Source organism: Myxine glutinosa, chromosome 1 (assembly GCF_964187855.1).
Source record: "Myxine glutinosa chromosome 1, kmMyxGlut1.1, whole genome shotgun sequence".
Taxonomy (NCBI): Eukaryota; Metazoa; Chordata; class Myxini; order Myxiniformes; family Myxinidae; genus Myxine; species Myxine glutinosa.
Window position 1 is genome coordinate 354,761,567 of NC_136261.1, and position 72,089 is coordinate 354,833,655.

The following is a 72,089-nucleotide window of genomic DNA, read 5'->3' on the forward strand; positions in this document are numbered from 1 at the left end:
ATATAAGTCAATACCTCCAACGATACAGGTGCGCATTCGTGCCGCGTGACGTGGTGACGTCATCGCGCTTTCACCTCAAAAGATTTATTTGATATAAGTTAATATTTTGAATAACTCGGTCAATATCAGTCCGAATTTCGCCAAATAAAGGTTCCCGTTATCCACAGATACCCTTGTATCCTCCTAGAGGCGAAGTCAGGATGAATTTCGCAAAAATTAAAGTCCTTCGGCAACGAAAATTTAGCATGGGGTTTTCCTATGTAAATTTACCCTGAAGTAATTTTACCGAAAATCCTGGAGATTTTGCGGGGCCAGTTTCTGTCGAGTGTTAAGACGTACTAGCGACTGCGAAATCCGGAATCAGAATTAAAATCCGAGCCTCCGTTAGCTCTAAGGGCCCCCCAAAACAAATCGCATATATTCCTAATGAAAAAACTTCGAAGCTCCTAAATCCCGAATCTCAGACCATCCGATGTCAATCCATATATCCACACCTCGCTACGAACGTTATGCATCTAATGATGAGCATGAGAACCATCAAAAAATATATTAAAACCACTTTATTGGACAAAATGAGGTGCGGCCTAGCATCTAGTCGAGACCAAGTCACCCAGGCCGACCACCCATTCCGACCCCAAATTCCTCATCGACGATAACTAAACAATATATTATATGAATCGCACCGTACATACCTCCTTCTAGATCTTGATCTTGTCTTGATATACTCACTCAGGCTCACCCTATCACGACTGAGTCCTCTCAGCTCTTCCAAATGGCGTCCGCTCCGCCTCGTGTCCAGTCCAACTCCGAGCACTTCTTCTTCGAAAGACCTTCTTCTTCATGGGGGAAGGAGTGGGATTGATGAGAGTGTGGGAGTTTTCCGGAGGTGTAAAAAAAAGGGATCAAAGAGTGTAGGTGAGCTTGATTTTGGCAATTTCACCAAAAGAGGGCTTCCTAATATTCTTTGGGGGACTGGCAGATCTTTGGGGGACTTAATTACGGGGACAGAGCACAGACAGAGCAGGGGAAGCGTGGCCTGAGAGGAGTCGGTAGAAGACAGAAAGACAACCAGCCTGCCTGCGTTTAGAGAGTGAAAGTCCCTCAGAATCAGCTTCATCGCGAGAGATACCATTGATTCCGAAAGCCTTGGTTTCAACAGCGTGAAGCCGAGCTAGGTGAGGCAGGAGCACCAGCCCAGAGTGGAGAGCAGTATTCCATCAAACGGTGGATGAAAGCTTTCTTTGTGGTGAGGAACCACCTTACAAAAACGTGGTTCTTTGTGGTTCTTATAAAAAGCACAGGGCGCAAAACACTGCCTTGAGGAACGCCGGCGTGGACAGGAAGAGGAGATTAGAGAATTACATTCAGGGCCACACGTTGACTATGACAGGAGAGAAGGTACACCAGCCATGCATGGAGATTTCCATTGATACCATAAGAGGAGAGTTTCGTGAGCAGAGCGTGGTGCCAGACTGTATCGAAGGCACATGATATGTCAAGCGAGACAGCTCTGATTTCCTGTCTGGTGTTGAGGACCTCCGTCCATTGTTGAGACAGCCGAAGCAGCATGTCCAGAGAAGAATGGCCTGGTCTGAAACCAAATTGATGATCAGAGATCAAGCCATTGGAGAAGAGGAAGGATTTAATATCAGAAGCGATGATGGATTCCATGACTTTGCTGATTATTGGTAGCAGGCTGATTGGTCTGTAGTTGTAAGGATATGTTTTTGCACCATTTTTGTGTAAAGTGGAAATATTGGCTGATTTCCAAGGAGATGGGAGATTACCTTGAGCAAAAGTGAGGGTTGGTGTTGTTTTTCATATGCAGCCTGTGGCTGCTGGTTGCATCATTCCTCTGGAAGCATGTTTGTGCCACTGATGCAGTGAGCTGGTATTCAATTTGCCAACCTCTGAAATATGACAGGCTGAGTGAACCCTCCTGGTGTTATTTGCCAACCTCTGAAGGATGACAGGCTGAGTCAACCCCCCTAGTGTTAATTCAATGATCAACCAGGATTCAGAACTCAGGACCCTCGGATCCCAAGCCAGCACCCGAACCGTTAAGCCATCACCAGGATGTTAAAGGTAGGGCTGATGCCGTCTCGTCTGGTTGCAGAATCGGAGTCGAGGTTTTACAGCCACTTCACCTTGTCAGGAGAGAAGAATACAGAATCCAGGAGCAGCTGGGTACTACTGGGTAAAGTGGGGACAGGGAGCGATGGGTTTGGGACACAATATTTTGAGGCAAACACAGAGTTGAGGCATTAGGCTTTTTCATGTGCAGTGTCCGCTGTGGAGCCGTTTGAGGTAAGGGAGGGGATGGAAGGGGAACAAACACCAGAAACAAATTTGACCAGATGCCACCAGGATATTGAGGAGAGAATCAGGTGTGAGAGTTCAGTCTTGAGAGTGGATAGATATTGTTTGCTGGCTCTTCTGAGGGTAGGCACACACTTGTTCCGAGATTTGTGGAAAGAACTGAGATTATCTTCAGTTGGATTTGCCATCCAGGAGACGAAAGCAAGTTGTTTCAGGGCAACTGTCTCACCACAAGATTCAGTGTACCATACCACACTTTGTCAAAAGCCTTCGAGATGTCGAGAGCAACAACCTTGGCTTTTCCATGATGATCCAAAGTCCTATTCATATGTTTAGTGATTAGGGATAGAACATCTCCAGCAGACCTTGCCTGGACAGACAAAAGCCATACTGGACATCAGTAAGGAAGGAGGTCTTGTGTTTCCAGCTGAGCCATGAGTTGTTGTTTTATCAAGCATTCAAACATTTTACTGATAATGGGCAGAAGCCTAACAGGCTTATAGAAGGATCAGATTTCTCACCGGAACTTTTAAAGACAGGGACCAACCCTAACACAAGCAATATAGTGTGGAGAGAACTGAAGACAGTTCAGGTGAACACATATTCAAAGCAATTGCAGGGAATTTGAACCTGGGTTCCAAGCATCACATACCACTGGTTTAGATGAGAGTCTGAAAAAAGTTGTGTTTATGTTTCCACTTTATTTAACAATCAACCATCCAAGCAGAAAGTCCTAATTTGGCCAATCTCTCAAAGACTCCCCCAGGCCAAAGGTCTCTCTTTAGAATTGTGCTGAGAGTATATATAACGGAGAAGCAAATACAACATACCACTGACGACCTGAAGTTGCTGGATACTGAACAAGTAAGTGATTATGTATATTAAGTAGAATGGATCTCATAGTAGTTAGATAGATTGGGTGCACGTGATAGAATATGATATTGTATTGTAAAATGGATAAACGTGATGTGTGTATCCTAAGACACGAAGTATTATCGTCGGAATGCTGGAATTGTGCACAGCCTGTGTATGTGTCATTGCAACAGATCCGTGTGTTTTCACTCACTCAATTTAATCTATCTTACACACATACACAGGTAAGTTTTATGATGTGCGTACATATTTGAGAATGATGCGATTGTAAGAGCATTACTTGTTTCAGATAGGTTTGTGTATTTCATTTATTTGAATTCTCGTAACCTCCAAATTGGTTATTGGTATTGTATGCATTGTTATTTCATAATCTTAATTTCTTTATTTCTTTATATTATATTATATTACATTATTTATATATTTATTTCATAATGCTGACCTGTTAATTTCATGGAGGTGGTATTTTCTCAGACGGTTTATTTAAACTGAAAAGCATGGTTCAGGAAAAATTAAAGAACGGTTTGTGAGGCTCTTTGTGTCCAGCAGTATATCAGGTTACACTGGACGCACTTGCTCATGAACTTCGCTGTTATTTGATCCACACCTGTTGGTGGCACAGAATCAATGCATTGTGCACCACCTGGGCATGTGTGTTCAGTCAGCCGCGCGACAGGTGTTCAGATTACCAATGCTGGACGCTTGTCTCAACCCCGTGGTCCTGTGTGAGGCTCTTTTAAATACTAAGTGGGCTCAGGATACAGGCAAAGATGCTGGTTTACTTCAATACCTGCTGTCACGGCGCTTCCATTTGTGAGGTGTTATGTGCACTTGTGCTCTTTTTTAAATCTGGACGTTCCTTGGCTAACAGCCATGTATTTGCAACGGATCTATGTGTTTTCACTGACCACTCAATCTAATCTATCGTACACATACACATACACAGGTAAGTTTTTACGACCTGAGTACATATTTAAGAACGATGCGATTGTAAGAGCATTACTTGTTTCAGATAGATTTGTGTATTTCATCGATTTGAATTCTCGTAACCTCCAAATTGGTTATTGGTGTTGTATGCATGGTTATTTCATAATCATAATTTATTTATTTCTGTATATTATATTAAATTATTTATTAATTTAATTATTTCATAATCCCGACCTGTTTATTTCATGGATGTGGTATTTATATCAGACTGACGACCACTGTTTATTTCAAACTGAAACGCATGGTTCAGGAACAAATAAAAGAACGGTTTTGAGGTTCTTTGTGGCAGACACTGTCAGGTTACATTGGACGCACTTGCTCATGAACTTCGATGTTATTTGATCCACATCTGCTCGCACAGATTCAATGCATTGTGCACCACCTGGGCCTGTATTTTCAGTCGGCCACATGGCAGGTGTTCAGAGTACCAATGCCAGACGCTTGTGTCAACCCCGCGGTGCGGTGTGAGGCTTTTTTAAATAATAAGTTGGCTCGGGATGCAGGCAAAGATGCTGGCTTACTACAATACCTGCTGTCACAGCACCTCCAGTTATTCGTTTTTTTTTTCGCACTTGTGCTCTTTTTAATCTGGTCGTTTTTTAGCTAACAGCCATGGATGCTTGCTCACACTGCTCTCTCTTGGTACCGTAGCACACGCGGGCCAGAACACAGACATGGCGCCTTTTGCAGGCCACCCTCGCACCCCTCGCTGGGCTCGCTCCCAGGTGCTTGGCTTATCTCGTGGGTGACTTGAGACAGCACACACACCTTCACTTTGGCTCGTTTCTTTCAGTGCACTGGGTGAATTGGACATGTCTCTTACACCTTGCCAGACTGTTATGCACAGTTGAACATCCAGCCCAACTCAGTCTCTTCTCTGCTCTTTTTTATGGAAAATATCAAATTCCCCTTTTGAAAGCTCCCAACTTGTTGTTTGAACACAAAGCAAACCCCCATCACCCCAGCAGTAGGATAAGAGTTGTGATCCTGTCAAAAAGGATACATGGCAAGTTAAAGAACCAATATTTCTTCATCATGAAAAAATATGAAAGGATGCCTGATGTTATACTTCAACTTACACATTCGTTTTTATATGGAAATAGTGTTAAATTTTGTTGTTCTTGGATAAACCTGACCATGTTTGCTTACTTTTGGAGTTGCGAACCATCCCAACAAATTTTCAATTCAATCAAAATGATTTTTTTTACTTTTACCAATCATTATATGCAGGACAATGCCTTTGGGTTACATCAGCATATGATTCAACATGAAATTACCAAAGTAAACAAAGGACAAATCAATACAAATATCTGGGATTTGAACTTGAGATTCCTGCATGATGAGATAAATGTACATAAAACAGACCAAACACTACAAAAGTGTTTATTGCTCAACACATCATCATATAAACTGATGTATGATTAAATTTACTCGTATGTGGTAATACTATAAAAGTAGTAATTAAATAAGACTGAATGAGGATATTGCATTGCTGTGTTGAGTGACTTTCTGGACACAACCTTAAGGTTTTGGATCCATTGATGTCTAGCAAGCTACTGATGTGGACCTGTGGCCAGGGTTGTAGATCCGCCATTTGAAAGGGTTCTTGGCTGAAAGGATCGAAACGTCGATTAAAAATGGTGCCCAGCTGATCATCCGAACAGTTGGGGAATCAATAAATTGCTTATAAATTAGCGAACACATAGAATATATCATAAAGGGAGCAGAAGACAAGAGGCGGACAGAGGGAAGCACAACAGCAGGGAACAAGGACATCATTAGATATGTGGAAGAGAGAGGGTTGGGGCTAGGGTACATGGGATAAAACAAATGGACACTACAGGGGATTTCAGGAAAGAAATCGGAATTTGAAGGAGGTGGGTTTGGGGTGGATTAACGGGGGTAGATTATAACTTCAAATAAAATAGCTTTTACAACCATTTGCAAGTACATAATGTATTTGTATATGTGTGTATATATACAGTCACGTGAAAAAGTAAGTACACCCCATGTAAAGTTTTGACTTTTTCAATATATTTCAACATACAGCTATTTGATCTTCATTTCAACAATATGGATAAATAAAGGTGATATAATATAACAAATATCATGAAACATTTACATTTTGTCGTCCATTGTATAATTTAAATAAACATAAATGCAAATTTCGCATGTGAAAAAGTAAGTACACCCTTGGCTCCAATAGGTGGTATTTCCCCCTTTGGCAGAAACAACCTCAAGTAGGCGTTTCTTAAAACTGTCTAGCAGTCTCTGACGTCGACTGGGAGAACTTTTTGCCCACTCCTCCATGCAGAATTATTTCAGCTGTGTGATGTTTGAGGGGTTTCTTGCATGCACAGCTCGTTTCAAATCCCCCCACAACATCTCGATGTATGTGTTTATATAAATATATATTATATGTATATGTACACGTGGTGTGTGTGTTCGTGTGTGTTGTTATATTCGGCTTACTTCCTGGGACTACAGTGCAGTAATTGATCTATATTTTGATTAATTTTAATTTCAAATTCCAATGTCACGTCTCAGGGTTTACTCAACAAACAGCGTATATCCTCAATATACAGAGATCAGCGTGGAATTGGCGTAAGACCTTGCGGTACCACTCATCATTGACTGTCAACATCTTACTTACAATTGGCGTTCTCGAACCAATACGGTCCTGGTATACCCCCATCTGGCATTCAACGCACAGAAACAAGTATACTTGGGGTCCATCAGAGACATCTCAGGCACCTCCTTAGGAGGATGAGCTCCCCAGAAGATGTTGTGATTGTTGATAGCCCCATTCAAGTGGAAGTGTGCTTCATCACTGAACCACAAGGAGTTGATCCAATTTGGGTACCTTTCCATTCGGTAACTGAACCAATCACACATTGTTACTCGGCTTGCCATGTCTTTCAGCGTTACTTTATGCCTTATAGATATGATGTGGGGGTAGAGCTTGAGTTCAGAAGTGAGAATGCAACACACAGATGAGGCTGAGATCACCAGTTCTCAGGAATGCCAACTGTGGAATTTCTTCGGAATTTTTATAGCAGAATCGCCCACAAGATCAATGTTCCCTTGGTCCTTTGTAACACTTGTTGGGCGGCCACTGTTGCGTTTATTTTGATTAGTCATGCTTCCATGTGCTTCGAAGTGCTCCAAGAACACTGAATGCTGCCATTGGAAGGTCCATTACGAGTGTGAGCATTGTAATACTGACAGTATCATCGGCGCAACTACATGTAGGATTTTGTCTCAAACCACAAAGTCACGATTTTCACTTTTTGTTCCACTGTGAACACCATAGTTGATATTGGATCCTACTGACTACTTTTTAGAAAAGGCATCCCACCATCACCATGACCTGCAAGAGAGAAGGGTATAGCATTAGAAACTAGAACGGCACTCTGTAGAGCGCACACCTCCGCCAGGCTGAACAGTTTATGTTTTGTATCCCACTGATAGGCCGGATCTGGATTCAGACCTGAACCAAAATTTAATCGGCTTGTTCTTGTCACCTAACCAACTCATCCCCCAAGTTTAGTCATTAATTGTCCAAATATATATATACAGTGGAACCTCGACTTACGAGTGCCCCAACTTACGAGTTTTTCGAGATACGAGCCGTCACTCTGGCAGTTTATTGCTTTGAGATGCGAGCCGAGATCCGAGTTACGAGCTTTCGCCACCCGGTCACGTGGTTATCTTGCCGTGCACGTACAGTATCTCCGGCGCAAAACGGCTCTCTCAGGGTCAAACTCGGTATCGTTTTGAGCGCACGGTTCAGACCTTCAAGAAAAAGTTTATTTTGTAAAAATCGAGCCACGCGTTCAAAAGATATGACTGGTTTTGTTCGCCGGCACGTCGGTGCTCGAATCGGCTCGCGGTAAAATCCAACACGTCCTTTGTCGGGTCCGTCTGAACCAACCACGGGGCCTAGAAGGCTGGGACTGGTCTCAAAAGTTAGGTCTGGATCATATCTCGAAACGCTGGAAGCTGCACCTCTCTGTGATAATCTTGTGGACCATGACAAGAGATCGTGCGACACGTGGTTATCTTGCCCGTGCACGTACAGTATCTCTGTCGTAATATAGCGCTGCATTTTAGTTTTCGCATTTCGGTTATTTTGAGTTTACGCAAAACGGCTCTCTCAGGGTCAAACTCGGTATCGTTTTGAGCGCACGGTTCAGCCCTTCAAGAAAAAGTTTATTTTGTAAATATCGAGCCACGCGTTCAAAAGATATGACTGGTTTTGTTCGCCGGCACGTCGGTGCTCGAATCGGCTCGCGGTAAAATCCAACACGTCCTTTGTCGGGTCCGTCTGAACCAACCACGGGGCCTAGAAGGCTGGGACTGGTCTCAAAAGTTAGGTCTGGATCATATCTCGAAACGCTGGAAGCTGCACCTCTCTGTGATAATCTTGTGGACCATGACAAGAGATCGTGCGACACGTGGTTATCTTGCCGTGCACGTACAGTATCTCTGCCGTCAACTTGTTCAGAGTGCCGGCGATAGCTCGCCTTCTCTTTGTGGAAAACACGGTGAGATCCTTAACATCCAACAACTAATGGGACGCAAATGGGGCGCCCAGTTTAGCGGTACACACATTGATGAATCACCCTGCCTGTGATTCACCCATGACAGGTTATAGCTGGGTCGGGATTCAAACCCAGGCTGGACAGTTTAGACTTTAGAGTCAAGTGTGCGTACCTCCAGTCCAGGCCATCCTGCCAGCTTGTATGCTGGCATACAGGTGAAATATAAAGCGCGAGATATTTTTATATATACTGTATATTTTAAAAAAAATTGGTGTGGTTTTTGGCGGGCTGGAACGGATTAATAGCATTTCAATGCATTTCAATGGGGAAATTTGATTTGAGATACGAGCAATTTGAGTTACGAGCTCGGTCACGGAACGGATTAAACTCGTAAGTCAAGGTTCCACTGTATATATATATATATATATATATATATATATATATATATATATATATATATATATATATATATATATATATATATATATATATATATACACGTATATATATAACATGTTATATATCGCTTTGACTTCCACTTCCGGTTTCTCGATCGAGGTGGCGACTTTTGTTCTCTCCGGGCATCAAAAGTTGTTATTCTTCCATTCGTGTGATTGTCAAATTTCCACTCGTTATTTTATCATCTATGCGTTAGTTTCCAGTTCATTTTGGTTTGAATTTCCTGTAACTCGTAATAATTTAATCGTTTTCTGTTTGATCCGCATGGGCGGCTTTGTCGCCTTGTAGCCTGAGGCTTCCCCAGTCGAAGTTTGTTCACTTTAGTTCCTTCCTTCGCGGTTTTGCTTGGTTCTTAGATTTTTCCTTTCTCCCCCGAACTTCCCCGAACATTGACTCTTTGTCTAACGTAAAAAAATAAAAAATAAATTATTTCCCTTTCTCCACGTGTGATGTCTCATCGTGTGCTTCTGTCCACGTGCGCCGTCTCACCCCGCCCCCATTATCTCCTCGCCTTCTACCTTTTGCCCTGTTCACGTGACTCGTGGTTGTCCCTCTCGGCCCTCTCCCCGTTGGTATTTTGTGAATATAAGATTGTTCTTCACGGTTCTGTTTAAATATGTTTAAACTTTCCCTTGCAGTGTTTTATTCCGTGGTATATTACAACACGCTGTTTTTCTTCCTATTTAAAAGGCTGTTTTCAATTTCCTCCTCAACTCATTCCTCTTCAAAAAAAATTTCAATCTCTTATAATTCTTCCTCACTACATGCTCTAAATTCACATCCATTCCACCCCTCCTCTATCATTCTTAAATGGATCTCTAACTTGAAAATCACAATAAACCCAATTTGTTATAAATGTTCGTTTTTCATAAATCATCCACTCTCTAAACTCCCCCCTCACCCCTCCCCTCCAAATCTCCCCCCTTGCCCCTCATTTCCTTGACCCCTACATTTCCCCTCCTAAACTCCCCCCTTGCCCCTCCCCTTCAAATCTCCCCCCCTACCACCCCTCTCCAATTCTCCACCCTTCCCCCCTCTTCCTCAAAGCTGCCTCCTCCCCACTTCGTCTCCCTTCTATCTCATACCTCCACCTCCCCCAACCTTCGATTTTCCGCTGCCCCCCCCCCCCCTAAAACAACCCCTCACTGTGCCTCTTCCCATCACCATCAAACATTTCGTCGTCCCCATCCTTCCCTTTCTTGTAACTCTTCTGTAATCTCTGACACACTGTCAACTGCTCTGCCTACCTCCACCTCTCATCCTTCATCTGACCCGACCCCTCTCCTCCCCTGGCCTGCACCCGATGCTCCCCCTCTCTCCTCATTAATGGTATGGACCTCAAACATCCGGGGCCTTCGCTCAAACCTGATTGATCTCTCCATTCAGGTTGCTTCTGACAATCCAGACTTGATCTGCTTAACAGACTTTCCTCCTTCAAGATGTCTCTGATTCCTTAATATCTCTTACTGGTTACTACCTCCTTCGGTATGATAGACCTGAGCCTCGTCCTGGTGGTGGGGTTGCTATCTTTATCAAAAACTCTCTCCCTCACTCTCCTTGCACTGCCCTCTCTCCACCCAATCCCCAGGAGTACCTCTGGGCTACGGCGTCCTCTCCGCTCCCACCTTTTGTTCATATGTGTTCTGTACCGTCCTCAAAACAGTGATGACTCCATTTACATTTCGCTGTCTGACAACATGGTCCAACCTCTATCCACTCATCCAAACTCTCTCTTACTCATATGTGGCAACTTCAACTGTCATCATGCCAGCTGGCTGTGTGTGGGTCCCTCTCTCACCAGCCATGGCACCTCAGCAAAGGACTTCTCTGACTCATTGGGACTGACACAATCTGTCAATTTCCCGACCCGGATGTCAGTCAATGGAGCATCTTCTCTTCTAGACATGGTTATGACAAACTCCATGCAAATGTCTGCTGCTCTTCTTCTGTTCCAATCGGTTATTCTGATCATGTGCTTGTTGAAGTGGATATCTCTCTGGCCATTCTCAGAGAGCCTCCTCAGCGTCGACAAGACTGGCATTTCACTCAGGCCGCCTGGCATGATCTTCAAGTAGCCATCAATCATCTGGACTGGTCTCCCATCTCCACTGCATGTGACATCAACTCTTGCTGGGAATTCTTCCAAAGTAAACTGCTCTCTCTCATGCACAGATTTATCCCATCTCGTCTTCAGTTGACATACCCTTCCTCCCATCCATGGTACACTGAATCTTGTGGTGAGGCAGTTGCCCTGAAACAACTTGCCTTCGCCTCCTGGAAGGCAACTCCAACTGAGGGCAATCTCCACTTTTTTCCACAAATCTCAGAACAAGTGTGTGCCCACCCTCAGGAGAGCCAGGAAAAACGATCTCTCTAATCTCAAGACTGAACTCTCAAACCTGTCTCCCTCCTATAAATCCTGGTGGCATCTGGTCAAATCTGTTTCTGGTGTTTGTTCCCCCTCCATCCCCATCCTTACCTCAAATGGCTACACAGTTGACAACGTACGTGACAAAGCCGAATGCCTCCTCTCTGTGTTCGTATCAAAATCTTGTGTCCCAAACCCATCTCTTTCTGTTCCCACCTTACCCAGTCGAACTCAACTGCTCATGGACTCTGTGGCCTTCTCTCCTGACAAGCTGGAGATGTTTTTGTCAACCCTCAACTCTGATTCTGCAACTGGACCAGGCTGCATCAGCCCACGGGTCCTAAAATTCTGCTCTGCCGCTCTATCTCACCCTCTATCTGTTCTTTTCACCCTCTCTTTTGCTGAAGGTCATCTGCCAGCATCTTGGAAATCAGAAAACATTCCTGAATGTGCACAAAAAAGGTGCAAAAACAGATCCTTGCAACTACAGACCAATCAGTTTGCTCCCAATTATCAGCAAAGTCATGGAATCCATCATTGCTTCGGATATCAAATCCTTCCTCTTCTCCAATGGCTTGATCTCCGATCATCAATTTGGATTCAGACCAGGTCATTCTACTCTGGACATGCTGCTTCTGCTGTCTCAACAATGGATGGAGGTCCTCGATACCAAACAGGAAATTAGAGCTGTCTCCCTTGACATATCACATGCCTTCGATATGGTCTGGCACCCAGCTCTGCTCACCAAACTCTCCTCCTATGGTATCCATGGAAATTTCCACGCATGGCTTGCGGACTTCCTCTCTGATCAAAGTCAACGTGTGGCCCTGAATGGATTTCTCTCATCTCCCCTTCCTGTTCAGGCTGGAGTTCCCCCAAGGCAGTGGTCTGGGCCCTGTGCTTTTTCTGGTCTTCATCAATGATCTCTCTGACTCTCTGGAAAATCCTCTCTACCTCTTTGCTGATGACTCCACTCTCTGCCGCTCCATTCCTCGTCCCTCAGATCGGCAGTCTGCAGCCTCCTCACTCTCTGCAGACCTGGACAAAATCACAGACTGGTCAAACAAGTGGAACATGTCTTTTAATCCTGACAAATCTCACACTCTTACGATATCTCTCCGAAAAGACCGACTGGAAAACCATCCCATCTACTTTCTCAACAATCCTCTCCAAGAAGTTATGTCGCTCATGCTTTTGGGTCTCACTATCTGCCATGATCTTCCTTGGGAAAACCACATTTCCAAGCTGGCCTCCAAAGCCAGTCGCCGACTGGGCATCCTCCATCGTGCGACGTCCTCTCTTGGCACACATGAGCTCCTCACCACATACAAGGCTTTCATCCACAGCTCAATGGAATACAGTACCCCCCTCTGGGCCGGTGCTCCTACCTCACATCTAGCTCGGCTTCACGCTGTTGAACCAAAGCTTTCAGAATCATTGGAATCTCCTGCGATGAAGCTAACTCTGAGGGCCTTTCACTCACTCACCGCAGGCAGGTGGTCTTTCTGTCTTCTACCGACTCCTCTCCGGCCTTACTCCTCCAGCTCTCTCTGTGCTCTGTCCCCCAAATATTCCTTCAGGTCGCACAAGATCTGCCAGCAACCCCCTTATAGTTAAACTGCCACAATCTGGGCTGTCTACTCACCTTCACTTTTTCATTCCCCTTTTCTCCCGCCTCTGGAACAAACTCCCTCACTCCCTTCAATCCCACTCCTCCCTCCAGGTCTTCAAAACAGCTGTTCAACACCATCTCTTATCTTCCCCTATCCAAAACCTTGATCTTTTCTACCCCCGCTAATTCACTCCAGATCCACTTTTTTGAAATTCCAACTTCTTTCCTGGAAGTCCTTGCAGTGTCCATATGTTTTACACCTCTCCCACCTCCCCCCAAGCCCTCTCCCTCCCACTGTTCTCTCAATGTCCCTGCTCTCAAATGTTGTGTTTGTGTCCTTCCCACTCTCTCCCCATCTTGTCTACCGCTCCCTTTATTTTGTGTTTTCTGTGTCGGTTTGACTTTTTGTTTGATTAATGTTAGCTCATTCACGAGCCTCGATCTTGTATACCAAAAAATATATATATCTCTTTCAATGGTGATCTTATTGTGGACCTGTGGCCTTATTTTGATATTTTGATTCATGTAATTTTATATGATTATTATTATTTTAATATACATTTGTACGTTTTATGAAATACTTTTATTCTTGTTAACTTGACAAATTTCAGTCATCCTCACCGTCGAGGTGAGGGCGACGCACCCGTCGTGCACGTCGTCCTTCCCCGACGGCCCATGGAGCAGCGGGGAGGACCGCGCGGGTCGCTCGACGCTCAAACGCAGGCGACCACGCGGCGGAACCCCCGCGACGCGAATCTGCCTTGTTTAATTATTTCAATAAACCGAAATGAATGAATGAATGAATGTGAAGAATGACTTAAAAAATTAAATAATTATTTTATCTGAATCCATACTCAGATCTTCACCAAAATATAATCGATTGTCCTTGTCACACACACAACCTGTCCACCAAGTTTCGTCCAAATCTGTCCATACATTTTTGAGATATCGTGCTATATGTCTGTTTTTGCCACATCTCCCAATGGTGAAGAATCATTTAAAAAATTATACTAGCCGGATCCGGATTGGATCTTCGCCAAATTCGAATAATTTCATCCTTGTCACATAAACTACCTCTCTGCCAAATTTTGATTTGAATCTGTCCACAACTTTTTCAGATAACTTGTTCACAGACAAACAAACAAGATGACGCCATGCAGAGCACAATCCTTGCAAAGTCCCCCCATCCCCCCCCCTCCCCCAAAAAAATAAGGTTGCCTTTGATCCAGCAAAAGGTCCATTTCATCAAGATTAAAATTGACGATCTTGATCAAAGTGACGATTTTTCAGATGAAAATTGAAGATTTTAGAAGTTTGACCTTAAGTTGACCTTTCGACCTCAAAACTAGTTGGTTTCCCTAATTAGTGACACAATGTGCAAATACTGTTCAATTATTAAGTCAATCAGATGAAAATTGATGGTTTTTCAAATGAAAATTGATGATTTTGGAAGTTTGACCTAAAGTTGACCTTTGACCTTAAAAATGTGGTGTGCCAATTCAATGAGGCACTATACAATTGCTATTTAATTTCCAAGTCAATCGGATAATAAGGGCCAATTTTCAGATAAAAATTTATGATTTTAGAAGTTTGACTTAGAGTTGACCTTTGACCTTTTGACCTCAAAAATAGTTGGTTTCCCTATTCAGTGACTCAATATACAAATGCTACTCAATTCTCAAGTTCATCGGATTAAAAAAGGTGATTTTTAAAAATTTGATCTCCAGATAACCTTTGACCTCTGACCTCCAAATCAATAGGTTTCTCAATTTTGACGACCTCTACAACTTGATGAAGTTTCATGACGATCGGTTTAGAAATGTGACCTGTAGGCCAGTGACAAACAAACAGACTTGATACAATTGACAAATAGACAAACACTTGATGACAAAGACTTGATGGACAAACAGAATAAAATAAAAATCACTCAGAGCGACACTCGGCAAAAGCGAACAAAGTAGAATGGCACTCTGCAGAGCATCCTTTTTACCACACAAATAATTGGTGGTTTAATTATGTGACCTGATATGCAAATCGTCTTCAAATTTTAAGTTAATCGGATGAAAATTCACAATTTTAGAAAATTGGCCGATGTTGACCTTTTGGACTATGTTGACCTCAAGAATAGTTGTTGGTTGGTTTCGGTAAGCTGTTATGCAAATCCTATTCAAATTTCAAGTAAAACTGATGAAAATTGAGGATTTTTGCAATTTGAAATGGTTGTTGACCTTTGGCCTATGTTGACCTTTTTGCCTATGCTGATCTCAAAAATAGTGGGTGGTTGAATTCAGTTCGCTGATATGAAAATCCTATGCAAATTTCAAGTCAATCAGATGAAAAATGACGATTTAAAAAATAAAAAAAAGTGGCTGACCTTTGGCCTATGTTGACCTTGTGACTTATGTTCTCAAAAATAGTTGGTGGTTGAATTAAGTTCACTGAAATTAAAATCCTATTCAAATTTCAAGTCAATCGGATGAAAATTGAGGATGTTAGGATTTCGAAAACGTTGTTGACCTTTTGGCCTATGTTGACCTTCTGGCCTATGTTGATCTCAAAAATAGTTAGTTGATGGTTGAATTCAGTTGGATTCTATGAAAAGCTGATTCAAATTTCAAGTCAATCGAATGAAAATTGAGGATTTTAGAAATTTGTAAAAGGTGGTTAACCTTTGGCCTATGTTGACCTTTTGACGTTTTGACCTCAAAAATAAATAGGTTTTTGTCGGACCACAAACTCTACCATTTGATGAAGTTTCATGAAGATCGGTTTGAAATTGTGACCTGTAGGCAAGTATAAGTGAGAGGACAGACAAACAAACACACAAACCGGAGTGCTCAACATACTTGTCCAAAAAAATTTTTTTGCCAAGTAAAAACAAATGCAACCGTCCAATATACTTGAAAAATCTTCGATTTTGCAAGTAACAAGAAGCCATCAGGCAGAATACGATACTTGCAAAATTCACCCCTCCCCCCCAAAAAATGGTTGCCATTGAGCCATCAAATTGTCCATTTCATCAAGATTAAAATTGACAACCTTGATCAAAGCTTGGGTCAATAGGCTGAAAAGTGATGATTTTTTAGATGAAAATTGATGATTTTGGAAGTTTGACCTTGAGTTGACCTTTTGACCTCAAAAACGTTGGTTTCCCAATTCAATGAGGCACCTTGCAAATGCTGTTCTATTCTCAAGTCAATCGGATGAAAATTAAGTTTTTCAGATGGATAATTTTGGAAGTTTTTATCTTGAGTTGACCTTTGACCTTTTGACTTCAAAAATAGTTGGTTGTCCTATTTAGTGACTCAATATACAAATGGTGTTCAATTTTCAAGTCAATCGGATTTAAAATGGCGATTTTAGAAATTCGACCTCCAAATGACCTTTGACCTCAAATTCAATGGGCTTCTCAGCTGTTCCGACCTCTACAACTTGGTGAAGTTTTATGACGATTGGTTTAGAATTGTGACCTGTGGGTGACAAACAAACACACAGATAGAATAACTCATGCAACCGACCAATATACTTGAAAAATCTTTGATTTAGCAAGTAACAAACAGAGAGTGGTGAAAACATAACCTCCATCCACCTTCGGTGGAGGAGGTAACGACAGAATATCAGCCTGCTCAAATAGTCGCCCTTTTTTTTTTTTTAACACCATGAAGATGGTTATCATTTTAAATTGTGACAAATGAACGGATGTTTTGGAAGGTGAATGTTTCATTATGTTCATCATTAATATTTATGAAGTTGAGGTAACACAAGTTATTACAATTTTCATTGTGTTTTTACAGGAGACATGAACGAAACTGTTGTGGGATCTTTGCCTCTCACGGTCACACTGGATGTGTCGGACATTCCTTTGGTTTACGGCGGCCGAGTCATCATGTGGGTTTTCACGTTTATCATGTGTATTTCAATCCCTCCCAACGCAGCAATCATGGCGGCTTGTTTTTATCGTGGATTCAATTCACCCATGCTCATGTACATTGCTGTATCATCGCTCGCTGACACTTTATTTGGAGTCGTGACGATATCATCCTATTTTAGTAGAATAATTGCAAGACGTAAAATAATATCGTTTAATGAATGTTTGGTTCAGTTGTTTCATATACATTGTACATTGTTTGGGCAGTTTCTCACCACGTGGTTAATGTACGTTGACCGACATTGGGCTATTTTCTGGCCGTACAGTTACATGGCTCTGATGGTGAACAAAGGTGGTGCTGTGAAACTTGCTATTGTCGTTTTAACAATCGGGTTGTTGTTGAGTGTAAGCTTCACGGTGGTACCAACATATATGGTGTACTGCAACAACTCCGTGGTAGTTCATGATGTTGTCTGTATTTATGCACCCGTTGCAAGATCAGCTTGTGGAAATGTTAATCTTTCACGTATTTATTCTCTAGTCTTTCTTTACGTTGTGTTTATATTAACCGGTTTTACAGCACTGTACTCTACATGGTGTATTGTTCGTAAATGTCGCAAGTCCTCCACAGAGGCAAACAAAAAAGCGTTGCACACATGTTTTACACAATTGTTTGCATCTTTAGCGCAGTTCATTTCACTTCTTGTCATAATTGTGCTGAAACGATTTTTACGAATTCCCACATTTGATTTTATCTTGGTTCTTGTAAGTGCATTCACACCGGCTCTGGTTAATCCATTAATATTCGGTTTCAGAATGCAGGAAATTCGCTCAACCATCATTCTTGCTTTCCATAAAATGCGAGTAATTTATAATGAAAGGCCATTCAATGTGAGAACGATAATCTTGAAAGGAAAAAGTGAAAATTAAAAACAAGGTTGCAATGAAACAGAAAATACAATTTTCAAAATGTGCAGATGTTTTTTAACCAAAATCCCCCCCCCCCCCCACCCCACCCCCCACAAGGAATAAACATCCTGTTTACTACCAGACATTCTGAGATACATACATCCAGGGTTCATACGAGTTCAATACATGCATGTTCGACTGGTTTAAAAGGTGAGAGAAATGAAGGATGCTTCTCGTATTAAATTAACCTCTGCAGTTGAAGATTGACGGCATTTATGTATGTATACACCGCTGTTTTTTGTTTTTTTTGTCTGTCTGAGGACAGCGTATTGAGCGTATTGAGGAAGCGTATTGAGGAACCTGTCGAACTAGCGAGTCTAGGCCGGGAAGCGGGTAGGCATCCAGCTGCGTGAATCTATTTATAGTTTGTGAATAATCGATTACCATACGCTTACGATGATTCTCAGTTTGGACCACCAATACTTGAGCCCGCCAGGGTGTTCGGCTCGGTTCGATAAATCCCCTCCTTTAAAAGCCGACTCGTATCCTCGGCGATGAATTGCTCGTCGGCCCGTGAGTGTCGTCACGACTTCATCGCGACCGGAGTGCAGTCGGAAGTTAGCCTCTGGAATAGTGACAGCGGCTCTATAGACATTCCGGTCAAAGCACACACAGAGAGTGTAGTTTCCCCATTAAACGTCATCTCCAGACGTCCATGCCAATGAAGAAAATCATGTCCCAACAGTACGTCGGCACATAGAGCAGACAAAATCATCAAATAGACATCCGCATACATCGTGCACATGTTTTACAACATTAGATCATTAGAACATTAGAACATTAGAAGTAGTTAAAATCAGATAACCACTAACTTGACATGGCATTCCCCTTTGGTGCGCATCCAGGGCGACTGCGAAGCACTGAAAATTATTTGCAAGGTCCCCAAAACTGGCCATCCGTGCCATCTTACAAGGGCCATGTTGACGTAGCTCTCTGTCGACCATGTGTCCACAAGATCGTTAGCAGACTGACCTTTGACCAGCACTGGTACCACGGCACTCGCCAAACCATGCGGTCCGTACAGTGCCGGGACTTCTATAGGCTCTGGTCAGGCCTCGCGCGTCACGGTGATCCCAGCCAGAGTCGAACGCTGCCCTCTCGAGGCACTGCAAACCTTCGCAAATGACCTTTCCTGGCATGCGTGTGGCACGTCGCGTCCCGTTCTGGACATGTGGCTCGAGGGTGTCTCCGATTACAACAAAAATAGCACTTAGTATTGCCTCTGAGAGAGGCGGTCACTGCCAGACTCGTACCTTTGGCTCCGAGGACTTCTGGCTGTCTCGGCGCCATAGGGGTATCAGCAACCTCATGCTCCATGGTAGAGGAAATCTCCGGACGTTTCTCCCCAGTGAGTCCGACAGTTACATAAGGTCGTCCATACGACTCTGATTGAGCCTGTGCCAACTGTAGTACTCACGCCTGATCATACGCCTCTTGTAGGGTCAGGGTGGGTTTCTCAAGCAAACGTTGACGGATCGAAGGTGCATGAAGCCCGGACACAAAGGAGTCCCGCATAAGATCGTCACACATTTGTTCATGAGTTCGAACCTTATGTGCACATTCCTTTCCCAGCCGACGTAGTTCTTGAAGGAATTGCTCAAACGATTCCGAGGGGTCTTGCCTCCGAGTAGCAAGCTTGTATCGGGTATAGACCATGCTTCGAGGCTTGATGTAGATACTCCGAAGTGCCGGCACCGATGTCGCATATGTGGGACAATGAGAGATGTAGTCGTGGATGGTGTTAGTCACTTGACAGTTGGGAACAGAAAGTTTCTGCGCATCCGTGATGTCAGAATATGTCTCCATGTAACTTTCGAGCAAACATAACCAATGTGTAAGCTGGCTCGCGACGTCATCAGCTTGAGGATTCCCACTGAAACTAGGTAGTTGCAGAAGCTTGTTCATCTCAAACAGCATTTAAGGAAGAACACATAATAGCCATCATTCATGTACACTAATAGGCATCAGAAGTATATATAATATCCGGTACAATTAAGCAAGCCTCTTGCAAATATGATTTCCTCACCATCCTAAGTAAGCACGTAATGGTCACAGGTCTGCCCATCGCTTTCAGTGGAAGGATATTTATAAGAGCACTTCAGTGGGCAAGAAATGTTACTACACCTGGGTTATGACATGACTTAGAGTTCCTACGTTTCACTACACTGCTCGCTCCTCCAGCCATGCTTGCCCTCACAATCTCTGCATGGAAACTGCAGCTCTCCGTCCGCAGGTCCGCTTCCTCATAACCACTAGCAAGATGTCGGAACATGACAGTTTGCGATGAAGCTTCCTTGCGCAAGAGCAATAGCGACCGTACACCAACAAAGTCCGGACCCAAAAGATGTTGACACTGAGAGAGATAAAATGTCGATGCTGAGAGATAAAATGTCGATGCTGAGAGATAAAATGTCGATGCTGAGAGATAAAATGTCGATGCTGAGAGATAAAATGTCGATGCTGAGAGAGACCTTTCCAGCGACCGTTCACCAACAAAGTCCGGGCCCAAGATATAGGAGAAAATGTCGGCACACGACAGTTCACCACCAGTTCCAAAACGATAAGGGCGAGAAGGGAGATGTCCGCCACCCCAATTCTTTTCTACGCAGCTCTGACTTCATCCGTGCCTGCTTCACCAATCCCATAGTCCCATCTAACCAGTCCTTGTGTCAATCAAATCCTGGACCAATCACTGCTCTTCTAGGCGTGGCATCACGAACCCCAATTAGATTGAACCCACCTGTCATCCTTCAAGTCCCACAAAACGTGCAGAAATTTACAAGAATAACATCATAATTTCTTATCATGTCACATAAAATTTCCCCCGTTCACAAATTACGTACACAATTTCAGTTTCAACCAATAAAAATAATTTTTTTTGTCCCGGTCATGCCGTTGAGATAACACCCAGTGGGTTGACTCAGCCTGTCATCCTTTCAAGGTTAGCAAAATGAGTCATGCCTTTTGCAACACACCAACAGACTGGATTCGTACTCAGACTCAAACCAAAATCCAATTTACTCTGACTTCTCACCCATGCGAACAGAACTTAAAACCCCTCCAGTCATCTATTAATCATCTTGCTGTTTGAAGTCAGTGGCATCTTGTCTATTGTTCAGGATGCCAGTGATAACTTGCCTTCTCTATCTCAACCAGCACATTGTTCCCTAGCATATAATCCTTCTCAATCATGGCATTCCGATAACTTTTTGAATCTGCATATGTAATATAATATACAGCTCTTGTGTAATAAACGATATTTCTTGAAAGCATTATCCGATCTCGATGATTCCTTCACAAGATTAATGCAATTCTGATGCTAAATCTGAGTGGATATAAATAAATACATGTTTTAAAACTTTTTTTAATGCCTTTAACATTTTTACTGTTCATTGTAATATATAGACGTAATGAATATATAGACGCAAACACGTTATTTTAGAACCTATCCCATACACGCTCTGCATACAGGCCCACGATAGCCTGCCATTTTCCACAAGCAGACTGAATGGACATCGAATCTCAATGAAAAATCATACCCACTCAAGTTTCTTCTCACAATACAACCACAACAGAACCATCATGTCACCCTGATCTTTCAATGGTGAAGAATCACTTTAAAACTAATTATTTTCGAATCCACCTCCAGATCCTTAGCAAAATCAAATCAATTAATCTTTGTTACACACCAAATCTGTCTACCAAGCTTCATCGAAATCCATCCAATTTAACAATTAAAATGAAGTTTTACTTTTACTTGACCAAATACCTCCAGGATTTCAACTATCAATACACACTCCTTGGGATACCTGAAGGCTGTAGGTAAAATATGAGAAGGCCATCCACCCATGGAACCTCTACTGTGGGTCTTCAGCCAATCAACCTTCGGCGTCATAATTTGTTCCATGTTTTTTGAAATTACAAATTCTTTCTTTTATCTGCTACGTTCCCAACTACCCTAACCTACCTAGTCTCAGAGGATCCTGTTCTTTAATTTTTTGGGACCTGGCTACTTCTAGACATTAAGCCAAGTGATGAACTCCCAATTATTTGTCCCCATGGAGTATCTTACCCCAGCTCAGTGACTCTAAGATGTTCATGCTGTCTTCTAAACCTGCGACCCACCTTAGTCGTGACCACCTGGCCTCAACCCCTGCCAACTTCAACATGGTACCAATGCTCTCTTGTCAATCCTAAGTCTTGGACCACTAGGCGGTTCCATGACCTAGATAGCGCTTCCCTGCAAGATGCCTCAATAGGTCATTAGGGCTGCACCCCAATGTTCAATTACCTATCAAACCAAAGAGACCTCAAGCCTCTTTTGGCCATCCAGATGTACGGATGCAAACCCCCATTTCTGCCCTGTAAATAAATATTTTTTTTAACGATTTCAATAATACCTTTAGTCATGAGTCCCAAATAGTGTCACCTGTAGGATCATACCTCCAGGATATTGCTATCCCACTTCTGACACCAAACTGTAGACTGAAAATCAGGCTCAAAGATTCATTGGATCGTTTATTAAAAATCATCTATTTACAGTGCAAAAATACTATCATAATGTGCACATCTGATAGGAGAGACAAGCATGTTGCCAGGCCGACATCCCAGCTCACTCTGCCTAACAGTCCCAAAGAACAATCTTATATACCTTCATGATTTGAATAGGTGGGAGGGGAAGAACAAACACACGTCCTCGTCTTCAGAGGTAAACCAAAATGGTTTATCTAAAGGCAAGCAAGCATTGCAAATGCAGAACATTGTGTCGATGAAAATTAATTTTCCCAAACACAATGGAAATTGTAAACAAGTTCTAAACTTCCTTACAGGGTCAGACAACCTGGTGCCAGATGTATCATATTCTTTACCTCAAAAACCATTTTGCGTCAATATATTTGTACAAACTACTTATTGAACTCAGTAAAAACATTTTCTTTATATATTTCAAAGCACCATATATCTAACTATATCACCCTTATTCATAAAGAAATAATTACAGCACCTTTATTAAAACTACACCAAAATGATTTACCATTGTGTTGTTTTGTAGCAACCATTACAGGAGGTGGTCTGACATTGCCTCCATAAGAGTTACACTTTCCCTAGCAAAGAAATTTGGTCAGGGTGCCAGCGATAATTCGCCGACTCTCTCTCTCCTTCTCAGAAAACACCGTAAAATAATTATTTTGCTTATAATTTATCCAACACTGGTCCTGCCAGCATATTTGCTTTGTATAAATACAGCCGCTGTAGAGCCATTTCTTTAGAGATCTGCAAGGGTAACACATATGTTATTTCTTACGTCGATGCTTATCACTCCGTGTACACGAACTCTAATAAATTCCTTCGTAACAGTCTGAAGTTGTTCGTGATCCATTACAGTACGAGTGGCCTCCTCACCTCCACATGTCAGGATGACTTTACTTCCCAGGAGCTTGCTGGCTTACAACTGATAACTCAATAGTTTAAAGAGGAGATTGATGAATTGCATCTTGTTCTCAACGATTGTCAAGAACAGCTTCCAATCGGGGGAGATTCTTTGTGCTTTCATCCTTGACAATGAGTTTCTCACTGCAGCCTCTTGCTAAATCACTGAATCTTGCAAAGACCGACTGTTGCTAATGAACTCTTGTTCAGCTAACTCACCTTGTAAATAATTTCCAAAAACAGGTGTCAATAGGAGATGCCGCACAGGAAAATGAAACAGCAACAAATACAGTCCCAACAATAGCAAAAAAGACAATATATATTTATATATTGTTGCTCCCTGTTGCTCCCTGTTGCTCCCTGTTGCTCCAACTATCACTGGTACAATTTCATGTTTCTTCAATTTTCAAATCCTCTTCACCTCATTTTTTATATCCTGGTATTTCAGATTTCAGCTCTCCTGCATAGATCTTCATATGCATTTTCAAATTGTCTTTCCAAGAGAAACCTTTATCACATAGAGCATTTGTGCAGTCGCTCTCATGTATGGATCCTGATATGTGATTTCAAATTGCTTTTTTGGGAGAAACCTTTTTCACATATCGAGCATGTGTAAGGTTGCACTCCCGTATGGATCCTAAAATGTGTTTTCAAGCTGATGTTATGAGAGAAACATTTATCACAACAAGCATTTGTAAGGTTGCTCTCCTGTATGGATCCTCATATGTGATTTCAAACTGCTGCTATGAGAGAAATCTTTATCACATATCGAGCATTTGTAAGGTCTCTCTCCTGTATGGATCCTCATATGTGATTTCAAACTGCTGCTATGAGAGAAATCTTTATCACATATCGAGCATTTGTGAGGATGCTCTCCTGTATGGATCCTCATATGTGATTTCAAAATGCTGCTATGAGAGAAATCTTTATCACATATCGAGCATTTGTAAGGTCGCTCTCCTGTATGGATCCTCAAATGTGTTTTCACACTGCCGCTATGAGAGAAACCTTTATCACATATCGAGCATTTGTAAGGTCGCTCTCTGGAATGGTTCATCACATGCACTTTCAAATGGCCTTTATGAGAGAAACCTTTATCACATATCGAGCATTTGTAAGGTCGCTCTCCTGTATGGATCCTCATATGTGATTTCAAAGTGCTGCTATGAGAGAAACCTTTATCACATATCGAGCATTTGAAAGGATGCTCTCCTGTGTGGATAATCATGTGCTCTTTCAAATTGCTGTTTCGAGGGAAACCTTTATCACATATCGAGCATTTGTAAGGTCGCTCTCCTGTATGGATACTCAAATGTGTTTTCACACTGCCGCTATGAGAGAAACCTTTATCACATATCGAGCATTTGTAAGGTCGCTCTCCTGTATGGATCCTCAAATGTGTTTTCACACTGCTGCTATGAGAGAAACCTTTATCACATATCGAGCATTTGTAAGGTCGCTCTCTGGAATGGATCATCACATGCACTTTCAAATGGCCTTTACGAGAGAAACCTTTATCACATATCGAGCATTTGAAAGGATGCTCTCCTGTGTGGATAATCATGTGCTCTTTCAAATTGCTGTTTTGAGGGAAACCTTTATCACATATCGAGCATTTGTAAGGTCGCTCTCCTGTATGGATCCTCAAATGTGTTTTCACACTGCTGCTATGAGAGAAACCTTTATCACATATCGAGCATTTGTGCGGTTGCTCTCCTGTATGGATCCTCATATGCGATTTCAAACTGCTGCTTTGAGAGAAACCTTTATCACATATCGAGCATTTGTGCGGGTGCTCTCCTGTATGGATCCTCATATGTGATTTCAAATGGCATTTTTGAGAGAAACCTTTATCACATATCGAGCATTTGTGAGGTCGCTCTCCTGTATGGATCCTCATATGTGATTTCAAACTGCTGCTATGAGAGAAACCTTTATCACATATCGAGCATTTGTGGGGTCGCTCTCCTGTATGGATCCTCATATGTGATTTCAAACTGCTGCTATGAGAGAAACCTTTATCACATATCGAGCATTTGTGGGGTCGCTCTCCTGTATGGATCCTCATATGTCCTTTGAAATGGCTGTTACAAGAAAAACCTTTATCACAGACAGAGCACTTGTGCAGGCCTTTTCCAGTGTGGATCCTCATGTGTATTTTGATGTTACTCGTTGAAGCAAAATCCATTCTGCACACATTACACTTATAACGTAATCGCCTTTCTACAACCTTTTTGTGTTTGTTTAATTTAACATTAATCTTGGTGTTGCGAGGCCCAGACTTGTTTTTTATAGTAAGTGAGTCTTCCTTTTGTGATTGTTTCTTCAAAAAAGAATTCTTCTTCACTGTCAAGCTGTGTCTGGACTTTATTTGTCCCATATCACTTCTGGATTGTTCTGCAGAAACAAAGACCACAACATTTTCTTTTTTTTTGTCAAAATCAAAATTCAAAATATTTGACACTTTTCTGAAAATTTTATATTTTCTCAACACAAAACATTGTATGTAAATTTTTTACATTTCCACTCACCAGTTGCTGAACAGGAAGCACTTCCTTTTGTCATGTGAATATCATCTGAACCTTCCTTTGCAGAAGCACATTTTGAATCTTCTGTGACAAATGAATTGTTGTTGTGTTGTCTGCCTTCCACATTTACAGGATAAAGATCACCTGTGTACAAATCAACATCAGTCTTTTGCAGGGAAATGGGATTGAGAACCATCTTGAGAGTTCATAGAACATCTTACGTCATGGAATGTAGACTTCAGTTTAAATATAAACATTGGGGCAATACCCCTGGGCACTCGCCTGGTAAAATAAAGCAGTGTACCACACTGACTACTGAATACTTCACTGAAAACCCATGATATGGTATTTTAAACCGTATCATGGAATTTTTAACCAATTTCAATGGATGCCAGAAGACAGGGCAGCATGTACAATCATACTCACATCACCATAATACCTTAAACAAAGAACAACCAAAAAAACCTATTTTGGGGGGGGCAACCTCCATCGCCACCTCCCCCCACCCCCTATAGATTATCTTTGATCCTGATTTTTTTTTTAATGCAATGAACAAACTTTGTTACAGCACGGGTGGTAAAGGTTGTAGTAATGTTTCATTGAAATTGTGTGTGTAGTTTCAGTGAATAAAGCATATATCTATTTTGGGGTGTCAAACCTAGACCCACTTTGAACCCTGGTAGATCCTTCGACACTGACTTTTCTTTTTTGTTGCAGACGCGGAGTTCGTGGTGCATCACGATTTGGGCTTCCCGGACTCTCCCTGACCTCTGGACCTGCAGGTCGCCATGCTGTGGATAGCTTCGCGGCCTGATGAGATGTCAAGTAACAACTGACGCCGAGTGAGACCGCCAAAACTGGCAACACAATTGATCTCGGCAGGCAATCCTTCCATGGAATGAACAGGTAGGCATCTTCTCCTTGGGTGCAAAGTGCATTCAAACAGCAGCGATTATTCTGGTGTTCCAGCTTTTAAGCCGCTACTGCACTAAATATTCTGTCCTAAGTAAGCCCCCCCTCTGTGGAAAAGTTTGGCGGTACTTCCGTAACCTGCCAATTAATTAAAATTTTCGCACTGACATTCGGCAGATTTCCTCCATGTTCTCCACATCCACTGCTCATGTGCGGAACCCCCACAGACATCACACACATACAGTCATGTGAAAAAGTAAGTACACCCCATGTAAAGTTTTGACTTTTTCAACATATTTCAATGTACAGCTATTTGAGCTTCATTTCAACAATATTGATAGATAAAGGTGATATAATAAAACAAATATCATGAAACATTTACATTTTGTAGTCCATTGTATAATTTAAATATATATAAATGCAAAATTCGCATGTGGAAAAAGTAAGTACACCCCTACATTTATAACTACTTCAAATACCTAAAATTAGAATCAGATGCACCAGCTCAGGTGCAAATGATGAGAACATCGTTAGAGAGGATCTTGGAGGAACCTGTCTTATTTAAACTTCAGACATTTAGTTTCGTCTGCTCTTTGTTGTTGAAGTGTGCGGCGTCACCATGCCTAGATCAAAAAATCTCTCTGAGGCCTTCAGAAAGAAGGTTATAGATGCCTACACATCTGGGAAGGGATTTAAAAAGATCTCCAAGCAATTTGAAATCAATCATTCCACTGTACGGAAGATCATCTACAAGTGGAGAAGATTCCAAACAACTGCCAACTTGTTCAGGCCAGGCCACCCCAGCAAGTTCAGCCTGAGAGCAGACTGCAAGATGCTGAAAGAAGTCTCAATGAACCCCAGAATGTCATCACGGGACCTACAGTTAGCTCTTCCCACTGTTGATGTCAAAATGCACGAGTCTACCATTAGAAAGAGGCTGCACAAATTTGATCTACATGGGAGGTGTGCCAGGAGGAAACCTTTGCTGTCCAGAAAGAACATCAGGGCAAGACTAAAGTTTGCCAATGTACACCTAGGCAAAGACCAGCAATCCTGGAACAATGTGCTCTGGACAGATGAATCAAAGGAAGAGCTATTTGGCCACAGTACCAGAAGATATGTTTGGCCAAAACCAAAGACAGAATTTGACCACAAGAACCCGATACCAACTGTAAAGCATGATAGTGGAAATATTATGGTTAGGGGCAGCTTTGCTGCATCAGGACCTGGGCAGCTCACTATCATAGAATCCACTATGAATTCTTCATTGTACCAGAGGGTGCTTGAGGATAATGTGAGGCCATCTATCGGAAAGTTGAAGCTCAACCGAAGGTGGACCTCGCAACATGACAATGACCCTAAACATACCAGTAAATCCACCAAGGAATGGCTGAAAAGAAAAAAGAAATGGAGGGTTATGGAATGGCCAAGTCAAAGCCTGGATCTAAATCCCATCGAGATGTTGTGGGGGGATTTGAAACGAGCTGTGCATGGAAGAAACCCCTCAAACATCGCATAGCTGAAAGAATTCTGCATGGAGGAGTGGGCAAAAATTTCTCCCAGTCGATGTCAGAGACTGGTAGACAGTTATAAGAAACACCTACTGAAGTTGTTTCTGCTAAAGGGGGAAATACCCCCTATTAGAGCCAAGGGTGTACTTAATTTTTCCACATTAGTCGAGGGCCTGAGGGATATTTTCGTGCAAATCAGTCTAAAAGCACCAAATTTTGGCCAGATGTAGCTCAGGGCATGCTCTAATGATTTAGTGAGAGCGCCTGAGCCGGCGACCCCAGGGGTCACCATGGCGGCCAAATCCAATATGGCCACCACCCGATCAAGGTTTCGGCTATAACTTTTGATCCAGATGAGCTACAAATACAAACGTGGTGTCTATTTTATGTTTTTTGACCATTAAAACGCGTTGGAATGCTTATCTTTACGATTGGGTATGTCTGGACCCATAATTTGCATATTTCCAAGATGGTGACTACCCGAAAATGAGTTTTACCATAACTTGTGACTTTTGGCAAACCTGGTGTCTATTTTATGCTTTTTGAGCATTGCAAACACATTGGAATACTCAGATTGATATGATGGAATATATCTAGAGCACTCTAATTTGCATATTACCAATATGGCCGCTATCCCGAAAAATAAATTTAACGTACATATTCACCCAGATTGAGTGTAGAGTTGTCAGAACGAGTTAAGATTAAACTGGTGGAAACAATCAACCTATGTATCTTACATGTCATTTTTATTGAAACAATTCTACAAATAGAAGAGTAGAACCCATTCCTATTGATACAGTTAACAACCAGTATGTGCATCAATATATGTACAAGTGAGTAGTAATTATGTCCATTGGGGGGGGGGGGGGCGGTATAAGTTCTCAGGTATATGTTCTCAGTCATTTTGATTTACCAGGGCGACTGTTTTTGAATAGTAGCTGTTGAGGTGGAGTGGATTTTTGTTTTATCCGAATCACACAACCAGATTACTCAAATATCGTCGTCTCGACCCTCATTGTTGGTACAGGCACCCTCGCATCCACATATCGAGGTGCAACGGACTCTAGCTTTACAGTATTTGCAGCGCCCACTACATGACTTTTTGCAGCCACAGTGAGGAGGACGGCGCAGGCTTTACTGGCATCTGCAAGATGGGTCCAGTAAGGTTCCCAAGTCTTGGTCGTGGAGTCCCAGTACCAGCTCCACGTACTGAACTCTGGGATATTTTGCTGGACAGAGGTTGCCCGATTCCAGTAGAAGCTGGCCTGCAGCAGTGCCCTTTTGACATGCTGAATCAGTGCAGCTTGGGTGGGAGGCAGGTTCTCGAGGGACTTGGTACCGTTTGAGAAAAGCCGATGTCTGGCTTCATCTACTCGGCTGGAGCCACAGCTCTTGCTGTACATGATGACGACCATACGCTCCAGTCTTTGGACATGGACATCTGAGTTGATCTGTTCAGGCTCCAAGGTGAGGGCGACCAGGGTTTCTGTGAGATCCGGTGTTGCCTCCCAAGCTGCCCATGCACTCCTTTTTCCATGGACCAGAAAGGCTGATGTAGTATCGCATCCTGTTAGCGAGTGGAAGAGAGGTAAAGCCAGTGACCTTTGGGGACCAAGAGCATTGCGGATCTCGTGAACAGGAATGTCCCGGTAGTTCTTTCCGCATGTGAAGCCGATCCAGAGCTCTGTGAGGCCAAATGTGTCGAAGAAGTGGATTGCAAGTAATACAACATCGCTGTCGACCGTACGGACAAATGCCTTTTTATGGCCATTGGCCCCAGCATGTGCCAAGTGCAGAATCATTCTCGTGTCTGCTTCAGGATGGTTACAAGGCTGAAGCGCAGATATGTCATATTCTGGTCTGTTGGAGAGTACAACATCCTTCTTGGTAGAAAGGAGAAGTTTACCCTGCATGTCATGCTTGGTGAGCTCATTGCTGATAAGTCCAAATAGTTATTTTTGGTTCTCGTCATTCTTCAGGAAGTCGCTGTTCCAGTTACACTTTGGAATAGGAGTTCTGCCATCTCCTATTTTAGTTGTTGACCCCGTTCCTCGGCGTTCGTGAGTTTGTGCTTTGAGGTTCTCCTCTGGATACGTATCGAACACAATGTCCAAGCGCCCCGACAGATTCACGGCTCATGTGTGACCTCACAAACCCAGCAGTATTGGTGTTTACATAGTCCTGGAATGTTTTTGCAGTAATTGGCCGGTCCATTTGGACCATTACTGCTCCATCGAGCACAACTACAGTGGCATCCCTGGCTGCTGCTATGCAGGTTTTTGCCGCATTCACGCATTCAAGAACGTCCGCCTTTTTGCCGCTGCGTAAAAGCCCTTGGTTGGAAATTCTGGGTGGCTCCCTCTGATTTTCAAACCTGAAGAATTCTGCCATGTCTGCATCGGGCCAGGATTGAAGGGAAAGGAATAGTTGGGTGATGAGTCATGTTTTGCTTGTGAACACCATTCTTCTTTTTGTGTTTGGCTTTTGGGTCAGGTCGATTGGCAAACGTCAAGGTATTTGTCCGTGGGATCGTATCTGAAATGGGCTTGGTGACCTTGTCAAGTCGCTGCTCTGCGTAAGCTGAATGTAGGGCCATACCAACTTCGTGAACACTTGCGAGCGATCCAGCCACTTCTGTTTCCATAACGTCTTGTGTGTCGAGTGCTATGAGGTCGTGATTCGCTGATAGAAAGGGATATCCCGGGGGTTTCCATAACCTCGGTGAAGGATTTGACATCTTTCCTGAACTTGACCTGCAAGCTATGTGCCTCTTCATGATGATAGGTTGACGATGATGAGCTGCTGTTATACACAGCTTCGAACTCTTGCACCAACCTGGCGCAGTCAGGCCCTGCAAGCATGGAGTGCGAGGGCTTCAGTGCTTTCATAGAGTCCAGCTGCTCCACCACATGACTACAGGATTTTGTTTGATTGCTCATGGGATTGATCTTTTGCAATCAAGCTGAACTTCCGTTCTGATCGCTGCACTACGAAATCTAATCTAATTGGCAGAGACAGCATAAGTCCCAATTGATGATGCTGCTACTAGTACTACCAGAGGTAGAGGCCATATTGTTCACTGAGCTCCTTGCAACGGTCCCCTTTCAAGCAATCACTCCTTCGAATCTGTCAGCACCAATAACCAGTTACAGCAAGATCGGCTCCTCACAAGACCTGATAGGAAAAGTTACTTGGTGAAATTGAGATGAAGAAACCTGAAAATACCTGATTATATTTGTTTCATTTTGCTGGCATAGCTCACGTTAGCTGTTGATATATTTTTTAACTATTGATGGACTCAAATACATAAAAATACATTGAATTGAAGTGACATTCGTATTAAATATATATGAAAATAATACACATGACTTACGTGAGACATGAAATAGTATTTGTGGACAGAAGTAAAACGAGAGGGTCTACCCTTATTTTCAGGATGTCTCCTATCAATTTAAATGATACGAATGCATTATTATGAGCAAAGGGAGAGCAATGCCGTCTTCATTGCGTCTTTAATGACTATTATGAAAATATATGACCTCTCAAAAAAGTGGTTCTGATGACTTACGTGAGGCAGATAAGAGTAGTTGTATACATTGTCATTGTCCATCTTCATGACTTGTACACAATCACTACTGTAAACAGCTGGATTTAACGGGTTTCTAATGCTCAAAAAGCATAAAATAGACACCAAGTTTGCCAATAGAGTCACAAGTTATGGTAAAACTCATTTTCGGGTAGTCGCCATCTTGGAAATATGCAAATTAGGGGTCCAGACACACCCAATCGTAAAGATAAGCATTCCAACGTGTTTCTAATGGTCAAAAAACAAAAAATAGACACCACGTTTGTATTTGTAGCTCATCTGGATCAAAAGTTATAGCCGAAACCTTGATCGGGTGGTGGCCATATTTGATTTGGCCGCCATGGTGACCCCGGGAGTCGCCGCCTCGGGCGCTCTCGCTAAATCATTAGAGCATGCCACGAGCTACATCTGGGCCAAATTTGGTGCTTTTAGACTGATTTACACGAACCTAGCCTCATATCTCCCTTAGTCTCTCGACTACATGCGAAATTTGCATTTATGTTTATTTTAATTATACAATGGACTACAAAATGGAAATGTTTCGTGATATTTGTTATATGATATCACCTTCATCTATCAATATTGTTGAAATGAAAATGAAATAGCTGCATGTTGAAATATGTTGAAAAAGTCAAAACTTTACATGGGGTTTACTTACTTTTTCACGTGACTGTACATGCGCAGCCCCGTAACCTTCACCACACCCACACTTGCACCACCGTGGTACATTCCCAAAACACCTCACGGACCAGCGCACACAACTTACACACACCGGCCATCTCACGATCTCTTGCACACAATTTATTCAAACGATCCACTCCACCGTCAATTTCACTCCATGTCAGTTTACACACTACTTTACTATGAGCCATCCCGTGGAGGTCCGGCAGCTGAATTTGCCGTTCATGCCATTTGCACCATTTGTGCCACACACGCTGAGCCACACACCATTCCTTGGGAAATATTTTTTCAATCATCTACACACAGGTGTTTTGCCCGGCACAGACTGTTAACACAGTGACATGAAGTGCCTTGAAATGCGACCTCCCTTGGACCTGTACCGATTGCACACCTGTTCTTTTCAATCTACAGTGCACAGGACCAGAACATCCCAGCATTCAAAATATTTCCCACTCGGTAACCTCACCCCTCCACTCAGTCAAGCTAACGGTTACCCCCGTCTGAGTCGGTGCACGACCCGTACTCTCGCTCTTTCATGCACTCCACTCTGCACGCTTGTGGCACACACTCCACTGCACTCAGGCTTGGCACTCCAAGAAACCCCGGATTCTTTATTCCACCCAAGCTCGGCACACATCCTTTCACATCATGAATTTGCTGCAGCTCACACAGCCTCACCTCGTCATGGTCCACTTTGATCGCTCATATCCTCTCCACCTGCACCTGCCATGCGCTATCCCGATCTTTACACATTGTTTCTACATATTCCATGATCTCAACATTCTTTGTCCACTCACTGGTCTCTAATCATTCTTCTTTGCCTTTATCCATTTGATTTTTCTATCTTTATTATTTTCCACTTTACCCCTTTTAGTTCTTATTCCAAGATTACTTTGGTGTCTTCCATTCTTTTTCCTTTTCTGTTATTTTGTCTCTATCGTTCATCCCATTTCTTTTATCTTCTGTGTTCGGTCATCATGTCCCATTTTACATTCTTTCTTGCTTGCCCTTCTGAGCTGCCCTTAGATCTTGTATTTCTTCTGATTTGCTCGTACAGTTCTATTTGCACCTCCACAAGTCCCTTTTTCCTTGTTTAAGTCCATTTACCTATTCTTTTATTCCATTTGTCTCCTCCATCATTCTCGCCTCACCTGCCCCAAACTCGTTCCAGACACAATCTACATGTTTCCTCACCTCTCCCCACACAGCCTCAAGCGTTGCGGCTACCTCATTGGCGACAGCCTTCATATCAGCCTTTACCTCTGCCTGCATGTAATGCCTGAAGCCAGCCAGCCTGTCCCTCATCCATTTCCATCGTCATCTGTGCCACTAGTTGACGAATCAACAATGTCGAAGGCACGCGACTCCCCACCAGGAATAAGCACCTTGTCGAACCCGGACAATAACAGTTTACAAAATATTTATTAACAGTGTGTGCATGGAAGAAATAAGATTGGCGTGTAAGCGAGTAACACCACTGCAACGATACAGTAACATCAATCCCATCACAGCAATCCACAATTTCTTAAAAGCTATGGCCAGCAACAAGTTTATATACTGTTGCGGGACCGACGCCGGCCTTCTCCCCTTACCAAGGGGGGATTAATCCTCTTGTCTTTGACTGACCAGGCGCGACCCGAGGCCTATGACATCCTTTCCGTCAGCGCTAAATAGGGTTGTAGGACCGAATTCGCTATTACCTAAGTACTAGCGCTGCCCTGAAATGAGGAGTTAAGCCTCACCCGAACCACGTGTGTTGGTGGATGCGCAGAGCGGTAGCGTACACATGATCCGAGCCGTTTAGTTGATGGTGGAACCCGACTCTAGCAGTTCTTATTCGTACCATGCTTATTCAATGGCGAAATCACAAAGGCGATCGAATTGGAAAGGAAGAACAAGTTTATTTACACTATTCACAATGATGAAAGCAGAGACACAGGGCAGCTTATACAGTCTTACTTAATACCCAGGACAAACGGGCCCGTCTCACACATACACACTCACACGGGGATTGCAGATGAAAGTCAGGCTGATGGTCACCAGCGCGTCCAGGGATGACTGCCATGCAGCTCTCTCTCTGGTCCCCGGCACGTACCGCGAAGATGGATCCAGCAGCAGGCAGGAGCTCGTAACGTGCCGTTTGGGCGCAGAGGTTATTTACGGGGCGAACAGTAGGGGGGTGGCTCTGGCGCAGCTGTGGTGCAATTCACTGGCGGCTATTGCCGTGTTTACTCGCGTGGCTGGGTTATTCGCTATCGGCTGGTTTGGCTGTGGCCGCGTACGTAATAGGCGAATACCGTTCAAAGCCTCGAAGCGCTATTACATTGAAGTGCTCACAATGCACTCCCAACCAGCCCTCTTGCCAATGATCAAGTCCAATCAATCCTCTGCGGGTCTTTTCGACAATGAGTCCTCTCAATCAGTCCTCGCAATCCGCTCGCCCCCCTCAAGTCCTTGTAACGCGAGCCTTTTCCAACAAGTCCTTTCCCTCTGCAAGTCCTTCTGAGGGCTGTTCGCCTGGCCTTTTTAGCCCCGCCCAGTGAACCTTCCCGAACTCACCAGATCTCTCTAACCACGCCTTCTCATGCCATGCCGCCCAAGCCCTCGTTGGTTGGTAACTCCTACCGTCATTGCGTCTGTCGCTCCACCCTCAACTCCGCCCCGACCTTACGAGGCATACCTCATGTTAAGTCGACTAGGGAGCACCCTAATTCAATGTGGAACAGCCAAATGGGGCGCGGGATGGATTCCACCCATAGGGGTAGAATTGGAGGGTGGGCGCAAAATGAAAGGGATCTAATCTCATGTCTTTACACACGCAGATATTAATAGGGGAAATGGCCTATACTTACACATACTATGACATAACTAATACTACAAGGTGGCCTACGTGTTGCTCCTGGAACTAACTATGAGGGGCAAACCTTTAACATTTATTGAAGTAATATGTACAATCTCAAAACCACAGCAATACTTTTCCAGCGCACACCCAACCCCAAAGGAATTCTGAACAACAAGCTGAGCTTTGCCTTGATGAAGGAACAGCTCTTTCTCATGGGAAACTATTTCTGTCATATACACAACAGTGGACAGTCCAATATAAGATTCAGTCATACCTCTGCATCAAGGATCTTTGCCAAGTTAAGTTGCATGGAGAAAGAATGTTTGTCCAATATCGGCCAAGGGATCCAAGGGATATTTATCAAAACAGTTCCCCAAGCCAGAAGGCCAGCAGTTTTCTGAGCAACCGTCAAGAGCTTTCTCAGAAATAACACAGTGTTTGTTCACCATCGACCACTGCTGCCCCCCTCAGGATATTACTTGCCTGAAATCCCTGACAACAGCATCACCTGGTCGCTACCAGACTGCGTTGACAACGGCGACCCACTATTCCATGCCATTTGGGGCTGGTGGTGGGGAGGGGGTGGGGGGGTAAGGGGAGGGTTGAGTCCTCAATCGCTGTCGGCACCTCCACTGCTGCCCCTCCTGGTCCTTCTCCCACAATGTTACATTCATTTACAGCTTCCTGAGCCATTAGCTCCTCCACATCCTCGTCAAGTTAGCCCACCAGGACCTGATCACCTTGGCTTGACATAGCTGTATAATTATTTGAAGTACAATTTCACCCTGCACTCCTCACAATTTTTGGGGGGCTGCATATTCGATTCTCACTCCTGACGTCAAATGTTCCGGAAGCAGGGTTCTCGCTCTTTTACAAACATGTTTCCTTTTGGTGCCAAATGGTTTGGCGGTGCCAAATGGGGTACATACTCTCAATGCACATCCATATATATATTTATGACATATCGCCGGCTACAAAGAGTTTCAGGCTTCTCGAGGTGGGGCCTACGCAAAGGAAATTATAGATATTAGAAAGAAAGGAGGAGTATATTGACATTCCTCTTGAATCAAGGTAGCTTGAGATAGAGGGGAAAGCAGGATGCAGGTAAGCTGTTCCAGAGTAATGCATTGTGGGGAAAAATAAAAAGAATACCTTACAGTCTTACTCTTTGGAACAGATATGGTGTATGGATGGGAAGAAACTGCCAGATGTGTTGAGTGACTGAAAGTGCTCAGGTGGAACAACCTGATAGACCCTCAGAGCACATTCTGTGGAAATATCTACAGCAACAAAGCGGCAAATTGAGAGAGATTCCAGGGATGATGCCAACTCCTGTCCCACCAGAATGGCAGCACGCTGCTGGATTCTGTCAAGAAGAGAAAGGTGACAGGCCAGAGCACCAGCCCAAATCTGACAACGATACTCCATGACAGGACCTACAGTGGCCTTGTATAGATTGAGCATAGCAGCTTGAGAAAGGTATCGCCGAGCACGAAATAAGCTGCCAAGGTGCTGTGATGTGCTTTTAGCTCGACAGGAGATTACTTTTCCCAGCTGAGGTTTGAGCTGATATCCAATCCAAGCAGGCAGCTGACAGGGAGCTCCAGCAAGGGTGACAAATCCATAGACAGTCGGACAACAAAGTGATCTTGAACTAGAAACAGATAACAAGTGGGTCATTTTTGGTTGAGAGTAACAAGCCAGTCTTTTCCCCAGTTCCTCACACTCTCCAGGTCCTGATTGAGAGTGGTACTTGCATGGTCACGGGTATGGGTGACGAGGGGAGGTCTCGGGGGGAGGGTCACTGCATTGGGGCCCGAGCTTCTCCTGTAATTTTTTTTTAAACAGTACAGTGAAACAAAACCCCTCATCGGCTCATCCTCATTTCCTCATCGTTACGTTTAAACCCAGAAGCTAATTTTGCTTTTTCTTGCCAGAAAGAAAACATTTGCCGCTGTTAATGATACAGTTTCAAACTCTACAGAAAAAGGTTATTTACCAGAATGTGCATTACAAAGAAATGCGTTTGTATCCTCTTTGTCCAAAAATTATTAACCATCTTCTCACATTTTTTTTTTTGCCAATCTTAGGGAGAAAAAGTGTTCAATAGTCGAGGGTGCGAATTGATTCTATCGGTCCAAACGTCCTGCTATCTCCTATGTCTTCGATTAAACGGCAAAATAAAAGTGACCATTTGTTTTTTTTAAGTTTTTTGTTTTTCATTCAAGAAAGTTCCTCAAAGTTATCAAAGAGGGTAAAAAGGTGGGGTGGGGGCCCCGAGGTTATTTGCCTCAGGTACCGTGCTGGCTCTTGACGCCACTGGTCACGGGAAGGAGGAGACAAGGTTCCTGAGTAGGTAGTATATAGTGTTGAGCCATCTGCGTAAATGCTTAATTGAGAAGGAATACAATCAGGCAGCTCATTTACATATAACATAAACAATATTGGACCCAACACAGACAGACAGACCCCTGAGGACTCACAGTCGTATTATGGAAAGGGGATTACTGTCCCTCATGCACCACATATATTTGACAATTTGCAAGGAAGTCAGAGATTGTATCAAGCAATTTTCCAGAAATGCCAGATGATTTTAGCCTTTGAGATGTCGAGAGCAACAACCCTGGCTTCTCCACGATGATCCAAAGCCCCATTCACATGTTCAGTGATTAGAGTAGAACATCACCAGTAGACCTTGACTGTCTAAAGCCATATTGAACATCAGTTAGGAGGTTGTGGGTTTCCAGATGAGTCATAAGATGTTATATCAAGGATTCAAACATTTGCTGATAACAGGTAGAAGGCTAACAGGCCGACAGTTAGAAGGATCTGATTACTCACCGGAGCCTTTAAAGACAGGGACTACAGAAGCCTGCTTCCAGCTAAGTGGAAACATAGACTTTGACATGCACAAGCAATACAGTTTTGAGAGAACAGAAGACAGTTCAAATGAACACATCTTCAAAGCAATTGTCGAGATTCTGTCTGGTGCAGTAGATTTTCAAATGTCAGGCCTTTGAATAATCTTAGCAACTTTCCTAGGTGTGTTGATGATTGTGGAAAGCCTGGTGTCAAGACAGGAAGAACAAACAGGCAATGTTTGTCGGTGGTCTTCAAGTGTGGAGTTTGCAGCAAAATGCTCAGCAAAGAGGTTGACTTTATCAATAGGAGAAGTAAGCACTTCACTGCAATTGAAGAGGGCAGGAATTGATTATTGATTACGGTTGAAAACGCTATTAGCAATTCTCCAAAAATCTTGAGAACCGAGCTGTTTATTTGAGATATAATTACAAACATGCTGTATACTGTCGCTGAGCATTCTCCAATACTCGTGTACAGTTGTTTGTGTACATACTCGTGTACATTCTCCAATACCATGGCTGAGAGTGTTGCTTTACTTGGAAGGTCTGAGAAGAGACAAAGAGGTCCATACCAACACGGATCCACTCAGTAACTTCCTCAGCAGCTTCATGATGGGTTGTGACAAAGGATTGAGTTCCAGTGAACATCGGCAAGAAAAGAACGCAGGGCATCCCAGTCAGCCTTGCTATATTGAAAGACAGTCCAATGGACACGATGAACAACAGTTGATGGTGAAGAACAAGAAACCTGAACTTCGATGGCGACATGATCAGAATTTCCAAGAGGGTGGACAATATTTTATTTTATTGAATACAAAGTCGAGGCTTATGTAAAGGCGAACACATACGACACAAAAAACATATAATAAAGGGAGATGGGAGACAAGAGGGGGTGGGGAGGGAGAGGGAAGCACACAAGTAACAGAAGAGCAGGGATATTGGGAGATCTGTGGAAGGGAGAGGGGATGGTTGGGGGGGAGGGGAGGGGAGGTGGTGGGCCATTAAAGAAATGGACACCATTGGGACTTTCAGGAGAGAAGTCGGAATATGAAAAAGGTAGATCTGGGGTGAATTAACTGGGGTAGAAAAGATCAAGGTCTTGAATGGGTGAAGATCATAGATGGTGGTGAACAGCTTCGTGGGCAATTAGCTCCTCCATATCCTCCTCAAGTAGGCCCACCAGGTCCTGCTCACCGTGGTCCCGCTCACCTCGGCTTGACATAGCTGTGTAATTATCTTTCTTGGGAAAACCACATTTCCAAGCTGGCCTCCAAAGCCAGTCGCCAACTGGGCATCCTCCATCGTGCAAAGTCCTTCCTAGGCACACCTGAGCTCCTCACCACATACAAGGCTTTCATCCACAGCTCAATTGAATACTGTTCTCCCCTATGGGCTGGTGCTCCTGCCTCACACCTAGCTCGGCTTCATGCTGTTGAAACCAAAGCTTTCAGAATCATTGGAATCTCCCGTGATGAAGCTATCTCTGAGGGCCTTTCACTCACTCACCGCAGGCAGGTAGGTGGTCTTTCTGTCTTCTACCGACTCCTCTCCGGCCATGCTCACCCAGCTCTCTGTGCTCTGTCCCCCAAATATTCCTACAGGTCGCACAAGATCTGCCAGCAACCCTCTGATGGTTAAACTGCCGAAATCTTGGCTCTCTGCTCACCTTCACTCTTTCATTCCTCTTTTCTCCCGCCTCTGGAACAAACTCCCACACTTCCTTCAATCCCACTCCTCCCTCCAGGTCTTTAAAACAGCTGTTCGCCACCATCTCTTATCTTCCCCCTTCCAAAACCTTGATCTTTTCTACCCCCACTAATTCACCCCAGATCCACCTTGTTTGAAATTCCAACTTCTTTCCTGGAAGTCCTGGCAGTGTCCATATGTTTTATACCTCTCCCACCCCCCTTCCCATGTCTCCTTCCCCCAAGCCCTCTCCCTCCCACACATCTCCCGGTGTCCCTGCTCTCAAATGTTGTGTTTGTGTGCTTCCCCTTCTCTCCCAATCTTGTCTACCGCTCCCTCTTTTTATATATTTTGTTTGTCTGTTTGATTTGTTTGTGTGATAAATATTAGCTCTTTCACGACCCTCGATTCTGTATACAAAAAAAAAAATACAAAAGATCAGAGAATATAAGAGTTGTTGGACAAGAGAAGATAAGAGATGGTGGATAAGAGGAGATAAGAGATGGTGGATAAGAGACGATAACAGATGGTGGATAAGAGAAGATGACAGATGGTGGATAAGAAAAGATAACAGATGGTGGATAAGAGGAGATAAGAGATGGTGGATAAGAGAAGATAAGAGATGGTGGATAAGAGACGATAACAGATGGTGGATAAGAGAAGATAACAGATGGTGGATAAGAGAAGATGACAGATGGTGGATAAGAGAAGATCAGAGATGGCGGATAAGAGATGTTGGACAAGAGAAGGTAAGAGATTTTACTCAATACTGCACAAAGATGGTCGATGTCCAAACTGCAGTTGCTGAAATTTAGTTAATCACAACTCAAACCTTGATTTAGGTTTAAATAAACATTTCAGAATTAAATAATTCTTTTCTTTTGAAGAAAGACCAAATAGTTGTTGTGAAAAAACAACAAAAATGTAAACATTTTTTTGTTTTATCAACCAGTGGGTTGGAGTTTATTTTCAAATGAATTTTTTTTGTTTTTAACGTTCACATTGTTCAACCAAATATTTACAAGATATAAAGAATTATACGATGAATTTCATTGTTTAAACAAGGATAAGAGAAGGTGAGGGTACATCATATTAGATGTGGGGGATCCCTGGGTCACTCCTGGCAGATTGATTGGCTGTCTACTTGCAGTGCGCCTGTTCAAATGAACTATCCAGGGCGAAAACAACAACAATAATATTGTTAAGCCCATCCATGGTTAAGAGAGGTACTAAAACTACAAGAGCAAAACATGGCATGCCATCGCAAATCCCTATGCTTCACACCAAAAGCTAAATTGAAAGATGGCAACAGGCTCCACCACAAATGACCCAAAAACAAATTTAGGGTTTCCTTTCCATTTTGACCAGTGACGCTAAATCCTGGGGCATGAAGCAGAAGTCAATGAAAGAAAGAACCACCTTTAGAGGCCATTTTTCCCCGCAGAGCAGGGGTTGGCCTTTTTCGGGCACCGTGGTCCCCTTTTTGAAGCAATGTTTTATGGCCGGATGCCCTTCCTGCCGCCAACCCTATTAGTCGCCTCTTGCGAAACACAGGGAATTACAGTGAATTACCAGTGAACTGGTACTCAATTTGATGACCTCGGAAGGATGACAGGCTGAGTCAACCCCCCTTGCTTTAATTCAGCGATCGACTGGGATGCGAACCAAGGATCCTTGGATTCCAAGCCGGCACCCTAAACTCCAAGCCAACACCCGGCTGTAGAAGTCAACGAAAAAGGTTGCATATTTCATATGTCCCCCAATGCTGATTGCAGAAACAAGGCTACATGACAAAAATGTTTAAAATGTGCCTCAAATTACATTTTTTGCTGCCCCCTGAAACCACAATTATTTTTTTAATACAGTGAACAAATTTTAGTTCGAACACACAAAACATAATCTTAGCCAAGTTTGTTCACAATCCCATCAGCAGTTTCGGAGAGGAAATTGCAAGTGAAGAAGAAGAAGAAGTAGTTGACGACACACCATCCTATAAGCTCCCCGGAAATATGTTCAAGGTGAGCTCAAATTTACCTTGTACCCTCCATCAAAAATCCATTCATATTAGACAATACAAAGCTGCACCAAAAGAGATTATACAAGTTAAAAGAAAGAAAAAAAACAATGGTGGAACATCAAGATATTTGATGATATGCGATGTCATATTAAAAAGACACATACCAGACATGGGTCTTGATCCATCATCCTGAGAGCGTAAGCTGCTGACGTCACTGAACCCGATTCCAGAGAAACCAGAAACGTTGCCCCTGAGCACATTTTGGGATCCGAAAAACTTTTCACAGAAACTGGAAAGTTCCAGAATAACATTCTCAAAGTTGACGAAAATACTTCCCAATAGAGAAGAACCTGCAATCTGGACATCTTGTGGCTTTGAAAATGAATTCATGAATTTACAGAAGTCAGCATACATTGCAAATTGCAATTTCTCTTTGGCGAGAGAGAGGAGCTCGGTCCGCAATGCATCCGACTCAGTACAAGCTCGAATAACCTTCCGATTCTCAATTCCAAGCTTATCGATCACTGCTTGGGCTGTTTCTGTTCTCAAGCCTTGGGACTTGAGCCATTCCAAGAAGCTCTCCATTTCACCGATGACCTGCCAAGGACACAATGCTTATGTTAATCACAGAAAAGTTATACATGTTATTTTCTTTACTCAGTTTGGAATTTTTTGTGAGTCATCATCTTATCCAATTTGATCACTTATCAGGCTAAACGGTAAACATATCCAGCTTGATCACCACATTTAGACTGACAGTATATGTAAGAGCTGTGAAGCATGGTCACAAATAAATGATTTATCAGTACGTTATCCTGATGAGCCCATAATAAGGGCATAAGCTGCATTGGCCACTCAAATTCCATGTATTTGTGACCAAAAATCGGTCTTCAAAGACCTGAATAGCACTTGGATGCTATCCTAGTTTGAAGGTGATGTGTTGGCATAATTTACACATCCGACATCAGCATCATGTCGCATTCAGGGTCAGAGTTGATCCTTTTGTGTAATACACACAAACATATAAAACCTGTTTTTATTTTCCTCACTGCAATTGTCTCACACAACTGCACCAAGGAGTTTCCACTTTGCTGGAAGTTAAACTTTTCAGGTTCAACACGCATAATCCTGTCATCTCAGAACCTTAGTTATATGTAGCTGTCTGCAGCAATGGATTAAATAAAATATAATCTTACGATAATTCACCAAATGTCTGTCTGTCTGTTCGAAGGTACCGTAAAAACTGCTGAACCGATCGCAAAGATATTTTGTGTGGATAATCCTGGGATCCCCAGGAGTAAAATAGGCTATTGTGGCGGACACAAAAGCCCACTGGCGTGGTGACATCATTCCACGCACCAAGTGGGCGGTGGCCACGCCCGAGGGGTAGGCGTGGCCTCATGATATACACCGGGCGACCAGCCCGGAGCAATTCAGTGTTACAGTGTAGTCTTACAATAAAGACGTTTATATGTTACCGCTTGTCCGCTTCCTCCTTGCTCACAAGCAGCGCGCGTAACGCCGCGCTTTACTGGTGACCCTCGACGTTGGATTTGCCGTAGCGATCCTTCCGAACACGACGCCATGGCAATGGCGATTAAACTTCCCGAATTTTGGGAGGCCCAGGCCGAAGTCTGGTTCGTTCAAGCCGAAGCCCAGTTTCAGCTTCGGCGCCTCACCAACGACGACCTGCGCTACTGCCATGTCGTCGCCTCCCTCGGGCCCGGCATGGCCGCTCGAGTTGTGTCCGTCCTTCGCCACCCACCGGACGGCCACAAGTACGAGGCACTCAAACGGCTACTCCTAGCCACGTTCGGCCTCACGGACGACGCACGGGCCGATCGCCTCCTGGATCTCCCCGAGCTCGGTGAGACGCGCCCGTCGGTCCGAATGGACCAAATGCTGTCACTGTTGGGCGACGAAGCCCCCGGTTCGCTATTCCGGGTGCTTTTCCGGCGCCAACTTCCAGCGCAGGTTCGCCTCGCGTTGGCCGGGACCGAGCTAACGGAACCCCGAGCAATGGCAGCCGAGGCGGACAGGTACTTCGCCGCTTCGGACACGCGGGCGAGCGTTGGCGTGGCCGTCACGGCCCTCGACGCTGATGTTCAGCAGCATGTTCCACAGCATCAGCTTGCAACAGCATCAGCTCTGTCTGATGTTTGTGATGTTCAGCAGCATGCTGATACGCACCTCGTGAACGCCGCCACGCCCCGCCCACCGCCGCGGCGAAAACAGCCACCGCGGGGAAACCCACCAACTCCACCGGCCTGGCGGAGCCAGCCGCGCTCCTCCAGCTCCACCACCTGGTGCTGGTTCCACGCCAAGTTCGGCCACGAAGCTCGGCGGTGCCATCCGCCGTGCTCCTTCAACGGGTCGGGAAACGCCCGGGCCGGCGCTCAATAGTGGCGATGAGCGCCGGCCGTTCGAGCAGCCTGCTGTTCATAACGGACACCTTCTCCGGGCGCCGTTACCTGTGCGACACGGGAGCGCAGGTGAGTGTCATTCCCGCCGGCACGTCAGACAAGCACGCCGCGGGTGGGGGCCCCGCACTGCTTGCCGCGAACGGGACACCCATCCGTATGTACGGAAAACGCTGCCTCTCTCTGCGGTTTGGAGGGCAGGTTTTCCGATGGACGTTCGTCACCGCCGACGTGCCCATGGCACTGCTTGGCGCGGACTTCCTGTGCGCTAATGGGCTCCTGGTCGACGTCAAGCGCAGACGGCTGGTCCAGGCCGAGACGTTCAGCTCGCTCGCTTGTGCGTTGCCCAGCTCAACGAGCGGCTTGCCAAGCGGCTTGCCGAACGATTCGGTTCCGGCCACGTTGGGCTGTACGCTTCCGGCAGCGGACGCATTCACCCGCCTCCTCGCCGGCTTCCCGGCCCTCACGCGGCCCACCTTCTCGGCGGGGGCCGTCAAGCACGGGGTGGCCCATCACATCCCCACCGTCGGGCCACCGGTCTACGCCCGGGCACGCCGCCTCGAGCCGACGAAGCTGGCGGTGGCAAAAGCGGAGTTCGCTACCCTGGAGCGACTCGGCATCGTTCGGCGCTCAGAGAGCGCTTGGGCGTCGCCGCTGCACATCGTGCCGAAGCCCGGCGGGGGATGGCGACCGTGCGGGGACTATCGCCGTCTCAATGACGCCACGACTCCCGACCGCTACCCCGTCCCCCACATTCAGGACTTTTCCGCCCGTTTGGCGGGCAGGTCCTTCTTCTCGAAGGTGGACCTCATACGCGGTTACCATCAGGTCCCCGTCAGGCCGGAGGACGTCCCGAAGACGGCGGTCATCACGCCATTCGGACTCTTCGAGTTCCTGCGCATGCCCTTCGGTCTGAAGAATGCGGCTCAGGCGTTCCAGCGACTGATGGACAGCGTCCTGCGCGACTTGGATTTTGTCTACATCTACCTGGACGATATCTTCGTCGCCAGCGCGTCCCGCGAAGAGCACCTACGCCACCTCCGCACGCTCTTCGAACGCCTGGGCCAGCATGGCCTGATTGTGAACCCCGCAAAGTGCCGGTTCGGCGCCGCCACAATCGATTTTCTGGGGCACCGTGTCACCAGGCACGGAGCCGTCCCCCTGCCGGCCAAGGTGGAGGCGGTGAAGGGGTTTCCGCGCCCCCGCACGATCAGAGGGCTGCAGGAGTTCCTGGGCATGGTGAACTTTTACCATCGGTTCCTGCCCCGTATCGCCCAGCTCCTGCGCCCCCTGCACGAAGCTCTCCGAGGTAAGCCGGGCAAAGGCGACGTTACCTGGACCGAGCAGATGGACACGGCGTTCACGGGCGCGAAGCTCGCCTTGGCTAACGCCACCATGCTCGCGCACCCGGCGCCCGATGCACCGATCGCCCTCACCACCGATGCCTCGGACTACGCGGTGGGCGCGGTGCACGAGCAATGGGTGCGTGGAGCTTGGCAACCGCTGGCGTTCTTTAGCCGGCAGCTTCGCCCGCCCGAACGCCGTTACAGTACCTTCGACCGCGAGTTGCTCGGACTTCACTTGGCGGTCAGGCACTTCCGCCATCTGCTCGAGGGCCGGGCATTCACTGCCTTCATCGACCACAAGCCACTGATCTTCGCGATGGGCAAGGTCACCGAGCCGTGGTCGGCCCGGCAGCAGCGTCACCTCTCGGCCGTGTCCGAGTACACGACGGACATCCAGCACGTCGCGGGGAAGGACAACCCGGTGGCAGATTGCCATTCCCGGGCCGTCGCCAACGCCGTCCACCTCGGCATCGAGTATGCCCGGATGGCAGCGGACCAGGCCGCTGACCCCGATGTCCAGGCCTTGCGGACCGCCATCACGGGCCTCCGCGTCACCGAGGTGCCGTTCGACGGTGCGGGCGCGGCCCTCTTGTGCGACGTCTCCCTCGGGCGTCCTCGCTCCATCGTGCCTGCGGGCTGGCAGCGCCAGGTATTTGACGCCATTCACGGCCTGTCCCACCCGGGCGCGAGGGCCTCCCAAAGGCTGATCGCCGACAAGTTCGTCTGGCATGGCCTCCGGAAGGCCGTCCGCGGCTGGGCCAGGACGTGCCTCGCGTGCCAGCGCGCCAAGGTGCACCGGCACACCCAGGCCTCGTTGGCCCCGTTCACGGTGCCGGAACGCCGGTTTGACCACGTCCACGTGGACCTGGTGGGACCTCTGCCCCCCTCGCGGGGTTTCACCTACGTCCTCACCATGGTGGACCGCACCACCCGGTGGCCGGAGGCCGTGCCCTTGGCGTCGACAACGGCGGCCGATGTCGCGCAGGCTTTCATCGCCACCTGGGTCGCCCGGTTCGGCGCCCCCTCAGACATCTCATCCGACCGCGGCCCCCAGTTCACCTCGGAGCTCTGGGGGGCGGTTGCGCAGGGGCTCGGGGTCCGGCTGCACCGAACCACGGCCTACCACCCCCAGGCTAACGGCCTGTGTGAGCGATTTCACCGCTCATTGAAGGCCGCGCTCCGGGCCACCCTCCGCGACGGCGGCTGGGTCGACAGGCTCCCCTGGGTCCTGCTGGGCCTCCGGACGGCGCCCAAGGAGGACCTGCGCGCATCCGCGGCGGAGTTGGTCTTCGGGCAACCGCTGCGGGTGCCGGGCGAGTTCCTCCCCGACTCCACAGCACCATGGTCCGCGGCACAGCAGCGCTCCGCTCTGCAAGAGACCGCCCAGAGGTTCGCCCCGGTGCCAACGGCATGCCATGGGCACCCACCGACGCACGTCGCCCCGGAGCTTCGCACGGCGGAGTACGTCTTCGTCCGCCACGATGCCCATCGGACACCACTGCGGCCCCCGTATGACGGCCCTTTCCGCGTGCTGGAGACCGGGGCGAAGCACTTCACCCTGGACATCGGCGGTACTCCTGACCGCGTTTCGGTAGACTGCCTCAAGCCGGCCCACCTCGATGTGGACCATCCACCGCCAGTGGCCCGACCCCCACGTCGGGGCCGCCCTCCTGCGGGCGGACCCCCGGCACCGCCCAGCCCCGCCGCCACGCCGCCCCCCGGTCCTGCACCCATCCCAGGGGCAGCCAGGGGCATCCCACCTGGCATCCCTGCACCCCGGACGCCGCCGATCGCCAGGGGGCGCTTCGGCCGGGTCATTCGTCTGCCCCGCAAACTGGCCCTCCAGGTGCGCGGGAATTCTGGGGGGGCACGTGTGGCGGACACAAAAGCCCACTGGCGTGGTGACATCATTCCATGCACCAAGTGGGCGGTGGCCACGCCCGAGGGGTAGGCGTGGCCTCATGATATACACCGGGCGACCAGCCCGGAGCAATTCAGTGTTACAGTGTAGTCTTACAATAAAGACGTTTATATGTTACCGCTTGTCCGCTTCCTCCTTGCTCACAAGCAGCGCGCGTAACGCCGCACTTTACTATTTAGTTTTCCCAATTTCAGCTTTAGTCTCCAGCATTCTCAGGTTTGGACTCCTGCATGACATTCACGTTTGCATGACGTTCATTGTGACGTCTTCTTACGTCGAGCAACGGTACCCGCCCTACGGGCGGGGCTTCAATTGGGAGGCCCAAATGAAAAGGCTAAATATCGCAAATTGAAGGCTTTTTTTCTTTTAAACGATTTATATAAACATCCGTTAAATCTCGATCTCAATCGCTGTCTCCATCGATCTTGCCAAGGCCGTAACCCCTATCGGCTCAAAATCCTTTTAACTGTTGATTTGGTACAGTTACACGTATCGGTAATTTGGTACACGTATTGGGAGTACATACGACATAGCGATTGTTAACATGATTATCGATCACGAATCACGATCACGATCATCACGATCATAGTGTATCAATCACGATTTGAAACACGATGGAATAATATTTACCGATATGAACAGTGATGTGGCTTTTATTGAAATTCTAAAGATACTGTTTAGATTTTGATGATTTGGGTGTGATATGATTCAACGGATGTTTATATGAATTGTTTAAAATTTAAAAAAAGCCTTCAATTTCTGATATTTTGCCATCGCCATATGCAGATTCGCCACGGACCCACGATCGATGTTTCTCTACGTGAATGTACCCATTTGTTTGCGAACAGGTACGTTTTTCATGGAAGTCCTTCACGAACTTGGCTGTCCATGTCTGACTTGCGACTGAAAGTGCTACAGGAATGTGGAATTTATTGGTTTCATGCTTTAGCATTCACCGTATCTGCGTTGCCTGTTTGCTTCTGGCCTCCCACCCGTGCGTAGCACAGGTATTTCTCTAGTAATAATAATAATAACTGTATTTGGTTCTTTATTTAAGACATTTAACCCTTAAATACAGAGTGCTGCTTACGTCAATGGAATACTTGGGTTTGTTTCTGAGAACCAATCAGATCAATTCTGGGGGGGATGGGCAAGAGGCAGACTCGCAGAGTACCATTCAAAGTTGCTTTCAGTTTATTCTTGGTCTTTGATTTTGTGCCAGTCACAAGTGAAAACCCTGACTCACACAGGTATGTGGTAGTGAAAGGCAACAGAAACTTGATTGCCCACTCTGACTGAATCCCCTGCCACTGTAAATCCAAACTTAATATATTCGGGGTCGTATTTTCTGACCCTGCGTTTCACCTCCTTTTAGCAACTCCTGAGGTATCATCACCGTTTTTCTTAACGGTCCATGTTTGTCAAAATAAAATACAGCAATAGTAAAATACACCAGCTTGCCTTTTCGTGTGAACACGAGATGCCCGAGACGTTCTCCATGCCAGAAACACCTTCGATCAACCAAATACGGTCAATGGCGAAACTGCAAATACCGAATCCGTGAATGTTATGGATGGAAACCCTCACGTCATTTCCCAATTCACCTTTCAACTCAATCTCACTTTCTTTTCATTTTAAACAGCATCATTCCAATCACAAATTAATACAATAGCATTAATATAACTTTTTTTCGTGAGGTAAATTTAACGAACACTCGTGAGGTAAACTAATCACCTGTCTTCTCAGGTGGGTATGATGTCCACGGACCACGTGGTTGCACCTTCCGACCCACTGGTGGTCGCGACCCACCGGTTCAGAATCTCTGGTCTAAACGACTTTTTAGAGAAGATTCTCCAACTTTAGTTTTGGACGTAGCAGATGGGACCGACATTTTTTTCCATACCAACGCTATATAGATCGCTCATCCATCCATAATCTACAAACTCTATAACACCTCCTCATTTAGAGGTGACATTGGTTTTACAAGTTAATTATAAAAACTTTCTGCCTGGTTTGTAGTTAAAAGTAATAATGAGGTTTAACCAACGTTGTATGAAGTTTAGTTATGACGTGATATAAAACAATGCAGTGAATAAAACAAAACGAGTGAAAACACCTCATTGAATGAACAATCAAATACCTCAACACACATTGAATACAAACTCGTTTAACTTATCTTCATTCCCGTCGTCAACGAACAGAGAATTGTTTCATCTTTAAATAAACGTTTTACAGATCTTTCTCAGGATTAAAAATAAAATGAGAATCTCTGAACAAACCTCTTCTGCAGATGAGATGAGATGAAGATGAGATGAGATGAGATTCGATCCGATCACGTGAACCTTCGTCACAGTTACAACACGAGGTTTACAAGTAGATCACCCGGAAGTTCTTCATCGTTATGAAATACTTCCTGTTTATGCACATCGTTCTTTTTCCTCTTTGTAAGAAGATTGTTTTTGACGTCAGCAATTGACGTCAGCCGCCGCCAAATTTCAGTTCAAAACTAAAGGGCAGATAAAGCAGAAGCAGGAACGGCTTCCGGGTTAGGAGTGAACCACGTGTGAGTGAGCGCTGCTCTGTCCGTAATGGCGGATTAACGCACGTCAATAATGGTCACGTGCCCAGGGCCCCCAAATTCAATGACGTCATGCAATCAAAGCAACCCGAGATTACGAGAGATGAGAAATAACGCGAGAACGATCGTGGTCAAAAATGTTTCGAGATGAGACCGAGGGTGGGTCTCACTTTAGCCACAAAACACATCACCTTGTGAGTGGTGATAAACACAGTGTAAATGGAATGACCCATCTCGAGGAAAGAAAGCATTATCACGTGATTCATAGATAAAAATATATTTTTTTTATTTTTATTTTTTTGGGATACAACATCGAGGCTCATGAAAATGCTAACATTAATCACACAAAAAATCAAACTGATACAGAAAACATAAAATAAGGGGAACGGTTGACAAGATGGGGAGAGAGGAGGAAATACACAAAAACAACATATGAGAGCACAGACATCGATAGATCTGTGGGAGGGAGAGGGCTTGGGGGGAGGTGGGAGAGGTATAAAACATATGGACACTGCAATGACTTCCAGGAAAGAAGTTGGAATTTTTAAAAAAGGGTATCTGGGGTGAATTAGCGGGGGTAGAATATATCAAGGTTTTGGGTGGGGGAAGATGAGAGATGGTGGTGAACAGCTGTTTTAATGACCTGGAGGGAGGAGTGGGATTGAAGGGAGTGGGGGAGTTTGTTCCAGAGGCGGGAAAAAGGGGGAATGAAAGAGTGAAGTTGAGCAGAGAGTCTTGATTTTGGCAGTTTAACCAGAAGAGGGTTGCTGGCAGATCTTGTGCGACCTGCAGGAATATTTGGGGGACAGAGCACAGAGAGACCTGGGGGAGCAAGGCCGGAGAGGAGTCGGTCGAAGACAGAAAGACCACCAACCTGCCTGCGGAGAGTAATTGAAAGGCCCTCGGAGTTCGCTTCATCGCGGGAGATTCCAATGATTTTGAAAGCTGTTTTTTCAACAGCGTGAAGTCGAGCTAGGTGTAAGGCAGGAGCGCCGGCCCAGAGGGTGTGCCAAGGAAGGACTTCGCATGACGGAGGATGCGCAGTGAGCGACTGGGTTTGGAGGCCAGCGTTTTTCCCTGATGTTTAACTAGACGAGACTATTATAAAATTATGGTGTGAAGTATTGGGAAAAAAGCAGGTAGAGTGGAATAATGAATAACTTGTAGCGGCTACCGCTGGGTTTACACAATCGCCTTGCACCTACCAAGGACGCGGAGCGATCACCATGCCGGGCTCGTCCAGGACGCCCGGCCATGCCCGCTCTCGACTTGCCAGGCCGCGTCCGGGACGCCCGGCCACGCCCCCTCTCGCCTTTCCCAGGCAAACGCTCCGGGATAATGTGTGTATATATATTCCTGCCCGATAAACGGGCTTTTCAGAGTACCCGAGTTGTTTTGTGACAATAAAGAAACTCGGACGAATTCCAGCTTTTTGTCGCGTCCATTCTTCCGATTGACGTGGGAGCACGGCTCCTACATTGGTGACCTACCGACATGGACATGGCAGTTGCCCTCAAACTGCCTACCTTCTGGGAGGCTCACGCAGCGGTTTGGTTCGCCCAGGCAGACTCCCTGTTCACCCTGCGAGGCATCACGGCCGACGACACCCGCTTCCACCATGTGGTAGCAGCGCTCGGTTCAGCCACCGCAGCCCGCGCCCTGAGCCTCCTCGAGAGCCCGCCAGTCGTTGACAAATATGGTGCGATTAAAAAGCTCCTCCTCGACGCTTTCGCCCTCTCATCGGCGGAACGCGCACGGCGCCTGCTCGACCTGCCCGAGCTCGGCGACATGCGCCCGTCCGAGCGAATGGACTACATGCTTTCGCTGCTCAGCGAGCACTCTCCGGCATTCCTGTTCCGGGAGCTGTTCCTCTGTCAGCTGCCTAGCCCGGTACGCCTCGCCCTGGCGAGCACGACGATCACGGATCCCCGTTCCCTCGCCAGGGAAGCCGACAAGATCTCCGCGGCAGGCCAACGCATTGCAGCAGCGACCTGGGGCCCACCGCCATTCGACGCAATGCCCATGGTGCCCGAGCACCCGGCACGGTCGACGACCGAACTGCCGACGCAATTGGCAGCCGCTACGCCGAGCCGACCACCTCCAGCACGACGACCGGGGCCTCCACCTGACCAAGCATGGTGTTACTATCATGCCAGGTTCGGACAGAAGGCCCGGATATGCCGAACCCCGTGCACCTTCGGCAGGCTGGGAAACGGCTGGGCCGGCGTTCATTACCAGCCATGAGCGCCGGCCACACGGGCAACTTACTTTTCATCACGGACAAAGCGTCCGGACGGCGCTTCCTGTGCGACACCGGCACCCAACTGAGCGTCATACCCGCCTCTGATCAGGACAGGCAGTCCGCGGTTTGCGGCCCCTCCTTGGTTGCGGCCAACGGATCGGCCATCCGCACCTTCGGCCCACGCAACGTCACCCTCTGCTTTGGCAGCCAACGCTTTACCTGGACGTTTGTAACCGCAAGCGTGCCCATGGCTCTGCTAGGCGCCAACTTCCTCTGCGCACACGGACTGCTGGTGGACGTCCAACGGCATCGCCTAATCAATGCCGAGACCTTCAGCTCCCTGGTATGCACATTGAGCAGTTCCGCTCCGACCGAGCTGGCATGCGCCCTCCCGGCGGCGAACGAGTTTGCTCGCCTGCTCACAGAGTTCCCAGCCCTCACGCGGCCGACGTTTTCGGCCGTCGCGGTACGACATGGGATCGAGCACCACATACCAACCACGGGCCCGCCGGTCTACGCCAGAGCCCGCCGCCTCGACCCAGCCAAGCTCGCCGTGGCCAAAGCCGAGTTCGATGCTTTGGAACACCTCGGCATCATGCGGCGCTCCGATAGCGCGTAGGCTTCGCCACTACACATCGTCCCAAAACCAGGGGGCGGCTGGCGCCAATGTGGCGACTACCGCTGCCTTAATGACGCTACCACCCCCGACAAGTATCCGATCCCGCACATCCAAGACTTCTCTGCCCGTCTGGCAGGACAGGTCATTTTTTCAAAAATCGATCTAATACGGGGATATCACCAGGTACCTGTCAGGGCGGCCGACGTCCCTAAAACGGCCATCATTACGCCGTTTGACTTGTTCGAATTCCTGCGGATGCCGTTTGGCCTCAAGAACGCGGCTCAGGCATTCCAGCGCTTGATGGACGGCGTGCTGCGTGACCTGCCGTTCCTCTTTGTTTACCTGGACGACATCCTCGTCGCCAGCACGTCCCGGGCCGAGCACCTCCTCCACCTCCGAACACTGTTCGGGCGCCTCAGCGAGCATGGCCTCATCGTCAATCCGGCCAAATGCCACTTCGTCACGATGGCCGTTGATTTTTTGGGCCACCACATCACCAAGAACGGGGCCGTGCCACTGCCAACCAAGGTCGAGGCCATCACCACGTTTCCGCGTCCCCGCTCCATAAAGGCCCTGCAGGAATTCCTGGGAATGGTGAATTTCTATCACCGCTTCGTGCCCCGCGCCGCTCAACTCATGCGGCCCCTCTACGAAGCCATCCGGGGCAAGCCGGCCAAGCACGATGTCGTCTGGTCCGCAGCAATGGACGCGGCCTTCAACAGCTCAAAGCGGGCCCTCGCTGACGCAACACTGCTCGCTCACCCGGTGCTCAACGCTCCCATCGCCCTCACCACGGATGCCTCCGACTACGTGGTGGGCGCCGTACATGAGCAATGGGTGAACGGGGTTTGGCAGCCACTCGCTTTTTTCAGCCGGCAGTTCCGGCCGAACGAGCTCAAATATAGCACGTTTGACCGTGAGCTCCTCGGTCTACACCTGGCCGTTCGCCATTTTCGCCACCTCCTGGAGGGCCGACCCTTCATGGCGTTCGTCGACCACAAGCCGTTGGTTTACGCAATGGCCAAGGTCATGGAGCCGTGGTCGGCCCGCCAACAGCGCCACCTCTCCGCCGTGTCGGAGTTTACCACGGACATCCGGCACGTCACCGGCAAAGACAACGCCGTGGCCGACTGTCTTTCTCGGGCCAGCGCGAACGCGGTCCACCTCGGCGTGGACTTCGCGCTTATGGCGGCGGACCAAACCACCGACACCACGGTGCAAGCCCTCTGGGCAGCGGACACGGGCATCTGCCTGGCCGACATCCCCTTCGCGGACACTGTCCTGCTCTGCGACGTCTCCCAAGGCCAGCCTCGCCCCATCATGCCCGTTACCTGGCAACGGCGCATCTTCGCCTCCCTCCACGGCCTTTCCCACCCGGGCCGGAAAGCTTCGCAGAAGCTGGTGTCGGCGCGATTCGTCTGGCACGGCCTTCGACGGGACGTCCGCGATTGGACCAGCACCTGCACAGCCTGCCAACAGGCCAAGGTCCACCGACACATCCAGGCCCCGCTGGCACCTTTCACCGTGCCCGAACGACGTTTCGACCACGTCAATGTGGACCTGGTGGGCCCCCTCCCCCCATCACGGGGGTTCACACACCTGCTCACCATGGTGGACAGGACCACCAGGTGGCCGGAGGCCGTTCCCCTCATCTCCACCACCACCGCCGACGTGGCGCAGGCTTTCATCGCCACCTGGGTCGCCCGCTTCGGCGCACCGGCGGACATCTCGTCGGACCGCGGACCACAGTTCACCTCCGAGCTGTGGGTCGCGGTCGCCCGCAACCTGGGGGTCAAGCTTCACCATACTACGGCCTACCACCACCAAGCCAACGGGTTGTGCGAGCGATTCCACCGCTCCATGAAGGCCGCGCTAATGGCCGGCCTTCAGGACTGCGGTTGGGCCGACCGGCTGCCGTGGGTCCTTTTGGGCCTCCGCACGGCCCCCAAGGAGGACCTCCGGGCATCCACTGCCGAGCTTGTCTACGGCCAGGCGCTATGCGTGCCGGGCGAATTCGTGCCTGACGCTACCAGTCCCTGGTCCGCAGCTCACCAGTGCTCGGACCTCCAGGAGACCGCCCAACGGTTTGCCCCCGTGCCAACGTCCCACCACGGTGACCCCCAGTCCTATGTCCCCCCAGCGCTTCGCACAGCGGAGTACGTTTTTGTGCGTCATGACGCACATCGGGGGCCACTCCGGCCGCCGGATGACGGACCCTTCCGGGTCCTGTGACGGGACGACAAGTCGTTCGTCATCAGCATCGGCGGCAGGTCGGACCGGATTGCGGTGGACCGCCTCAAGCCGGCGCACGTGGACATCGACCAACCGCCACGGTTGGCCCTTCCGCCGCGGTGAGGCCGCCCCCCGTCCACAGTGCCCCCCACTCGACCACCCACCACCACACCGGACCCCCCCCCCCCCCACGACCTGCCAGGGGTCGCTTCGGCCGGGTCATCAGGACCCCCCTTAAATTGACCCTGCCGGTGCAAGTCGATTCTGGGGGGACGTGTGTAGCGGCTACCGCTGGGTTTACACAATCGCCTTGCACCTACCAAGGACGCGGAGCGATCACCATGCCGGGCTCGTCCAGGATGCACGGGCAGGCCCGCTCTCAACTTGCCAGGCCTCGGCTGGGACGCCCGGGCATGCCCGCTCTCGACTTGCCAGGCCACGTCCGGGACGCCCGGGCATGCCCGGGCATGCCCGCCCTCGACTTTCAGGCCGCGGCCAGGACGCCCGGCCACGCCCCCTCTCGCCTTTCCCGGGCAAACGCTCCGGGATAATGTGTGTATATATATTGCTGCCCGATAAACGGGCTTTTCAGAGTACCCGAGTTGTTTTGTGACAATAAAGAAACTCGGACGAATTCCAGCTTTTTGTCGCGTCCATTCTTCTGATTGACGTGGGAGCACGGCTCCTACAAACTCATTGAATGGATGCAAATGCAACAATAATGACATTAAAATTCTATAAATCCCTATTGTTAATGCATATCGATATTGTTTATCAAATGCACATTATAATATACTCGTATAAAGCCCGTCAAAAATGACGGGTTGGAACAGTTATTGAAGGTACAGCCACTGAGCATCCCAAAGTCTGAAGTCTGGGCCAAGTGTCAGTGTTGCTTGTATCATTTTTATTTGTTTGCCAATCCACAGACGTAAATGAACACTCGTTTTACTCTGCGCATTGCACATCAAGTACAGCAAATTTCACCTCCCTGTGCTTTGTATTTGTTGTGATTTTAAAGATACCGCTTCTGGACACTGACCTTGAGGCTCAGTTTGGAAGCCACCGTCTTCAATACCAATGTAAGAGTCATAATTACTCTTCTTTTGGGTCTTCGGAGTAATTGGGGTCTTTTGTGTCCTCTGGGTAATTTGGGTCCTTGGGGTCTTTTGGGTCTTCAGTGTCTTTTGGGTCTTTTGGTTCATCGGTGTCTTTTGGGTCATTTGAGTATTTTGGGTCCTCCAGGTCTTTTGATTCATTCGAGTATTTTGGGTCATCAATCTGGGTATTTGGGGTATTTTAGGGTCTTCGGGGTATGTTGTGTCTTTGGGGGAATTTGGGGTCCACTGGGCCCTCAGGGTCTTTAAGGGGCTCCCGGGTATTTTCGGTCTTTTGGATTGTTTGGGTCTTTGAAGTCTTTCGGGTCTTTAAAGGTCTATGGGGTATTTTGGGGTCTTTGGGGTCGTTTCGGTCATCTGGGTCTTTTCAATCCTTTCGGTAACTGGGATATTTTGGGACTTTGGGCTCTTTTCGGTCTTAAAGGTTATTTTGGTATTTTAGGTCTTCAGTTTCTTTTCGGTCTTCAGTGTCTTTTTGATTTTTTTGGTCTTTTGGGTATTTAATGTTCTTTGGGGTATTTTGGGTATTTGGAGTATTTTTGGTCTTCGTGTTCATTTGGGTCATTAACCGTTTTCAGAGTCTTTTGGATCATCTGGATCTTTGTGGTCTTTTGGGTATTTGGGGTCTTTGTGGGTCAAAGGGGAATTTTGAGTCTTCAGGGTCTTTTGGGGTTTTTGTGGTCTTTTGGATCTTTAAGGGTCTGGTGTCCATGGGGTATTTTGGGTTTTCAGGGACTTGTCAGTCTTTTACGTCCTCTGGGTAATTTGGGTCCTTGGGATCTTCAGGGTTTTTCAGGGTCTTTGGGATATTTTGGGTCTTTGGGGTATTTTGGGTCTTCGGGGTATTTTGGGTGTTTAACAGTTTTCAGGGTGTTTTGGGTCTTCACGATAGTTAAGGGTCTTTGGGGTATTTTTGGCCTTTGGGTTGTTTAAGGGTTTTCAGTGTATTTAAGGGTCTTCGGGGGTCTTTCGAGTCTTCATGGTCTTTTGGGCCTTTAAGGATCTTGAGACCTTTTGGGATTTTTGGTTCTTTGGAGTATTTTGGGTCTTTAACAGTATCAGTCTTGTTTGAGGCCCATTGGGTCATCAGGGTCTTTTCTTTCTTTGGGGTATTTTGCATCTTCGGAGTCCTTGGGGTCTTCTGGGTCCTTGGGTTGTTTTGTGTGTTTAGGGTCCATTGGGTCTTCAGGGTGTTTTCAGTCTTTTGCGTCTTTGGGGTCCTCATGGTATTTTGGGTCTTCATGGTATTTTTTGTCTTTAGCAGTCTTTAGGGTGTTTTGGGACTTTGGGGTATTTTGGGTGTTTGGGGTCCATTGGGTCTTCAGGGTCTTTTCGGTGTTTTGGGTCTTCATCGTATTTTGGAACTTCAGAGTCCTTGGGGTCTTTTGGGTCCTCTGTCATTTGGATCATTGGGGTTGTTTGGGTCTTTTGGATCTTCGAGGTCTTTTTGGTCTTTGGGATTCATGGGGTCTTAATGGTATTTTCAGTCTTTTGGGTCTTTACGGTATTTTGGCTCTTTGGGGTATTTTGGCTCTTCATGGTATTTTGTGTCTTTAACAGTCTACAGGGTATTTTGGGTGTTTGGGGTCCAGTTGGACCTTCAGGATCTTCTGGGTGCTTGGGGTCTTTTGGGTCCTCAATCTTTTAGGTCTTTTAACCGGTTCACACACAGTAGTGTTCAAAGATTTCCCCTTAACCTCTCCCCTCCCCTCCCCCCCCCCCCCAACCCCCTCCTCACACAAATCCCTTCTAAAGCACTACTCCAAGCCTTTAAAACCTATCTTTATGAAGGGGGACAGACACACACACACAAACACACACACATTGTGTTTTATATGGTAGACTGTACAATAACAAAAGAAGGTTCCTAAGTAAATGGAATAACCCGTGAATTCGGCGGAACGTTGCGGTTTTAAAAATCAGAACTCCTGTCCCAAGGTGAATGATGCAATCTTACTACCCAAGGATGATGATGATGCAACCAAACTACCCGAGGATGCTGTTTCCACCAAACTACCCGAGGATGAAGTGGCAACCAAACTACCTGAGGATGATGATGCAACCAAACTACCCAAGGATGATGATGATGCAACCAAACTACCCGAGGATGCTGTTTCCACCAAACTACCCGAGGATGATGAGGCAACCAAACTACCTGAGGATGATGATGCAACCAAACTACCCGAGGATGATGATGCAACCAAACTACCCGAGCGATGATGAAAAGCGAAACTTAGCTCAACCATAACAGCACTGGTGGTAGTTTCAATTAGTCACCATTGCGAACGAATCACATAAAAAGATTCCTGTGATGACGTAACAACAGCGATATAAAATCACGATTCAACAATGGTCATGATCCATGATGACGTCACAAAGTTAAAGGTCGCGTCATCACGTGAGAACAGAATCCTGAGAAGGTGTCGCATCACGTCCTGTGATGAGCAAAGCATACTTACCTGTTACCTGGCAGGAGACAAAATCGTGAACAAACAGGTGGTGCCCTCAGGGCGCGATCCACCCATGACACTCCAGGTGGGTTACCTGCTCTTCGTGAAGGACACTATGGGATCTTTAACGTTCACCAGATAATGCTAGCACACAGGACGTCTGGCTTTTTGTCCATCCGAGAGAAGAAGATGAACAAATTGATGAATCACCTACCTGCGAAGCACCTGGACGGTAGTTTATACCTGGGTCGGGATTCGAACCCAGCCGTCCAGGGTTGAAACTCAAACACATTTTGAAGATCGTTCTCCCGAATGAGTTCAGTTCAGGCTCCGATTGAACTTTCTGAACTGAACATCGATCGGAGAAATCCGTGGATCAGGATTCGGGAATGATGTTTGTTTTGATAAATGATAACGAGATGAGAACGAGTTTGTTTATTAAACGGGATAATCAGAGACAACGGGTTTAAAATAAACGTTATCATCACATGAAAGCGTTTAAACCCCCGCCGAATGTTCCCTCATTCGGTTATTCTTCATAGTGTGGCGGACACAAAAGCCCACTGGCGTGATGACATCATTCCACGCACCAAGTGGGCGGTGGCCACGCCCGAGGGGTAGGCGTGGCCTCATGATATACACCGGGCGACCAGCCCGGAGCAGTTGAGTGTTACAGTGTAGTCTTACAATAAAGACGTTTATATGTTACCGCTTGTCCGCTTCCTCCTTGCTCACAAGCAGCGCGCGTAACGCCGCGCTTTACTGGTGACCCTCGACATTGGATCTGCCGTAGCGATCCTTCCGAACACAACGACAAGGCAATGGCGATTAAACTTCCCGAATTTTGGGAGGCCCAGGCCGAAGTCTGGTTCGTTCAAGCCGAAGCCCAGTTTCAGCTTCGGCGCCTCACCAACGACGACCTGCGCTACTGCCATGTCGTCGCCTCCCTCGGGCCCGGCATGGCCGCTCGAGTTGTGTCCGTCCTTCGCCACCCACCGGACGGCCACAAGTACGAGGCACTCAAGCGGCTACTCCTAGCCACGTTCGGCCTCACGGACGACGCACGGGCCGACCGCCTCCTGGATCTCCCCGAGCTCGGTGAGACGCGCCCGTCGGTCCGAATGGACCATATGCTGTCACTGTTGGGCGACGAAGCCCCCGGTTCGCTATTCCGGGTGCTTTTCCGGCGCCAACTTCCAGCGCAGGTTCGCCTCGCGTTGGCCGGGACCGAGCTAACGGAACCCCGAGCATTGGCTGCCGAGGCGGACAGGTACTTCGCCGCTTCGGACACGCGGGCGAGCGTCGGCGTGGCCGTCACGGCCCTCGACGCTGATGTTCAGCAGCATGTTCCACAGCATCAGCTTCTACAGCACGCTGATGTTCAGCAGCATGCTGATACGCACCTCGTGAACGCCGCCACGCCCCGCCCACCGCCGCGGCGAAAACCGCCACCGCGGGGAAACCCGCCAACTCCACCGGCCTGGCGGAGCCAGCCGCGCTCCCCCAGCTCCACCACCTGGTGCTGGTTCCACGCCAAGTTCGGCCACGAAGCTCGGCGGTGTCATCCGCCGTGCTCCTTCAACGGGTCGGGAAACGCCCGGGCCGGCGCTCAATAGTGGCAATGAGCGCCGGCCGTTCGAGCAGCCTGCTGTTCATAACGGACACCTTCTCCGGGCGCCGTTACCTGTGCGACACGGGAGCGCAGGTGAGTGTCATTCCCGCCGGCACGTCAGACAAGCACGCCGCGGGTGGGGGCCCCGCGCTGCTTGCCGCGAACGGGACGCCCATCCGTATGTACGGAAAACGCTGCCTCTCTCTGCGGTTTGGAGGGCAGGTTTTCCGATGGACGTTCGTTACCGCCGACGTGCCCATGGCACTGCTTGGCGCGGACTTCCTGTGCACTAATGGGCTCCTGGTCGACGTCAAGCGCAGACGGCTGGTCCAGGCCGAGACGTTCAGCTCGCTCGCTTGTGCGTTGCCCAGCTCAACGAGCGGCTTGCCAAGCGGCTTGCCGAACGATTCAGTTCCGGCCACGTTGGTCTGTACGCTTCCGGCAGCGGACGCATTCACCCACCTCCTCGCCGGCTTCCCGGCCCTCACGCGGCCCACCTTCTCGGCGGGGGCCGTCAAGCACGGGGTGGCCCATCACATCCCCACCGTCGGGCCACCGGTCTACGCCCGGGCACGCCGCCTCGAGCCGACGAAGCTGGCGGTGGCAAAAGCGGAGTTCGCTACCCTGGAGCGACTCGGCATCGTTCGGCGCTCAGAGAGCGCTTGGGCGTCGCCGCTGCACATCGTGCCGAAGCCCGGCGGGGGATGGCGACCGTGCGGGGACTATCGCCGTCTCAATGACGCCACGACTCCCGACCGCTACCCCGTCCCCCACATTCAGGACTTTTCCGCCCGTTTGGCGGGCAGGTCCTTCTTCTCGAAGGTGGACCTCATACGCGGTTACCATCAGGTCCCCGTCAGGCCGGAGGACGTCCCGAAGACGGCGGTCATCACGCCATTCGGACTCTTCGAGTTCCTGCGCATGCCCTTCGGTCTGAAGAATGCGGCTCAGGCGTTCCAGCGACTGATGGACAGCGTCCTGCGCGACTTGGATTTTGTCTACGTCTACCTGGACGATATCCTCGTCGCCAGCGCGTCCCGCGAAGAGCACCTACGCCACCTCCGCACGCTCTTCGAACGCCTGGGCCAGCTTGGCCTGATTGTGAACCCCGCAAAGTGCCGGTTTGGCGCCGCCACAATCGATTTTCTGGGGCACCGTGTCACCAGGCACGGAGCCGTCCCCCTGCCGGCCAAGGTGGAGGCGGTGAAGGGGTTTCCACGCCCCCGCACGATCAGAGGGCTGCAGGAGTTCCTGGGCATGGTGAACTTTTACCATCGGTTCCTGCCCCGTATCGCCCAGCTCCTGCGCCCCCTGCACGAAGCTCTCCGAGGTAAGCCGGGCAAAGGCGACGTTACCTGGACCGAGCAGATGGACACGGCGTTCACGGGCGCGAAGCTCGCCTTGGCTAACGCCACCATGCTCGCGCACCCGGCACCCGATGCACCGATCGCCCTCACCACCGATGCCTCGGACTACGCGGTGGGCGCGGTGCACGAGCAATGGGTGCGTGGAGCTTGGCAACCGCTGGCGTTCTTTAGCCGGCAGCTTCACCCGCCCGAACGCCGTTACAGTACCTTCGACCGCGAGTTGCTCGGACTTCACTTGGCGGTCAGGCACTTCCGCCATCTGCTCGAGGGCCGGGCGTTCACTGCCTTCGTCGACCACAAGCCGCTGATCTTCGCGATGGGCAAGGTCACCGAGCCGTGGTCGGCCCGGCAGCAGCGTCACCTCTCGGCCGTGTCCGAGTACACGACGGACATCCAGCACGTCGCGGGGAAGGACAACCCGGTGGCGGATTGCCTTTCCCGGGCCGTCGCCCACGCAGTCCACCTCGGCATCGACTATGCCCGGATGGCAGCGGACCAGGCCGCTGACCCCGACGTCCAGGCCTTGCGGACCGCCGTCACGGGCCTCCGCGTCACCGAGGTGCCGTTCGACGGCGCGGGCGCGGCCCTCTTGTGCGACGTCTCCCTCGGGCGTCCTCGCCCCATCGTGCCCGCGGGCTGGCAGCGCCAGGTATTTGACGCCATTCACGGCCTGTCCCACCCGGGCGCGAGGGCCTCCCAAAGGCTGATCGCCGACAAGTTCGTCTGGCATGGCCTCCGGAAGGCCATCCGTGGCTGGGCCAGGACGTGCCTCGCGTGCCAGCGCGCCAAGGTGCACCGGCACACCCAGGCCCCGTTGGCCCCGTTCACGGTGCCGGAACGCCGGTTTGACTACGTCCACGTGGACCTGGTGGGACCTCTGCCCCCCTCGCGGGGTTTCACCTACGTCCTCACCATGGTGGACCGCACCACCCGGTGGCCGGAGGCCGTGCCCTTGGCGTCGACAACGGCGGCCGATGTCGCGCAGGCTTTCATCGCCACCTGGGTCGCCCGGTTCGGCGCCCCCTCAGACATCTCATCCGACCGCGGCCCCCAGTTCACCTCGGAGCTCTGGGGGGCGGTTGCGCAGGGGCTCGGGGTCCGGCTGCACCGAACCACGGCCTACCACCCACAGGCTAACGGCCTGTGTGAGCGATTTCACCGCTCATTGAAGGCCGCGCTCCGGGCCACCCTCCGCGACGGCGGCTGGGTCGACAGGCTCCCCTGGGTCCTGCTGGGCCTCCGGACGGCGCCCAAGGAGGACCTGCGCGCATCCGCGGCGGAGTTGGTCTTCGGGCAACCGCTGCGGGTGCCGGGCGAGTTCCTCCCCGACTCCACAGCACCATGGTCCGCGGCACAGCAGCGCTCCGCTCTGCAAGAGACAGCCCAGAGGTTCGCCCCAGTGCCAACGGCATGCCACGGGCACCCACCGACGCACGTCGCCCCGGAGCTTCGCACGGCGGAGTACGTCTTCGTCCGCCACGATGCCCATCGGACACCACTGCGGCCCCCGTACGACGGCCCTTTCCGCGTGCTGGAGACCGGGGCGAAGCACTTCACCCTGGACATCGGCGGTACTCCTGACCGCGTTTCGGTAGACCGCCTCAAGCCGGCCCACCTCGATGTGGACCATCCACCGCCAGTGGCCCGACCCCCACGTCGGGGCTGCCCTCCTGCGGGCGGACCCCCGGCACCGCCCAGCCCCGCCGCCACGCCGCCCCCCGGTCCTGCACCCATCCCAGGGGCAGCCAGGGGCATCCCACCTGGCATCCCTGCACCCCGGACGCCGCCGATCGCCAGGGGGCGCTTCGGCCGGGTCATTTGTCTGCCCCGCAAACTGGCCCTCCAGGTGCGCGGGAATTCTGGGGGGGCGCGTGTGGCGGACACAAAAGCCCACTGGCGTGGTGACATCATTCCACGCACCAAGTGGGCGGTGGCCACGCCCGAGGGGTAGGCGTGGCCTCATGATATACACCGGGCGACCAGCCCGGAGCAGTTGAGTGTTACAGTGTAGTCTTACAATAAAGACGTTTATATGTTACCGCTTGTCCGCTTCCTCCTTGCTCACAAGCAGCGCGCGTAACGCCGCGCTTTAATAGTTTAGAAAAAATTCTTTATAAAAAATATTTATTCACAAGAAAAGAAACTTAAGGTGAAAAACAAGTTGAAAATCTAGCTGATGTTATGAACATAACCACGTGACGTGCTTTGAGACTCGAATGTGGGAGATCGCGCTCTCGTTCTACGACACTGCGTCATCACGTTGTCCAGGACGTCACGGGAAGAGGCTCCATCTGTTTCAGACGCTTGTATAAAAGGACACGGAACCGATGTCAGTTCAAGCAAGACATGTCCCACGTCCAGCCCAGAGGTGACCCCGGAAGTACATTCCCACAGTATTACCATGTATGCCATAATCACCCACTAGGCGGTGTATGTGTAATGCAGCATGTTAACACCTGTAACATCTCCCTTTTTAACATTACTGATATGGCGTCCTGCAATTTGTTCTACTGACATTTAAAAAAGAGATGTAAACAAGCAACACAACAATCTTTGCAAAGAGATGTAAAGAGGTAACTCAACAGTTATTACAAAAAGATGTAAACAGGAAACACAACAATTATTGCAAAGAGATGTAAACAGGAAACACAACAATTATTGCAAAGAGATGTAAACAGGAAACACAACAATTATTGCAAAGAGATGTAAACAGGAAACACAACAATTATTGCAAAAAGATGTAAACAGGAAACACAACAATTATTACAAAGAGATGTAAACAGGAAACACAACAATTATTGCAAAGAGATGTAAACAGGAAACACAACAATTAAAGTATTGGGAAATGTTATCTCCAGGCAAGCACAATTTCAGCATTCCAACATAAATCAATTGCTTTCTTTACTCATTTATTTATTTGGGAAAATAATAATGTAAAACCCCCAAAAAACTCCTGTTCCTCTGGCAAAATGATAACACAGGACCTTTCCCAGAGCTGAACAGTTCAAGGAACCAATCACATCAAACTAATAAATGTTGTTGCGGTTACTTGTACCAGTTCACAAATCGAGTCTGTTTGGGGGTCTCGACAGTCTTCCACTGGGGGGGGGGGGGGGGGACAAGGCATCTGTGTGAGAGAAGCTCTTTGATCTCGGCAGGTGTTGAAGGTGTGCTGCAGGTCCTCCCGGCTGGTGTGCACACACGCACCAATTTCTCAGCACTGCAACCCGCAGACACAATCGTAGTTTTGTCTCCACATTGCACATCAGGTGTTGCGATGCTTGGGCTGCACCTTTCCTCCGCTGGTGCATTCAAGAGGTGCCAATTCCAGGTGCAACCTCGGCCACTCTCAGGTCCACACGATTGCAGCAATACAGGGCACACTCCACATCCATGAGGTAGGAGCACGGGACAACCTGTTACACACAGGTTCCTACTTTCCAGCGTCCAGTCCAGTTTCCAGGCAGCGGTTTCACGTGGATGTACTCACCAACATTTAGCTCAGGTAAGTCTCTGGCTGACCTGTCATTGGTGAGCTTGGATATTTGCTTTTTTTGATGCAGTTTCTCCAAAACACCTGGCACGACAAGGCTCAAGCAACTTGTTGGCCACAGGTAAAGGCGTTCTCACCAATCCTCCTCAGGTCTCATCATTCCTTCTCAGTTCTCTCACAACAAACAAACTCTCCTCAAATCTGTTGCAGTTTCCTCACACAGGCCGAGAACAAATCCTCGAGGCTGCACCTTTTTCACAGCTCCTCCCTTGTCTTCCTTGACAACCCAGCGTCCCTCCAGGCATTAGGCTGCACCCCCTTCTAGGGGATGATCACAGCTCCACTCACCCCTCTCCTAGTCTGGAAAATCCCATAACTCTGCTTCCGTTTGTTGGGCCTTTGCTCAGATCATCAGGTTTAAAATTTGTTTGAAATCATCGCAATAAGGAAAGAACAGCACTCGGTGGAACATACCTCCACTACGTGAAGTGTTTACGTTTTGGATCCCACTGATAGGCAGCATCTGGATTCGGACCAGAACCAAAATCGAATCTGCTTGTTGTTGTCAACCAACCAACTCATCCACCAAATTTTATCATACTACGCTGTCCCCAACCTTTTGAAATATCATGCCATAAATCTTGTTTAGCACTATCTCAATGCTGAAGTCACTTAAATTAAAAGAAACCAGCGTTACGCCTAGATCCCCCGTCGGTGAAGTGATGTGAGTTGACAAAGTGGAAGACGCAAGGTGGCCATATTGGATTTTGACGTGGCGACCCAATTTTCAATAGCGTTCTCCCTTATGCGTAGACACACCCACACACTACATTAGAAGTTCGTAGTTCGTTTATTTTTCAAGATATTTCGCTCACAATGTTCAGACATATATATGGTGGCGGCCATCTTGGATTTTGACGTGGCGATCCAATTTTCAACAGCGTTCTTCCTTATGCGTAGATACACCCACACACCAGATTAGAAGTTAGTAGTTCATTTATTTTTCAAGATATTCCGCTCACAAGGTTCAGACATACATGGCGGCGGCCATCTTGGATTTTGACGTGGTGACCCAATTTTCGAGAGCTTTCTTCCTTATGCGTAGGTACACCGACACACCAGATTAAAAGTTAGTAGTTCGTTTATTTTTCAAGATATTTCGCTCACAATGTTCAGACATATATATGGTGGCGGCCATTTTGGATTTTGACGAGGCGACCCAATTTTCAATAGCCTTCTTCCTTATGCGTAGCTACACCCACACACCAGATTAGAAGTTAGTAGTTCGTTTATTAACGCACAGGTTGTAAACCTGTGCGTTATAGCGTTTGCCTGGGAATTTCGGGCGCTCAAAAGTGAAGCTAGTTTCTGTCACCCATTTCTGTCGCTCATTTCTGTCGCTCATTTCTGTCGCTCAGATGTGTAAACATGACGTCATCAAATCTATATTTATAGGATAGGTTATAGGAGATATATATGTAGTCTAGTAGGAAGACTAGGTCCCCCTGCACCCCCCGGAGATATACTTCTAATCAGTGTTTCTAGATTGGAAAAAATGTGTAGAAAATGACTAGCTATGGCCCCAAGCTGAAATAATGTCCCACATACCATTTTTATGCAAATTACTGCTGCCATTATCAAAAAAAGACTAGGTCCCCCTGCACCCCCCGGAGATATACTTCTAATCAGTGTTTCTAGATTGGAAAAAATGTGTAGAAAATGACTAGCTATGGCCCCAAGCTGACAAAATGTCCCACATACCATTTTTATGCAAATTACTGCTGCCATTATCAAAAAAAGACTAGGTCCCCCTGCACCCCCCGGAGATATACTTCTAATCAGTGTTTCTAGATTGGAAAAAATGTGTAGAAAATGACTAGCTATGGCCCCAAGCTGAAAAAATGTCCCACATACCATTTTTATGCAAATTACTGCTGCCATTATCAAAAAAAGACTAGGTCCCCCTGCACCCCCCGGAGATATACTGAAACTGGCAGTGACTGGTGATTGAAATGCGGTGCCTTTTTGTGTTTCAGGTCGAGGTACGTGAACTCCCCACGATCTACAGCAACCAGGAAGAGACTGATACCAGGGTGGTTCTGTACCTCCATCATGCTGCTACCATCGGATACAAGAACGCTGTAGTCAGAACACCGGACACAGACATCCTCCTGATCCTGCTCCACCATGCCCACAACATCAAGCTGACGGTGTACCTGGATACAGGGTCAGGGAAGCATCGCCAACTTGTCAACGTCTCTGAGCTGGCAGAATCCCTGGGAGAGGACTACTGTGCCACTCTCCTGGGGTACTATGTGTTCAGCGGAGAAGACTGCACCAGTGCCTTCAAAGGGAAGGGAAAAGTCGGGCCCTTGAAAAAGCTGGAGAAGAATCCCAGGTTTCACAGGGCATTCGGTGAATTTCACAGGGTATTTAGAAAAATAAAACTTTGTGTTAACGTCTGTGTAGACGGACCTTAATATGAGTCTATTATTTCGTAAAACTGTGATTATTTTGTAAATAAAGCACTAATTAGCATACTAGTATACCATAGACACATGTAATCATGTTATGAATAGTTCTATCATGATCTATGCCCTTCAAAACATGGGTCTAGACACCTTCATTTTTCAATTATCTGCAATATTGGCTGAGATATGTCAAAAATCGTTTTTTTGATAATGGCAGCAGTAATTTGCATAAAAATGGTATGTGGGACATTGTTTCAGCTTGGGGCCATAGCTAGTCATTTTCTACACATTTTTTCCAATCTAGAAACACTGATTAGAAGTATATCTCCGGGGGGGTGCAGGGGGACCTAGTCTTTTTTTGATAATGGCAGCAGTAATTTGCATAAAAATGGTATGTGGGACATTTTTTCAGCTTGGGGCCATAGCTAGTCATTTTCTACACATTGTTTCCAATCTAGAAACACTGATTAGAAGTATATCTCCGGGGGGTGCAGGGGGACCTAGTCTTCCTACTAGACTAATGTTATAGGATAGGAATATAGGACCCAAATGACCCAGAGGCCCCAAATGACCCAGAGGACCCAAATGACCCAGAGGACCCAAATGACCCAAATGACCCAGAGGACCCAAATGACCCAGAGGACCCAAATGACCCAGAGGACCCAAATGACCCAGAGGACCCAAATGACCCAGAGGACCCAAATGACCCAAATGACCCAGAGGACCCAAATGACCCAGAGGACCCAAATGACCCAGAGGACCCAAATGACCCAAATGACCCAGAGGACCCAAATGACCCAGAGGACCCAGAGGACCCAAATGACCCAAATGACCCAAATGACCCAGAGGACCCAAATGACCCAGAGGACCCAAATGACCCAAATGACCCAGAGGACCCAAATGACCCAGAGGACCCAAATGACCCAGAGGACCCAAATGACCCAGAGGACCCAAATGACCCAGAGGACCCAAATGACCCAGAGGACCCAAATGACCCAAATGACCCAGAGGACCCAAATGACCCAAATGACCCAGAGGACCCAAATGACCCAAATGACCCAAATGACCCAGAGGACCCAGAGGACCCAAAGGACCCAAAGGACCCAGAGGACCCAAATGACCCAAATGACCCAGAGGACCCAAATGACCCAGAGGACCCAAATGACCCAGAGGACCCAAATGACCCAAAGGACCCAGAGGACCCAAATGACCCAGAGGACCCAAATGGCCCAGAGGACCCAAATGGCCCAGAGGACCCAAATGGCCCAGAGGACCCAAATGACCCAGAGGACCCAAATGACCCAGAGGACCCAAATGACCCAGAGGACCCAAATGACCCAGAGGACCCAAATGACCCAGAGGACCCAAATGACCCAGAGGACCCAAATGACCCAGAGGACCCAAATGACCCAGAGGACCCAAATGACCCAGAGGACCCAAATGACCCAGAGGACCCAAATGACCCAGAGGACCCAAATGACCCAGAGGACCCAAATGACCCAGAGGACCCAAATGACCCAGAGGACCCAAATGACCCAGAGGACCCAAATGACCCAGAGGACCCAAATGACCCAGAGGACCCAAATGACCCAGAGGACCCAAATGACCCAGAGGACCCAGAGGACCCAAATGACCCAGAGGACCCAGAGGACCCAGAGGACCCAAATGACCCAGAGGACCCAAATGACCCAGAGGACCCAGAGGACCCAAATGACCCAGAGGACCCAGAGGACCCAGAGGACCCAAATGACCCAGAGGACCCAAATGACCCAGAGGACCCAAATGACCCAGAGGACCCAGAGGACCCAAATGACCCAGAGGACCCAAATGACCCAGAGGACCCAAATGACCCAGAGGACCCAAATGACCCAGAGGACCCAAATGACCCAGAGGACCCAAATGACCCAGAGGACCCAGAGGACCCAGAGGACCCAAATGACCCAGAGGACCCAAATGACCCAGAGGACCCAAATGACCCAGAGGACCCAAATGACCCAGAGGACCCAAATGACCCAGAGGACCCAAATGACCCAGAGGACCCAAATGACCCAGAGGACCCAAATGACCCAGAGGACCCAGAGGACCCAAATGACCCAGAGGACCCAAATGACCCAGAGGACCCAAATGACCCAGAGGACCCAAATTCTATGTATGTTTCTATGATGATGTATGTTTTGGTGAAAGTACATAATGTGAATACTAGTAGCAATTTTACAAAAACCATGGCATAATTTCAAATCTTGACCCGAGATGATAATTATGCTACATCATAATTTCCATGTGCCAACCTGGGCGGAATCCAAGTGGATTCACTTGTTTTTCATGATATTCCGCTCACAAGGTTCAGACATACATGGCGGCGGCCATCTTTGATTTTGACGTGGTGATCCAATTTTCAAGAGCTTTCTTCCTTATGCCTAGATACACCCACACACCAGATTAGAAGTTGGTACTTCGCTTATTTTTCAAGATATTCCACTCACAAGGTTCAGACATACATGGCAGCACCCATCTTGGATTTTGACGTGGTGACCCAATTTTCAAGAGCTTTCTTCCTTATGCCTAGATACACCCACGCACCAGATTATAAGTTGGTACTTCGCTTATTTTTCAAGATATTCTGCTCACAAGGTTCAGACATACATGGCGTCAGACATACATGACGGCGGCCATCTTCGATTTTGATGTGTGTTGCACCCACACACCAAATTAGAATTCGGTCCTTCGCTTATGCATGCACGCACCCACGTATGCATGCACGCACGCTCGCATGCACGCACGTCAGCACGCACGCATGGACACACGGTCGGAGCGAAAAGCCATAGTCCCCCTTTCGCTCCGCGGTGCGACGGGAGTAGTATAATAATGTTGGTTCTGGGACACCCCAAATCCCCATTCACTTACATGTTAATTTTTCCCCTCCCTCATTGCCCCTAAACACCTCTATTTCTCTCACCCTGTTCTTTACGAACCTTCTAACCTTTTGACATGTTATCCTTATTCATTAGACCACTTAAACAATGGTCCTTCTGTGTGAACCTGTGATCCTTCTGACCTTATGGACCTTTTAACCTTTTACTCTTAATATCATCTGGTGAATCATCTTTGACCCACTCAAACAACGACCCTACAAATATTTGTTTATGTGTGGGAAATAATTTAATTCTCCTACAACTCTCCTCACCGTCTAATACATTAACAAAAAATATGTTTGAGTTTGTTTCTTTATCAAGATATTTTAACTGAGCTAAAATAAAATGATAAACCTCCCTCAATGTTCTTGTCTGAGCGCCTCCTCTCCCACATACCATTTTTAAATTAATGTATGTATTTTCCTGACAACCATCAAAGTTTTCCGTCCACTCAAAAATATTTTTATCTTTTTTACCCAACTCACCGGTATTTAAATTAATTCTCTTATTTGTTTTGTGAACTTTTTTACCAGTTGCCTTTTCAATTATACCTATTTGATATTTTTCACATTCATTATGTTTTCCATTTATATACCAAGGTTGATTACACCTCCACTCTTTAGTCTGGTTGATACTTGGTTCTATCATTTATATAATAATAAAAAAGGTGGCGGTAGCCCGTTAAAATCCCCAACCCCCCTTTTTAACTTATCACTTATGTATATCTTATCACTTATATATATCTTATCACTTATGTATATCTTATCACTTATATACTTATATAACCATAAGGGAGACTATCAATTCCATTTTCTAAAATAAACCTCTTATCATCAAAAGCCCCCAATGCTTTCTTATTTATCTCTTCTGAATATAATTGATGTTTATAACTTCTTATTCCATTAATCTTTCTAAACTCTTCTTTCTTTGTTGTTAAACAGTTATAATAATCCTTAAAGTTTATTGTTTCTTTAATAACATTTTTCTTTACACCTTTTAACTTCTTATCAGTCTTTTCAACGTTATTCACAATGTATTTATAAGCATAAGCCTTTGACCTCAATCCCACAAATTCACTCATAACATTTCCTCCTAATTCATCCTTGAACTTTCCAATCACCTTTTTATTTTTAGAAGAGAACAACTCACTCTCTGGACTGTAATTACTCGTGTCATAGATATTAATGTCTCTTTTCATGTCTGAATAAACATCGTTGGTATTAATTTTCAAAATAAAACTATCTGTATCCATATAAAGTAG

General features: G+C 47.5%; 1 protein-coding gene across 1 annotated transcript; it reads right to left on the bottom strand.

Moving 5' to 3' along the window:
* Positions 1-19,409: 19,409 nt before the first annotated feature.
* Positions 19,410-50,057, bottom strand: LOC137413550 (uncharacterized). The gene is made up of 8 exons (XM_078781857.1): positions 50,014-50,057; positions 49,196-49,277; positions 42,212-42,644; positions 25,955-26,095; positions 25,626-25,820; positions 21,135-21,211; positions 20,194-20,349; positions 19,410-19,901 (listed from the first exon to the last, which is right to left on the bottom strand). Exons 2-8 carry the CDS (start codon positions 49,232-49,234, stop codon positions 19,410-19,412), a joined length of 1,533 nt encoding a protein of 510 aa, XP_078637983.1. The 5' UTR covers positions 49,235-49,277; positions 50,014-50,057.
* Between the last annotated feature and the right edge of the window lie 22,032 nt (positions 50,058-72,089).

What these genes read in the sequence shown, in the direction of transcription:
- LOC137413550 (XM_078781857.1), bottom strand. Translation starts at nt 49,234, where the DNA reads ATGGAGAACGTCTCGGGCATCTCGTGTTCACACGAAAAG. An exon ending in TGGATCAAGACCCATGTCTG is followed by an intron (nt 26,096 to 42,211) that starts GTATGTGTCTTT and finishes ATTTGTACACAG; the next exon opens with GTGATCTTTATCCTGTAAAT. An exon ending in TGCTTCCTGTTCAGCAACTG is followed by an intron (nt 25,821 to 25,954) that starts GTGAGTGGAAAT and finishes TTGTTTCTGCAG; the next exon opens with AACAATCCAGAAGTGATATG.